Source organism: Centruroides vittatus, unplaced genomic scaffold (genome assembly GCF_030686945.1).
Source record: "Centruroides vittatus isolate TY-2023 unplaced genomic scaffold, ASM3068694v2 contig_1078, whole genome shotgun sequence".
Taxonomy (NCBI): Eukaryota; Metazoa; Arthropoda; class Arachnida; order Scorpiones; family Buthidae; genus Centruroides; species Centruroides vittatus.
In genome coordinates, this window is record NW_027120693.1 from 1109216 (window position 1) to 1164535 (window position 55320).

Genomic DNA, 55320 nt, shown 5'->3' on the forward strand with positions numbered 1-55320 from the left:
TCAAATTCGATAAGAAAGTAAGGTTACGACGTTTCCTTTTCGAATTGTTAGTCGAAAGTGAAGGAACACCGTCACAAAAAAGGAGGTTGTAAGCAAACTGCCCCTTAATATTCCGCCCGGTTTTCACATTTATCATTTATAAACCGGAATATTCTTCCGTAACACATACAAATTTACCATATGCCGGCTTATTTATTCTACCTAATCTCATCCCCCCTTTTCTTGCCGATAAATTATTCATCGGCCCTCCATTTTCTATTATTAATGCGCCGTTAAAGTAAAAGATAAACATTGTAAAAAGATATCCTTCTGCCACTCTTCTCGTATTACGTCCTGTCGCATCCTGGCATCTCCTATGTGTAATATTCTGCCTCAAAATAGCAATCTCACGTTGATCCTTGAAGGAAAGGGAGGACATTTTACGCTGATTTTAAAGCACTAGAAACACTTGGAACACATGGATCGACTTCACGCCGATTTTAAAGCACTATTTTGGAACATTTCGGTAGGTTCCGAACGAAGCTGATCGAAACCGTTGTTTTATTGGGGGGAGATTCGAAAAGGAAACTGCCAAATTGGACACAAGTTCGGCGCTTAAATAATAAATTGTAGTGTTTTATACCTTAGCGTGAATTCTGCCGTTTCCTCCATAAATTTTTCTAAAAATAATAACAAGGAATAAAAATCTTATGTAAAAGTTTCATCAATCAACCGAGGTGGCAGTAATTTGCCAATAGTTAAGCATGGAGGGCGCTTATCTGACGGGAAATAACACTAGTAAAAAGGGGAGTTAATTTCCTGTCCCCCGCTCCAACCGGATCGAGTTTCCTCTGTAACTACATTCGATCTCGGCGAATCCGAGTAAATACATTAAGCCTTAGGGCCCCGAGGCGTGGGGGGCCTTTTATAACCGTTAAACAATAGAAAATGAAAAACACCTAGCGCAAAGGTGGTCACGTAAATGATTATACCGCTTAATGAATGATTTATTTTTCTAATATATATAGTAAAATATAAAACCGTTTTATGCCGGCTGGGCAGCGAACAGAAACAATAATAATAATTCTAACCGAGAGTTGAACTATGACCTTTTTGATGGCAATCCGGAATGCCATTACTTTATCAAGCAGACTCTAAACAATATTTACCGGTTCGTAAATTTTCCTCGCTAATTTTTAAAACATTTCCTCCATTTATTTTATTATTTTAGCTCCCCTCGAAAATTTCAGTGGGTCCTACATCATTTTCGGCCGTGGGAGGTGGAGATATCCCACCGGCTATTTTATTTTAACCTTTGGGAATTCCATCTACCTTAATAATATCAAGGAGTACACAGCTTAATTATGATTTAAATGTATAAAACTTAATAATATTTTAATAATTAATTAAGTTTGTGCTTTCATTTTTTTAATTCCAAAAAAATTACACACACACACACACACACCTGTCTACACTACTTCTGTGTGTATTTTTAAATCTAATTTAATATAAATTTGATATTCTCACCCCTTTCATCTCTTGAGACATTAGTTTTTTTTAATCATAGTATCAAAAATAGCTACTTTGAATTGATGTTCTTTAACTTATAAACAAATATTTATGTTACAGCTCCACAAAAATATAATAAATTACATTTTTATTTGTGTAATTCATGTGTCCAGAGATCAAGTTTATGAAAAATTAATACAGGAGTTAACAGGGTTAATGAAAAGGAAGAGGGGGATGGAAATCACTTTCAAACTGATTTACTTCAAATTAGGAAATTACATTAAATCCTTGTCGGTTTGATTTTAATCCCGGTTAATATGAGAATAATATAGAAGAAGATTTTTATGTTTAACGTCGATTTAGCTTAGGAAGGTTTCGATTGCAAAGAGTGTAATTATACTAATCCGTAAGGGCCTTGGCCGAAACAAATGAAATGTAAATATCGAGCCGTACGCTCTTAAATATCTTTTCCGCTATTGATGTGTCGACCGAACAAATTAAAATAACGTGTAAATTTATATAAAACACAACGTGCCTTTAGTAAAATCAATAATTATTATGTCGAGAAGGCTGCCGGACGAGCTACCGCGGAGGGCAATGCGAAATTTTTCTAGATTTACTTCGGACGAGACGAGAACCGGCAATTCGAATGGAGAAAAATCCGAGAGATTGAACGGCGGCGGTTTTCCGCCTCGGTCCAGAGTTGATGCACTCGTATTCCTTAGGACATTATCCGTAAAGAGAGAGAGAGAGAATCTAAACGGATCTTATCGAAAGGAAGAAAATTCGATACGGCGAGTAAAGTTTCGGAAAAAAGAAAGAAAATAAACAAACAGATGGATAAAAAAGAAGGTACAACACTCTGATACTTCCGAATAAAATATATAACATATACATGCTCTTCAGTTTTTTGTGTTTTAAACAAAATAATAATGTATTAATTCTAAGAAAAGACTGAAAAGATACCAATCGCTTCATCCCTACAACAGATAAACCACTTATTAAAGTATATTTGTTGTAGAAATGTTGAAAAGAAACTTCCTTTATTATCTAATAACTTAAAATTTATAAACAAAAATAAAATAAAATCAACAAACATTCAACAAAACACAATAAAATAACTTTAAATTGTCATTTATAGTTCTTCCAATGTAACTTTGTATATAAACATTTGTAAAGAACTCTTCATAGTGATGAGATTGTAATGATTTTTGGTAATTGGATCCTTATGTAAGATTATTATTAAAATAAAAACTTTTGGACATTAACAAGTAGTTTGATCTAAAATCTTATAACTTAAAATAAAACACTAAAAATTTTTTTATTTATTTTATAAACCATAAAGCACTTTTGATAGTCTGCCGTCGTAATTAATTGATTATTTGGTTCCTTAAAAATGCCACCCGAATTTTAATTCTAGTTTTAAATTTTATAAAAATACAAGAGTGTCTCCTAATTTATGTTCATTAAATAAAAATGTATACGTGTATTACTTACACACTTTCAATTTATTGTTATTTTTCCATGTGGCTAAATGAACTTTCTTTAACATAGTGTTATTGTAAGCATTTAACTAATTGTTTACAAAATATTTTAATTGTTTAATAAATATGTTGAAATTTTAAGTAAGAGTTGCATTACAGGCTGTTAATTTTTTTGAATTATCACATATGTGCTGCCATCTAGGAATGAAAAAATGATTAAGTGTTAATATTTACAATGGGACTGCACCGGCTACATTATGTAGCCGACGCAGTCCCGTCCCAGGAAAGAGGATTCGGCGTGGGTAATCGAATCGACCTCCGAGATAAATTATTATTTTTGATCGCGTCGGATACTTTCGACTGTCTAATTTTCGCTCTGTGGCCTGCTAATACGAGATTTTAAAGGCTCCGGGGTGTAGTGTTTCCAATTTATGCTTGTTTAACAAAATGCATCCGTTTCTCTCCTCGCGTATTATTAGTTATTTTGAAATATTAATTTTTATTAATTGTTCTACTCGATTAAGTCATTTAACCGTATGTATTTCAAAGATGTAAATTAATAAACGGAGGTGGCAAAATCGCCCATCTCGGTTCTTTCCTTTATATTTTATGTCTTAGGGCACTGTGGAGTGGCCTCTTTGGGGTATCGGTAAATAATTAGATAGAGTTAGTGTAATTTACAGACTAAATAAATACTTTAATTTGTCATTTGATATGTCACCTTTATTGTAAATGATAAAATTAAAAACTATATGAAAGATTAACTTATCCTAAATGAAAAAAACTGGAATTTTATTCTTCTGCTCTGACATAATATCACAAGAGTACTGCTTCTAATTTACTAACATTTATCAATAATGAATTTTCAATTATAGCTTTGTTAGATTTATTCTACCGATCGTGTCGTCGGTTAAAATGCAGGTAATATTGATAATGGGACTCGAGGTAAAGTTTCCAACATTTGCTTTGAGAAGCTCTCGGGAGGAAGGACCGAGAAATACATTAGGTATAATGTAAAGAATGTAAGTTTTATTCGGATACGCAGGTCGACTAGTTGACAAATATCAACATTTACTGTCGGTTCGAGTGTAACCGGCTGATTGATTGTCCTTTCTTCTCTCGAGGTCTGTACACCGCAATTGGCCGACACTATTTTAGATTTTATGCTGTTTACATATAAACTATTCAAAGGAAACTGAGGAAGTGAGTTCACTTAATCAAAACATTACTAAAAATAAAATTGATGATAATCAAGTTAACAGTTTGTTTTACTAAATTCCAAATTCCATAGTATATATTCCAGTTATAGAAATTTCAACATAAAAATCGGTAAAAATATTCAAACTTCTTTTAAATAAAAATTATGATTTTCTTAATTTGTTATAAATGCAGTTAATAAAAGTCAAAATTAATATTTAATAGTAAATAAATAAATCTTATACAAATTACGCATAAAACATCTGTTTAATAATATCTGAATAGATTAATAAAATTCAAATATTATTAATCTATTATCCAGTGCCAATTGAATGTCTGTTTAACATATTTAAATGCAAGTTATTCTAAACCTATATATAGAAAACTCGTCGGCATTTTATACTCTAATTTATCCCGATCTTTGCTTTTTGTATAATTCAACGAATTTAGTGAAAGTTTAGTGTTTCTAATTGTTCTCAGAGCTAAAATTTATCCAATTTAAACCTTAGGAGTTATACTATTTCTACTTTTAATTTGTCTTCTTGACAAGTACTACTGATTAAAAAGTAAGTTACATGCTAGTACAAGATATAATTGATAAATATCTCAAAATATTTACTCAAATCATATATTAAAAACTGGTAATATATGATTACATTGTATAATATCATCATCATTGCAAGAATTCATTTTAGATCTTGAAGATTTTCTTAAATTTTAATTCTTCATTCGACACATCTCCTTACTTATATATATATATATAAAAGTTTAACGCGCTTTGCTGCTGACATATGCTGATTGAAAAGAAAAAATTTGAGACGTAACGCCAATAAATCAATCTCGCCTGTCGGAGGGAGTAAAATATAATTTCGTAATTAAAATTTAAATGTCATTTGTGAAGCACGGTCACGACTACAGAAAAAGAAAAACAATTTTTTCTAGTTTATTAAACTGTGGGAATCATTCTAACTTACATTCTTGTCACTTTTATTCTACGAGATTAGTATCAATAAGATATATAACATTCAAACAGTAAATACACAGAAATATAAGATAACATTTATAGAAAACAGTGTCATTCTAAATGATGATATATATTAAATTTTATTCTGTAGATATGATAGAGAAAACGGTACTATACACGACTAAAAATGTTTCTCTATATATATCCGTAGTGGCCATTCAAAATATATATTTATTTAAACCACGAAAGCACGGAGAAAATCATCCTCGTACGGGTAATAAGCTTGTTATTTATGCCTGGATTCTATTAAAGATGTTATAAATTGAAGTAGAATAATCAGATTGGGAGTTTTTACTGATAATTTTCTTAAAAACTGACAAATTTAAATTAATACCTTTTTAAATTCCTTTTTTTTTTAAAATGTTTTTTACAAATTTTTCTTGCCATTTTCCCATCAAAAATAATTTTTTCTTTTCATTTTAAAATTATATATATGAAAAACATTTTTACATTTCTGTAATAGATACAGTCTCTTAAAACATTATTTTTAGATATATTTTTTTCCTAATGTACACTGTTCATAAAGAAAAGCTAATGCTAATGATAGCAATCTTACTTTTTGTACTTCTGTAAAATGAAATGCAGAGGATAATTTATATCAAAAATTTCTACAAGAGATAATTTATTGTTTCCATTTTGTTTCGGAAATGAAATTACAAGATTTATATCTACTTAAAAACTTAACCTTTTTAAAATTAAATCAGTCACAATCACGAAATTAAATCATTCCTTTTGACTAATGTTCCAAACAATTAAAAATGGAATATACATTTATTAAAAAAAAATTTTTTTTTTTTAAATAATTAGCAACCTTTAGATAATTCCACTTCACACACACAATATACATATGAATAAAATAATGCATTTACAATCCACGAGACATTTCTCGGATTTATACAATTTCTTGAACATAATAAGAATATTTTACCGGAAAACTACTTTTGCAATGTGTGACGTCTCGATGCAGGATCGAAACTCGAAAATAGCTTCATTAACATGTTACATTGAAATTTAAAAATATTTTATTCTATTATATTTACATCAGTAATTATAGAATCAGTAATTAATTAATAAAAAATAGATCAAGGAAAAATATTTTAAAAAACTTGATTTTTAATAGAGAAGACAATACATCCAAATTTCGAAGCCAAATAATGTTTTCTTAAATTTCAATAATTATAATATCTTCAAACATATCCCTGGTTGAATATGATGGCACGCAAATTTGGTTTCTATATCTATAAAAAAATTGAAATACAAAACGATATTTCACTTATATTCAAAAATATATTATGCACTTTTGTATTTTAATATAAAATTATAAAGTAAGATGAGGAAAAACTAAGTAAATATAGTATTAAAACAAAACAAACGGAAAGAAAAAAAATCAATTCAAAAACTCATGACAATTTTACTTCTATTGCTAATAAAGACAAAAATAAGGAAAGAATTGATTCCTATTTTAGATATTAAACGGGATTTAATATAAAAATCTATACTTTGATTATTCTAGAATGAAATAATATCTAAGTAAAGCAAAAATTTTCCGGTTGTGTTCAAATGCAAACAGCATAAATCAAATTAAGAATTATATTATTTACATTAATTTATCAAAACGTTTAATTAAAATATTAATTGTAGAAAACCGTTACTCGAATATTTTAAAATTAATCGTTTCTATTTTTAGTGTGTCAATTTTTATTCGAGCACGAAGAAAATTATCAACTCTGATTGTCTATTTTTATATATTTAGAAAGAATTTAACATTTCAACAATTGTACAGTACTTCTAGCTAATCATTTTATAATCGTCGGAGTTCTTCAGATACTATTTATTATATACAATATAATTTTCCTAATGGATTGCCAGTATTCTTTTCTCTCTTGGCACTTGATGTTCACTAATTAATTAGATTATGCTGATTAATTAGAGAATAATTTGTAACCTAACTTGTTGAAGTCATTCAGTTTTTATGTAAACCTGACATTATAATAGTTTTATATTGACTTCAATGTACAAATATGAAATAAAATTTGTAAGTGACAACTTAAGATTTGTTCATTTAATTTAAAAAATGTACAGTACAATTAATAAAATGGATTAAATAAATTACACATGCAATTGGTAAAAATAATTAATAACTTTAATTCAAATGCTTAAATCTGAAATTTTAAATAAACCCCGAAAACCAAAGTTTAATTTAAAGTAATCTAAACTTTATTTTTCCGAGCGCAACGTAAATGCGATACAAAAATTGACCCGAACGATCTAAATTTGATATAAAAATCTGGCAGCATTAAAAAATAATCTCTCCGAATGATATAGCAATTTATCATCGTAAAGCAAAAAAGAAACACAGATAAGAAGGCAAATAAGATTGATGGAAACAAAGTCAGACATAAATAAAGTGAAATAATAATTAGTGACACTAAAGACTCAAATATTGATCAAACAAGGAATAAATAAATAAATATAAAATTTATAGGAATAAAATATAAACAATTTATGATAAGGATAAATATTTAAATGTTATAAATTTAAAATATCCATTTAACTAACATCTTCAGAAAATATTCAAACATTTTAAGTGTTTACTATGTTGGATATGTATAAAATGAAAACGTTTCAAGACTTAAAATGTTTAAATATTTATTGTAGATATTAATTCAATATATAACAAAGATACTCCAATATTTATTTCATTATTATTTACAATTTTTCATCAAATTTGCTTATTTTACAGAAAAAGCAATAAGACATGTACAGCAAATACATTAAAATTATATCAAAATATTTCAGTTTATATCTAAAAAAACACATTATTTATATATAAATAATTACATATTTTCATCTACTACATTTATATATTAAGCATTACCGGTCGTTATCGGTGGAATTCTTCATAAAATACATATTTACTATCCGTACGTCTGTTTTCTATCATATTCAGAAATGTTCAACAATATATTTGGGAAACAAAACTGCATTGAAAAAAGCTTAAGGCAGAGAGAAGATAGGCAACGATTTTTACATTTCAAAATATGATCTCACATCGAACAATTTTGGGAAAAGGAATATTAAGAAATTTTTTTTAAATGTATGGTAGTATAAATTATATATCATAACTTCATTTCCTATTATATAAAGACAGGAAAAACAAACCTGCAACTCTATGATAAATCAATTGACTTTACACAGAATTTACGCCATTCCGAATAAATAATAATAATATATTAGAAATGGATAAAAGATAATAATTTGATTATAATAAATGATGTAAATATATAAAACTTTCATTTAATATATTAATTCTGTAGAAAAATGATCGAAACAATCTCTAATCCTAAATATTTGGTCTTTGTATTATTTATGACTTAGATAACAGCCTCAATTTTCTTTTTATGATTAATGCCGAACCACGGTAAGTTGACCAGCAAGCACGACAGACAAGGTACAACAATATGCCTCCCACTCAAACAATCCGCACAGAATCCAGAATAGATTTAAAACTGAATTCTTTGTGTCATTTTATAATGGAAATTTGAACTAACTATTTTAAAGATTACTAGATAAAAACTAGACAAATAAATTTTATCTGCAACACTGTTATAATTTTAACTAAAAGAAATTATTTTAATTACATTATAATCGCAATTTATTGTTCACATTACATCAGAGAATCGAAAATTTGATTGTATTTCTAGCATGCTTTTTTGTAATAAATGGAGATTATCTCAATTAATGGATATCAATCTTTAATCTGATAATGATTCGTGGATCTAATATGAAAATGAATGAAAAATCTCTAACTCCATAAAAGATGTTTATCAAATTTAAAAAGTACTGTTGCATTCAGTAACACCAATTATTATAAAGATTTTACTATAAATCTTTTTTTCATATAGTAAAGCATAATACCAGAAAAATTATTATATATGTACCAGTACATATATAGGGTTCCTGCAAATTATCCATACAACTTTAGTCTTCAACGAATTTTATGACAACACATGAAGGATTGTGACATAAGAATTTTTAAAATCCGTATTTTCCAAAATTTTTTCATTAAAGCAATAATGTTGCAAACATTCGATACATGAACAATTAGGAATTGCAAAATATCCAGCCAATACTCCAAATGCCACCATGTACTGTACACTGCAGCACTTTTGCATCAATATGTTCAACAGCATATGTGATTCTTGCTTTTGAATCATCAATGTCTATCACCTGCATATTGTCACATGATCTTTGACAAATCCCCAAAGAAAGAAAGAAAGGTGCGACATCAGATCTAGCCGACCAATCCAAACAAAATAAACTTGATACAAACGAAAAAACTTTATACAGAAAAAAGTAAGTTGTAAAATGACACAATACTGAAATTTTTACATGCGTCGATGGTCTATTTTAACACATGGAAGTTGTATAGGTAATTTTAGGGCATCCTGTATTTTAGAATCTTTACAAAAACGCATCTTATAATTATTCTCGCAGACCTTAAGATCTTGAGAAATCAAACGAGGTAATGAAATATCATTTTATCCTTGTTACCGATTATTAATAAACTTCATTTAAAAATGATAAAAATGTAATCACTTTCCTGTTAGATAAATAAAAAATTAACGGTACGTACATTATCAATGTCTTCCTCTCCACTAACTTCGTCAAATTCAATGATGTTATCATCTTCCTCCTCTTCTCCAAAAGTAACTGCATCATTGATTTTAGCTGAAAAACAAAATTCATTTAAAAATTTTATTATTCTAATTTTACACTGCTGTAATTTTTAACCATATTATGTATATAAACTATAGTAAATTATAATAATAAAAAATCTGGTTATATAAGAAATAACATTGATCACATTAACATATGATCATTTTAAATTGTACATTTATTCAGCTCCTAATAATCTTTTTTTCTTTTTTTACTGAATTTAGTTAACACTCTCTTCCTTATACACACATTTGAATATTGCATTGACACACTGTATTACTATATCATTCTTTTACTAAAAATATATACAAAACAAGAAAGCCTATAAAATTTAACTGCTACTAATTGATACTAAAATGCAAAGAAACACATCACAACTGAAGTTATCATTAGATACGATAAGTATATAGACATAATTTAGTAGAACCTCCACTATTCATTTAGAACTCCATAACATAATTAATACGAGAGAGAGAAATATACAATTTATTAAAGTAATAGATTACAATATTTGATAAAGATTCAAAGTTATCATCATCAGACATGTGTTGTCATACAACAACAGACAGAAACCTTTGTTGTGATAAAGAAAAGTTGATTTTCATATATCATTTCAGGCTGCAATTTTCAAAAAATGTAGACTTATAAATTCCCACCGACATCGGCCCGTCCTCCCTTAATGTCGAGAACAAAGTTAGAGAGACGAAAGTCGGGACCAGATACAGAAAGCTTAGAGGCAGGAGGCCCCGATTAACTAAATACGAATTTCCCGTTTGAACCGGAAATCACGTTATTTCGATTTGAAAATATTCTCCCAAACGGACTTAGATAGACAACCGGTACAACTCTGTTGTTAACGGGAAAAGTATGACGTACAGGGGCAAGATGCTACTAAAATTGAGAGCATTGCAGCAAAAGTTGCAGCTCGGCATTGGCAGACTATTTTCCAACAATCCAGTCATACAAATTATAAATGTAGCGAATAATAGAATCTTTGGAACTATAAAATTGCCAACTTTGTTTCCAATTGCTCTCACTCACTTCTCCGTTTTACCCTTTGGTAAATAAATGAGGACGACGATGGCGTACACCACAACCCGGCACATCCGTAGTACCTAAGATCTTCCAGATTTTTTATTGGCCTGCGTTAAGGCTAATTAATAATTAGATAGAAAGCAATTTGGATAGAGGTAGGCAGTAAAGCCACTATCCCAGGATAAATTTAATAAAAAGAATTAAGCATAGAATAGCCATTTGTACCGAAAAAAATCGACTTTAAAGGCATGACAATTTTCAAAATCTAAAAAACCAGAAATAAATTTATATGAAGTATGCTTCCAAAATGACGGATCTGCAGCAGACGACGTTTTTCAAAATGCAGCTTCTGCGCATGCGCTTGGTAATCCCAACTTCCAAAATAAATGTTATTTACTAAATAAAAGAACTACAAAATGTCAATAAAATGTATTTATTTTTTAATATTAATCGAAACAGATTAAATACACTGGCTAATATTACGCATTGTAATTCTGTAATTGTCAATGCAAACAAAATGGCGGATCCGCAGCAGACGACTTTTCGCCAAACAACGCCTTTGCGCATGCGCTTACCGCTCTAAAAAAGTTAATCGACTTAAATAAATAAAAATATATTCGATTCACTTTATAAATAATTAAAGCTCCAGCATTTTAATAGCGATTAAATATGAAGTCTAATTATTATTATTTTTTTTAAATATTTTCTAACATGACGTCGTCTGAACTTCGGGAACGGCAGACGAAGTCTCCTAGCCATTTGTTAAACAGTTTATTTATAATTAATAGAAATCGAATCGAAACGTATAATACACAGACTACACTATACACTGGTTTCTCTATAGTCCGACATATGCCGGATTACAGAGACTATACAGTAGTTGTGTTTTTTTTTTTTTTTTGTTGTTGCATTTTGATGCAGAATTGATTTAAAATGAAATCGTTTCGCTCACATTTTGTAAATATTAATTAGAATTCTATTAACAATGGCAGTTATTTCTCCCCCAGCGTTTTATTTACAAACCTCGTCGTTTCATCCATTGTAAAACCGTTGTTTATCTTCACGCTGTAGTCGGCTTATTAACCCAAAAATGTTATTGGGTTAATAATTTAAACATCTTGTTCGCATAGAAATTAGAATTGTTTTTATATCATCAAATTAAGTCTTATTTAATCTTAGTTATTTGGCGCATTAGAAGCATTTATCCGCCAAGACCAAGCTTACTTATTCCGGTTTTTAAACTTCCGGTTTATTTCTATCCCTTAAAATTTAGCAATCAATATCGGTTTAGCTGTCACTCAAAATAAGAAAGTTGCAACTAACTGTCACACAGTTTCGCGCTTAAATGCCAGGTAGCTCACCCCATCAATACGAAACACGTGTAGTGTATAAGGTTCAATCAATCGGAACGTGTACTTACATTACAGGGAAAAAGAAAACAGAATTGTTTTGTTTTATCAGCTACGGAAAAAAAAAATTAAAAACGAAACTTACTACATTTTTTCTACTCAAAATCGGAGAATAAAAACAATACAATAAATTACTTCTCGCTACAAGATTTACTCAAGGTATGGCGTTAGGATCACCTCAATATAGAGATTAAACAATCATTTGAATCGCGAATCGCAAACCGAATATACTATTTTATCTTCGAATGCCTCGAATTTTTATAACGTATCGGGCAAACGACTGCGTCTATCGAAACCAACATTTTTATGTATTACGAAACGCCGGCTTTGATATCAAATAACAAAATATATCAAATTTCTCTATTTTCCCGAGTTGGAAGCATGTATAGAGTAATGGAAAAACTGAGAAAACATCTATCTTCGAATATATTTCGACTCGAAATATCTGACGAACCGCCGAAAACTAAAGGTTGAAAATTAGATTTACTTGTCATCTTAGATTTTTGGAAAGCACTTAAAATCGTTTCTTCGAGTATCCTTAGCAATATACAGCAAAGTGCCTCCATACAAGTTAGCAACGAGAATATCGTCGTGTCTCTTGATAAATGTAGATTTATATTCAAAAAGGAACTATTCCAAACTTTAAATTTAATGTCCCCGTACTACAGCAAGAATGTACTACTACATTTTTCAAGGGACTGCTAACAGCCATCTGAAAGTATTCCCAGACAAGAACTTTTTGATTTGTTGGTTAATGTGCCAAGATGGCGGCTCGTCTGTGATTCCAGCAAGGAAACAGTGAAATAAATTGCCATAATTATTAGAATAGGTTAGGTTAGGTTAGGTTAGAACGTGCTTCCCACTGTTTCCTTGCTGGAATCAGAGACGAGCCGCCATCTTGGCACCTAAGGTAACATTAACCGATTTGTTTTACTGAACATAAAACTTTTATAAGGTATTAAATTATAACAGCAGAGCATCCTATCTCCTCCTGAATTTCACCGAGAAAAAATCAAATTTATTAGGCTGCTTCTATCAGTTCCAAAATCTTGTGTGATATTTTACTCATTTAAAATAACCGGAATTTGCTATTTTCCAGAATAAAGAACTGCAGACAAGAAATTGTATTTAAAGAATAAAATAGTGATACAATTTTCCGCACTACCTGAAAATGGATACAAAATTTCTATAGTTCAATCATAAAACAATAAAATAAAATAAAAAAGCATTGCCGATGATTTATTGTCACTGTTCTATTTATGGCTGGAAAGCTATGATCTACTTTCAACACTTTATAACTATTGGAAAGATATGACTGACATTTTCAAACTCATTCAAAACAACTAAAAATATTTCGATTTCTTTTTATATAATAATTCAGAAATATCTTGCGATTTTTACAACGGATAATTATAGTGCAATAGAAGCGCACGATAGCTCCATATTTATAGATTTTTGTGTGTATAAATACAAGACAATACAGCTTTGATTGTAATTATACATATGAAAAATAAACCAGATAGAACTCCTATTTCATTTATATTTACTTATGTTCTTACCCAAAATAGTAACTAAATTATATAATTTAAGATAATTTCTAATTAAATATTTGTTGTAAAATAACTAAGTTTTATGCTTTTGTGTACTTATTAAGCAGATTGTGTAGTAGCTTCATTCAATTTTCACTTTTTTCTAATATAACAAGGCACATTTCACCTTTCAGTCTTTTAACAAAAATAATTATTTATGACACTATAAATGATGCAAAGTTAAGTTGTGTGATTGCTAACCTTAATACACCATTTAAACATTATATTCTTACTGAATTATTTAATTAACATCTTATGCATTTGGTTTAATTGGTCAAATATTAATGAGTCACAACTATATAAAGACTACAAGGTCATTTAACACTCAGCTGACCAGATGAATCATTTAAACAAGGTTTATATTGATATACTGTAGAATCCACACAGGCTGCAAAATCTATATTATTCACCCGAATAACTCACCTGGACGTTTCGTACGTATGAATTTGTTTAAATTATTTAATATATTTTTAAAATATTATAGAATATCCTCTGCTTTATTGTGATTTTTTGGCATTCTAACCTTCTCTTTCTGTCGTATCGAATGTGAATTTTTTTGCAAAGTACCAGCACTTGCTATCTATATCAGAGGCACTCAATCTAAAACATATGGCAGTTTGATAAATTTTTCAAATTTTCTACTAGGAATTGATAAAAAGCAAATGTACTGTTTTACATACAACACTCTAATCGTCAAAATAAATATGTTAATTTAACATAAAAACCAAATATAGATTTAAGCAAACAAAACAATAGCAAATATTTCTTATACAAATAATTCAATTATACTGTACATAATAAATAAAAAAAACAGATAACCAATGTGATTTTTGTTTTGCTTTGCTTCATTTTTTGCTTTTTAAGACTAAAGCAAATGCAAGACACAGAATGGGAATAGCATCTAACTTCTTTGCTAAAGACTAATTTTTAATTAAGTTTTCTAAAGATACTAGCAGGAGTTTTTTACATACCCATCATTGATTCAGTCAGGGTTGCAATGTGGAGACAACAGAGTGATGGGAAAATGGCTTGAAAACTCCAGGTGAAACCACACATGAAACTTTCCAAAGTTTGCTTGAATCCAAAGCTCTAAAGCAGTGATTCTCAACCACTGTGCCGCAGCAGTTTAGTGTGCCACCACTGCGAATACTCATACATAAGCGATGTCAGACAAGTAGTTCAATCGGTTCTACCTTCTTAGGGCGCGTTTGGAAATTGTTACCAGTGTTACCAGTAACTGCCTGTAGTTATCAAGGTGTTTAGAAAATGTGACCTAAATAACCAACCGCATTTAAAAACTCACTGTTATGACATCACCGGTTGTCCTTCGGTATTTACCGAAGTAACCGTGTGTGCCGCCAAATTTTTAAATTATTAAAAGTGTACCGTGACAAAAAAAAGGTTGAGAATCACTGCCCTAAAGCAATATGACGATGCTTTTACTGCTTTGGCCATCTAATCATTAGAATGTAACTTTTTACTGACAAAAATTCCTACAGATTAATGGTTTAGAAATACTGATTTATACAACCAATATCAATTTTATTCGTAACGTCTCAGCCTGCACGGAGATGCCATTGTGCCCTAATCTAAACAAGTTCTTAAATTTCAGATTTTGATAATCCCTAAAGAAAATACAAGGTGAACAATTACATATACCCTGTATGCTGGCATATAAGTTAACTCATCACATAAATTGATTGCAATGTTTTAACTCAAAACTCTGGTTTAGACCTACTGTTGCTGTATAAGTCAATCTCCGAAAAAGACAAGTAGGCTACAACTAAAATCTGGATATAGCATAAAGTAGCCTTTGGTGAAAGCATATAAGACCACATTAATTGTTCCCTAATTTTAAAGACTTTATTCGGGTATAAAAAATTGACTTATAAACTAGCGTACAATACCGCGAAGAAACTAATTATTAAAATTTTTCGTATATTGACTAAAATTTAAGTTATATTTTAATTTTCGTAACTGCATGGACAAAAACGGGCAGAAAGTAATTATTGTAAAAACTCTGCAAATTTATATATATATCAAAAGTAGAGCAGTGATGTGTAGTGTGTGTTGTAAAACAGATTAAACAGTGGTAAGCAAACTACAAGTGGCCACACCCTAAAGAAAAACAAAAAATTTTGTAGTTGTGAGAAAATTTTATATGATATAAATATGATATAAAAACAGAAAAAAGTGAGCCAAGTTGCTCACTACGCTACTATTGGATAACTAGAAATAAAAAAAACTAGCTGGAGTTTCATCAAATTTCTAAAGATAGCTGCCAGTAAAGAAGCTTGGGGAATATTAGCATAATTATTAAGCTGGACAGACAATTTTTGTCCAAATAAATCATGAATAGATAACTGAGATCATAATATAATAAATAAAATTATACTATTATATTTGGAATGCCCCCCCCACACACACACACACACAACTTTTAACATATACATACATACATACATACTTAAGTAGTATATGTATATGAAACATTTTATAATTATTATTCTGGATTAACTCAAAATTTACTAAGTGAAATATTTTTCAAAATTCAAAAATTTGTCATATTTCTATAATGTTTTTATGTTATAAATTTCATTTTAAAAAAAAATCTTATATTTATATACCGTATATTCCCGCAGGTAAGACGACAGTTGAATCATAACAAAAGGCCCCCAAAATCTGAAGTCGTCTTATAGACAGATACAAAAAAATTAGATTGAAATTTATATAAATTAAAACAATTATAAAAAACCGGACAAACTGTAATTATTTACCAGTAGAGAGTAGGGCACGTCCACGAACTAGAATAACCTGTACGACGTTGTGAATGGTCAAGGTCGTTACCCAAATGCCCGAATCGGTGCAAACATTTGCAACAATAGCAAGGCAGAAAATAAAATTTGTTCGTTCAAAAAATTATGAATAGGACATACTTCCGTAAACGCTATACAGTATTATTATCCAGATGACGATCGCTGACCTAAACTAAATTCATAGGCCGTCAATAGTTTGGGGGTCGTCTTATGGGACAGATATATGCTAAAACTATAAAATTTTGCCAAAAATTTATACCTCATCTTATCTGCAGAAATATACAGTAATTAAAAAGAAATGAAAATACATAATACTGCATTTATCCAATTGAAAGCCAACCTTTTTTTTAAATTTCTTTCTAGTTCAAAGGAAAAAAAAGTCCGTTGACTTACAATTAGTATCGTTAATATGGTTAGTAAGGTAGGCGACACTGAAAGTTTGGAAAAATACCGCCAGAAGTTTCTGCAAATTTTGTATGCACGTGTGGAAAAGCATTTCTAGAGAAGTCGTCGCTGGTGCATTTAAAAAGTGTTCAATCTCGAATGCGTTTGATACCATAGAAGATGTGCTGTCAAACACTCTGATGCTCTGTACAAAGACGGCAACAAATAATCAATTGACGATGAATCTGATGACAGCGGTTGAACAATTAAATGATGTACAATTTATTCCTTACACTTGATTAATAAAATTTCACTTTTTATTTATTTTATTTTTTCTCGGGTCGGCTTATAATCGAATAAATACAGCAACTAAAAACGATTCATTTTTATACGAATTATTAGATGACTTCTTCATTTTCATGCAACAGAAAGTATAGATGATGCAAAGGACTAAACTGAACCAAATACAGACACGAGATTACCCATCTTAATAATCACTCAGCATGAAAACTAGCCACTCACAATTTAATATAAATTGGATTTAAAAAACTAAATTTTCATTGGAGAAATTCATTAATATTTTGAATGGCATTAGTTGCCTATGAAAGGATTTATTAAATGTCATATAATTTAAATATTATGAAAACAAACATACCGTGTTCGGGTAATTCCCCGTACGACTTCAGATTTCTAGCTTCGTCTGGATTGTACTTCAAAATGACGTCAGCTTTAGCATCCTGATAATCTCTCAGACCAACAAGAATGATGTCTCCCTGGTTAATCCAGACCTGTAAATATTTATACATATTGCATTACTACTATTAATCTATACACATATAATCAAACAACAATGATAAAATAATTCAATTAAACTTTAAAGCCGAGAGAAAGGAAAAAATAAATGAATGACAAAATAGTCAATCAATTAAATGGACAATCACACTCTGTACCACAAATACACCATGCAAAGAAGGTTAATTATGGGAGAAACAACAAAGAAGAATACTAAGGAAGATGATGTTTGTTTTGTAAGTTTACAAAGATATTTTAACCTATGATAGTATAAATACTGACAGAACTGGATAGATATTTCAAAAACTATGAAACACTAGTTGAAATACTAAACATATGTTGTTTATATATACAGGTATACCTCGACTTACGTCCCTCTCGAGTTACGTCGTTCCTGATTTTACGTCGTTTGTCAAAAAAGTATATGGAAAAATAAAAATCAAGTTTAAGTCAGTTTATTTGACTTTAAATCTGTCCGCCATAAACATTGAAGTCGTAATATCACTAGAAAAGCGTTGAAAGCACATAAAATCATATTAAAATATGTACATTTACAGTAAATGTTAATACAATCATCATAAATCCTAGGGAACGAACCATGAAAACATCTGTGTTTCTGTGTTGTCGTCTTATTTAGCGGTCTTTAAGTGCTCATTATTAGCGTTTCCTCCATTATTGGCGTTTAGTTACGACGTAAGTCAAAACTACGACTTACGTTGTGACTACACAAGTAAATTCGACTTACGTCGCCTCTCCTGGAACCAATTACCGACGTAAGTCGAGGTATACCTGTACTGGTTATAATGCATTGGTTGATTGCTAGATGTTAAAGATGGCAAAGGTGTTAGCTTGTTGTTTTGATGGAATTAATTGAAAAAAATCTTTAAAGTCTGAAAAATGAAATATTAAGACATTAACTATACAATATCAGCAAATAAGAAAGCACAGATGATGTCAGGCCTTTTTCGTAAGTGGATAAAAACAGAAAAACTATTCTTTTTATCAACAATTGCAGTCCATATTCAATAATTCCCATTCTGAAAGTTATAACAGTTCAATTCTTACCATCAAATACTTCAACTTTTAGAATGAGAAATTTCTTAAATCTTTAAATTACAATACATACATAAAGCTTATCATATGAAAGATATTACATGTTATTGAAGATGGATCATGTATGGAGTGAGATAATTTGTAATAAAGTCCTACAGAGCACTGCAAATTGTTTTAAAGATGTAAAAATTTGTTGCCGATTCAAACGAATAAGAATTTCCATCTGAATCCGTCCACTATATTGAAGAAGATTGGGTCAGTCTCATTACAGCAGAGAATGATAAAAAAAGTGTAATTTAAAAATCATGTTGACACCAACAATGACCAGTTGTCAGAAAACACTTATCTGAAGGCAACATCATTGCTCAAGTAAAGAAACAAGAGATAAAAATGAGGAAAAAATAAATCTGGGGACAAATACCCTGTTCCCCTATGTGCAGGAGAGTGAGAAAAGCACTCATGCTTTTAAGAAACTTTTTAGAAACCTTATTATTCATAAAACAAGATGCTATCGAGGCAGTCAACGCATCAAAAATATTGTTGATCAAGAAGCAATGGACTATAGACAATGCATGCATGCAACACACTTTTTCTCTAATAGTGTCAATGTTTTGTTACTTTGTACATACACAAATCTAAATAATAATAAAATATATGTATTTAATCCTAATTATACTGTGATATTTATGATCACATTAGCTGTAACTTAAAATTCCATTGGAAGGGATAGAAAAAATTTTCAAGTTATCAAGAGTCTATATATAGTAGTATATATGTTATGGACAAAGTGATTAATGCGGGCATTATGAATAATGACCAGCATTGTAATAAATTTCAATAATTTATCAAATTGACCAGTCATTATGAATACTGCTATCATCTAGTCGGGCAAAGTGATGATAATACGTTGAGGAGTGATCATCCGACATACGCTAGCCAATCAGCACTCGCGTTGAGTTGCACGTGCATATTGCATTTAGTACCGAATTTGGCGGCAGTCGTGATTGTTTGTGCTCTTGATGGATTCCCCCTGGAAAGGAGCTGCCGACAGGCTGCCAATTGTTTAACGTCACTAGATATTTATTCACGATAGTTCTTGAACACACGTATCAATAACTAGTATGTATCAATATCTAGTGATGTTAAACAATCAGCAGCCTGCCGACAGCTCCCCTCCGGGAAAAATCTGTCGGGAGCACAGACAGTTGCGACCACTGCACGATGGTGCACATGGTAAAATTTTACCATTTAATTAATATAGTTAATAGTACTTAGTTTTAAAGGATTACTTTTTAAAATACTTTGAAATAATTCATAGAAAATAAATATTTCTAAATGAAATAAGTGGAGTTTTTTTTAATGAAATTAAAATGTCACACAATTTAAAATTCGGTACTAAACGCGATACAATCGACACACTGGCCAGCATATGTTGGACGATCACTCCTCAACATATCATCACTTTGCCCAACTAGATGATAGCAGTATTCATAATGACCGGTCAATTTGATAAATTAATCAATACTTATCACACTGCGCACCCTTTCTTGTCATTATGAATAATGCCCGATTAATCACTTTGTCCATAACATATATATTTAACAATTTTTTGTTCAGTGGCTGTAGAATGTGGGGATTGCCGTTCTAGAAACTCTACTGAATTTTAGCTGGATCTTTCATGAATTAGAGGAGAACCAATTATGTCTTCCAAGTTAGATGTTTATCACTAAATCAGATATCTAACTTCAATTACTTATAGAATAAATTATGTTAATCCCCATCTCACTGTTCTTGTTCAATATTCTAGATTACATTGCACACAATCTATCCATAGTACTAAAACATTGAGATAAATATTATTATAAATACCAAAGTCTCAACTGTAAATCCCCAGTCTTAAGGGGTTTAATTAAAATACACGAAATCAAAATTTAAATAGAAATTACCTTTTTTCTCAGCTTCCCTCTGATATGACATAATCGCTTTGTTCCGTCAAAACACATTGCTTCTAATCTACCATTACCAAGCATTTTTCACCACCTGGGCATATTCTACAAATTAAAAAATTATATATATTAATTATAAAAGTAATATTATATAAAATAAATTGTAATTAAACTCAATATCTTTCAAGAATTATTACGTAAGCAAAAATTATAAATTTACCATCGAAAATTTTACACATAAATGATGATCATCGTTTGAAAATTTCATATTTTTTTTGTTTTGAATTTTAAAGGAAAGAAAGGAACTTAAAAAATAATCCTAGAAGCAATTTTTTTCCCTAAAAAAGTGTAGAAAACAGGTGGGAGGAGAATGTATCTAAATTTAGAGACGATTGGAGTAGGTGGAATAACATCAGATTTGCACTGACAAAAAAGAATGGAGGAGGTAAATGCGGCTTGGCAAAAAAGGTAAAGAAGATAGAGAGAGACAATTTAAAGATTTATTGATCGTATTAACAACTCCATAAAAACTTAAATATCTTAAATTATTTCATAATAATTATAAATATTTAAAACTGATGAAATAAATCACAGATAAACATACATTAAGATTTAATGTTAAAGAAAATTACGAAGACAAAACTGATTTTTATAAGAGTCTCCTTCGCAACTTTCTCAACAGAAAACCAGTCGAACAAAATCCTAGCGTAAACATTTTAATCAATTAAAAAAATAATAACAATAAAAATTTTTTAGTTAATTTAATGCTTAACTGAGAATAATATTAAACTTTAAACTCTTTGTCGTAAGAAACAATTCCATTTTTTAATAAAATTTTGAAACAGAAGACATGTAATAAAGTTTTAAAAGTCAAAACAAAGTTTATTCCGATTAAAGATTTTCAAGATCGACGAATAAGAAGTCACGAATCCCAAGAGTGATGTTGAAATTAATGACGGCAAGCTGGTATCGTTGCAAAATAAGCACCGTATTCGTGTATCATTTGTTTGCAGAAGCCGACAGACTATACGAGTGCTCTGAATATCATTTCTGAGGTGTTCATTAAAAGATATATTAGTTAATAAAAATACTATATTGAAATGGTAAGAATGGTAAATGACTATAGTAAATAAATCATAACAAGCTATGTAACATAGTAAAGCATACATTTTAGTAAAATAAAGCAAGTGATCACTAAGGAAGAGATGAAAACCTTCCACAGTCAAAGCTGTTGATACTATAAACTTGGTACAATATAACTAACATTTATTTTAATAGTAATTGCTATTAAAATTTATATTCTATTATTAAAAAGTTCTTGATGCAATGAACTAGTATTATAAATTCAATGTTTGTTTCTTCAATAACCTTTGCTGTCTGTCTATAATGAATCAGTAAAGGTTTTAGAACATCTAGTCGGGTTTCATTTTCATTTCGGGAAGTTTTATATATACGGCAAGATCCCGCTTAATGCGGAGGATGTGTTCCTAGACGACAAAGCGCTAAACGAAAGTGTTAAACGAGGTTATTTTAACATAGACTAAATAGGGAAAGGAGAACACGTGACCAAAAATAAACAGATTTTACTTTAACTTATTTTTTTATATTAATTTGCATAATAATATATGTTAAATAACACAAACATATGCGCACAGAAATGTGAAGTTCATTTTTTGTGATGAAGGTCCTGGCTTTTCTGAAATTCTTGTGTTTTTTGCAATAAAGTCGTGTACTTTCGTTTGTTGCTTTTTTCCTTTCCTTGAGCAAATGTCAGTAGCAGAAGATTGCATCCAAAGTGCCTCATCTTGCTTTTGCACTCCTTTCAAAATCTGGATCATTTGCTACAATTTGATCAACGATTTTGGTTATCGTTACCAAACTTTTACTAAGGAAACCTGTAGTAAGTTCTTTTAGGTTCTTCATTTTCAGAATCACTATTTTCCAGTTCTACACGAATTCCTTGTTCTGCCGGTTCTTGAAGGTCGTCGTTGGTAAGTCTCTTACCAGAGCCTGCAGTAACTCCTCAATATCTTGCTCGGCTACATCTCCTAGTCCTGCCATATCAATTAGGTTGACAATTTGGACAATCTAACAATATAGCAATAGGTTCTTCTCCTTAAGAATCCTTGGATATCTTCAGCCAGACCTTCTTCCACACTTTGTTCGTGCATTTATCAGTTAATTAAGCAAAGTCAATATTTCTTATGGCATCCATTATGTTATATTTTTTCCAAAATTGCACAAAACGAACATAGATTTAAGGAAAGTACAGCACTATGACGAATTGCCATCTTTTGCCGATTGGTTCGTGTTTAGGAATAATCATGTTATATACGAATCAATGAAATGCCACAATAATTTGAATCAGCATAAATTTTGAGCTTTTTTTTTTAAGGCTTCGAGCAGACTGCATTATATCGAATCAGCATTAAGCAAGGTCTTACTGTATATAAAAGTCTTCATTAGTTTTCTGAATTTGAATCTACAGCAAGTCCTCATAAATCACATTAAAATGCTAACAGACAGATCGCATTCTCACAATGATGGCAATAAAACTACAGAACAAGAAGGGTAGTAGAATGCATTTTTCACACTTCAATAATTTTATCAACATAGCTATTTAACACTTTTGGTTCAATATCCATCCATACATATATAAATTATTTTTACTTAATCATTTACTTAGATTTGATTATTTTAAGTAACTTTAGTTTCATATAATGCAAAAAATGTTGGGAAAAGTTTTAATCTTTTTCAATTAATTTATGGTACATAAAACAATTTGTGAGAATGCAGGTGAGGAGCCGAGACCAAGGCTCGAATCCCCTAAGTCTGGCATCGAAACGGTTAGTCCCGCTTACTCGGTCGGCAGATGGCTTTAAAATAGGAGGGTCTTGTGATGCGAGTGAGGGAGGCGCAAATACGATTGATCAGAGTCTGTGTCTATTTTAAAGTGGTATCACTCAGTCTCAATTTAACAAATAACAAGCATTTAATAAACTAAGCAAAACAAAGGATAAATACAACTGGCATAAACATGTCATCTAGGTCGATGGCCTAACTAAGTACACCTCTAATTTCCGAGAGAGAGAGTTTACAATGGAATATACAATAATACTTCTGGCGGCTTGACAGATGTCTTCCTTAGTATGTGAGGCTTGCTTTTGGAGTGGATTGGATACAGAAGTGGGTTAAGAGACGAACGATGGATAAAGCTAAAATTTGCGCTTCTTGTGGCAGAGTCTGCACCGGCTTCTATGGGCATTGTTCTACGACAGCCGCCGTTCTATGACAGTTCTTTGATCTCTGGCAGTCCACACTGAGACCCACAATTTCTGCCCTTTTTATTTTAACTTCTCTCCAATTGGGCGTCCAGATTTGTATCATCTCACAGGATACGTGGATGTTTGACAAAAATTGTGATAACATCTCGCCAAAGGAAGCTTTATTTCCCTTTTCTCACAAAATTGGTGAAAACGTGTTGTTTTTAACACCAGTTTAATACTTTAATTTTTGTTTTCTTATTAAATAAAATTATTCCATCTTCAGACTCTCACAAATTTATATGGTAAAAATACACAATTTTATATAAACACTATAAACTAAAAAAAAAGTTAGTCAATTGTTCTTATCTTATAGCATCTTTACAAAAAAAGGCATAAAATCCCAGATCCCCAGAGAAAATCATAGTAAATGATGGCAGGACTGAAAGTGTTAACATCACTTTAATAATAAAAAACTTCAATGATGGGCAAGTCTAACCTTATCAATTGCATAACCTGACTGAGAGCATTACAAATAAATAAATAAATTGCCAATAAACATATTAAACTATAAACTTTACACTAAATACAACACTATTAACTCTAAAATCTTCAGTTCTTACAAAATAATCTCTTCAAAGAAAGAAAAGTTTCATTCTGAAAAGAGTTATCACGCAGCAGGATCTATTAGAATGAAATAGTCATGTCTCACTGAATTTAAAGCCAGCCCTGATGATAAGACTATTACATTCTTATGGTTTTTACATCAGCTTGTTAATATAGTAATTATGATAGAATGGAAACATTGATAACTGTTTTATTCACATTATAATCAGAGTTTTTGGTATCGTAGACAGGGTAGTGGAGTCTGATTCTTGGAATCCAAGCCAGAAGCAATTTTGGGTGGAGTCCGAGTAAAATGTACAAACTTAATATGAAATCAAAAAATGCTATTTTAACTCTTTGTTTCAAGTATATAATTCTTGTTCTTAATATTATTTTTATGAGCAATACTAAATTTTCATTATTGCAATGTCATTAAATATAAGAAATAAAAAAAGGAGCCATAAATGTATAATGACTATTTTTTGTATATCTAATTCCACCTAAACCTTTCAATGGCCTTTTACTGTTTTTCTTTGCACCCTGCAGTATAAGTTATACTGACTGCAAGTCAATAAGAGTGAGGTGGCTACACAGGAGATACTTCAGGAAAATAACGAATTTTTTTAACAGCAATTTTTAACCTCCTGGTGACCCAGTAACCTTTTTATTTGTGAGTTTATTACTACAGTGGACACCACAGCACGATACATTTTAGGATATACAGGATACCAGGATACTACAAAAACTGAATTGTGACAATTGTAAATTCAGATTATGTCATGACTCATCCTAATCAAACTGCTGTACAGCAAATAATATGCTTGAAACTGCATCCTCTGCTGGAAGCACATTTGTTACATAATATTTCAATGATTAATGAATTTTCTGCATGAGATCTGTGCCTCGCACAGTTTCTTGCTCAAGTTTCCAGTACCGAAGGCATCAGTTATGTTCATCATAAGCAACAATAAGCTCAATTTGCTCACTTGTCCAAATAGTATTCAGGTCCCAGGGAGATAGATGGAAGCTTTTGCAGTATCACTCAAGCTAGATTGAGATATTGTATTGGACTACTGGTTGACTTAGTTATAATGTACAGTTAGATGCATTAAATTTTAAACAGTAAAAGGATGTGGATATATTCCATTTGTTTTGTAGGAGGAGATAAGTACACAGGTTACACAAAAGTAAGATAAAGGAATTTACAGTTTAAATTACTTTACAGGCAATACTGCATGAACTACTATAATTCATATTACAGTAATTCAGAAGCAGACCTTGGGTAAGGTCAAAAGCATTTGTTTGACGTTTTATTAAAGTTTTGTCGTCGGAAGTAAAAGGTTCTTTAGAGTTATTAGTCATTCCTTCATCTTACTTTTGCATAACCTGTATATAGTGCTGCTGCTAGAGGCATCTCACACTCAGACTCCTATTTTTTGAGTCTCTTATGAACTTGTGCAAATAAATCATAAAATCATATTTTTCAATCACTGTCAAAACTCCTTTAAATTGAGTTTGAATGGTACAAACATCTGGCACTATTGTATACAAGTTTATTCCTTGCTGGACAAGAAACTTACCACCAGGGCCATTTCACACATGCTTGATCATGCAATACCATAAATTCATATAAATATTAATTAATATATAATGTAAGCATTAATACTTGGACTATTGGAGTTCACAACTTTACTTTTTCAACATAATGTTTGGTTCCATTTTGTAATCTCATAATTCAAATCACACATTTAATTAGAAGCATCTTTTGGTGCCCCTTGATGACATGTAGGATGCACACCCTGCAAGCCCGCTTGTGGTAGCCTGCTGTATACTTAACTCCTCAATAAAGCAAATGGAACATACATCTTCTATGGTCTAAAATTTAATGCATATAACTGTACATATGCAAGCGATTCTATCTGCCGAGAGATTGTTCAAATGGCTTTCAATGCACCTTATACAACATATAAACTAGTATCATCCAGTCGGCAAACCAAGGATCAAAATCCTCCAACCTTCATAAATGACATTCATTATATCATTCTCTTAAAACACGACATTCATATGTCCCACCAAGCATTTAGAGAAAAGTGAAACTATAGCTACTACAACTATTAGGTTCAGTAATCTCCCCAGATTTTCTTTTGCCAGGTGTCCTAAGATGATTTTTCTGGCTGCCTTGCTGATAAACTTTATGAGAAGAATATACTATATACAGGTACTCCTCACTTTACGACCTATCTGCTTAACGACCACTATCTGCTTAAATCCCCTTTCTCAGCTTGAGTGTCGGTCAGTGGCAAATGGTGACATGCGCCCTAAGCGTACTATAATAGTCTTTTTATGAATAAATTTGAAGTTTGTCGCATAATTTGTATAATTTTACGATCCTATATTCCCGGCGCAAGCTCCTTGCTTATCGACCAATTCGCTTAACAACGTAGTCGTCGGAATGGAACTCCATCGTAAAGTGAGGAGTACCTGTACACAAAAGGTGTAAAACTTTTTCTTATTTCTTGAATGTAGTTCAATCTGAATTTTTAACATTAAAGTTTATCAGAACACATTTAAAATTTAAACAAATAAGAGTTCTTTTAAACAAAACATTTAACACCTCTATGTGAACATCCTTTAAAAATATTTTTACTAATGATTACAATTCAAAAACAATAGGACCATGGATTTCAAGCCATGATGTCAACATCATGGCTTAAAATCCATGGTCCTATTTTGTTGTCGATAACCTCGTTCAAGACAAAACAAGGTTATTTATACAAGAGAATTGAGTCCATCCAGCGAAATATAATTCTATACAGAACATCGAGAATTATGCTTAAATATAGGTTATAACAATTAACATTATTATAACATGGCACCAATTCCAGTATCTTACAAAAAATTTTTGACAGTGAGTTCAGTTTCATGCAATCACCATAATTATTGTCATCACACTAACAAAGTTAAACATAAATCTGACTTGTGACACAAAAGCCAATTTATGCATTTGATCGTTTTGTTTTGTATTTTTCTAACATTATGTTCATTTCATGGATGTTATTTACTCCATTTTGCTGATTAATGTGACAACTAAATTACAATAAAAATGTATATTATTGTACAATATCTGCATAACTGTTATCCACATATTCCAATTACCATTACCTAAAGATATCTCTAAATAATGGTGTACATTTTCAAAGTCTGTTTTCTTGGAATCCATCAAAATACTCTTACGTCTCTTGAATTATTTCACAACGTATCTAGATCCAACTGCTCGTTACATTTTAGTAAACATTGCTTGAGTAATTATATTTGTAACAGTCATAAGCTTGAATACAGAGGTCAAGAGAATCAATCTTAATTATTTTCTAACGTAAGAAAGCTAAAATCTAATTACGAATCAGCATATTTCAAAGAAGTTGATTCTTAATTATTCCCAATTCGCATTAATTAATAATAAGATTGTATAATCAAATGGTTGAAACTTTTCAACACGACTTTCCACGAATTTTTATAAAAGGGTGATTAATAAAGAGTCAAAATTCCAAAAGTAAAAAAAGGTAATAAAATTTACATTTTTAATTTTCTCAATATCTTTTATTTTATAAAATTAAAGGATTAAAAATTAAATTAAAAACTTTTAATAGATCTGGAAATTTTCCAAAACGCCATTTCAAAATTGGGTAATGTTGAAACAGTGGCGTAGCAAACATAACCGGCGCCCGGGGCAAGACACTTTATAGGCGTCCCCCCTGTTCATAAAGCCAACTCTTGCCCTGCTCTGCCTAATGGCATTATGGGGTTAAAGAGACTATGTCTTAATCCTGGGCCTTGGTCTCTCACCCGAAGGTAGTCATTGACATCTTTTCTTTTTAGTTGGGCCACTGAGAACTTCTCCTCGGCTCCCATCCATCCTCTTAGGCCCAACTCACTAACTTTAGCATAACTTTTATTTAATATGCAGCCTATACTGCATTTTATCTTTGCTCTCGGAGACCACTTGGGTGCCCTTCTGCGAGTGGCACTTGGGGCACGATAGACCCCCTTGCACCCCCTCGCTATGCCACTGTGTTGAAAGATGAAGACCAAGATGTTTCTTTACGTTCCAGGAAAATTAATTAAACACGGGATATCTGCTCATCAGATTCTGTTGTTACGGCAACGTATAGAAAAGCATTGCTATTTTCGGGATACCAGAAAATATATTTAAGACAAAATGTTTTCAATTTAATTTAGGCCACCATCTGTAGATGTAATGAAACTCATCTCTATATTATGGTGGCATATTTGTTACATTTTCAGATATATATCCCGTAATGCTGGGAAAACATTTAAAGTAGCTTGAATTTCAAACAATCTTATTGAAAATAATAAATCTATAAATGCAGATCAAAACATGCTTTCGAATTAATACTGCAATAAATATTCTTTCGGTACTATTATACATTATTTCTTCACTTGAATATGAATAGCGTGTGTAAAATTAATTACTTTGATAAGGAACTAGGCTAGAGTGTAACAAACTTAAAATAAACTTTCGTATTACAGAAAACTAATTTATTCTCATAAATTATTTATTCATATAGTTTTTATACGTTACGTGGAAATTTAATTGAGCAGAAAACGATCTTTACCTTGTCCGTCCTCCTTAAATACCAATTCTCTTTTCTCCGTTTCGTTTTCGTTCTTTCCTCTTCGTCTATTTTTTCCTCCCTTTCCTATAATAAACGGAAATTATAACGTAAATTTTAAATTTAAGAAAAACTAAAAAATTTATCAGTTTGCTTGTTGACATTCTACAGTTTTTAATGTAATGTATCTTGTAACGAGCAGATACATAACTTATACCTTATCAAGTTTGAAGATTATCGTACCGAAACGTCAAAAGAAAATCTTAAAACACATGCTATTTTCCATATAAGTAAATGTAAATAAACGGAAAAATTATTTGCTTAATATCATTCAATTTATTTTTTAAATCTGCCATTTATTTTGTTTACAAAAAACTTAATTTTGCAAATTTTGATGACAGACTCATATTTTAAAAAGTAATTTTATAGAAAGTATTATCTATTTTGTAAAAAAAATTGCAATATTCATTTAACGTAATAAATCTGTTTTATTAGCTTGAATCATTATTCAAAATTACATATGCATATTTAATGATACAGCATTTTCCCTAAACAGGTTTGTAGCGCAATAATGCAATGTAGACCATTAAAACATCGAAAATGTTCGCACGTATTTGATGCTTTGATTTCTTAAATTGTTTTTTTTTTTTAGAAATGGATGATGTCTTATGGAACATTTTCTTTCAAAAGTTATTTATTCAGCATTAAACATTAATTGTAGAATATAAATCAGCTCATTAGATGATGAAATTCTTTGATCTTGTTGCATCATGAATCAATTCAAATAGATTCACCAAATAATTTATAATAAAGTAATGCAAAGTACTTTGGCCTTCTACTTCCGATAGTATTTGAATAAGAACCAGCGGTTCCTAAAGAACCATATAGGAACTAGCATTAACAGATTAGATTAAATAAAATACATCACAGAATCATAAAATAAACTCGGTATGTGCTCTACTGATGGAAAATATGGACTAATGTTTTTGATCATTACACTGGATGTATGGTAAAACGGTTAATGTTACTTAGGTAGCCAAGATGGCGGCTCGTCTCTAATTCCAGCAAGGAAACAGTGGGATGCACGATTCTAACCTAACCTAACCTATTCTAATAATTTGGTTGCTAATAATTATGGTAATTTATTAGAATAGATTAGGTTAGGTTAGAACGTGCGTCCCACTGTTTCCTTGCTGGAATTAGAGACAAACCGCCATCTTGGCTACCTAAGGTAACATTAACCGGTAAAATTGAAGTATTCTAAATTACAATTGAATATGGCAAAGATGCTAACTACCTGAAGTATACAAAATTTCAATAGTGGACAACAGATTTAATTATAATTTACAATACATCAGTTTCATCCATTCACTTAACAAAATGACTCGCAGGGCATAAATACAATATTAACAATAGAAAACATTCCACCACACTATTCATTTATGTTTCAGAAGAGGATGTCCATGCTGACCTTGGAAATGATTCCCTAATCTAGAGAACACAACATCACGGCCATTAAACTGGAGATTTACAAGTCCAAATTCAAAGGGAAAAGCATTAACTTCAAGGATGAAAGATGTTTATCCTTTACATGGAAATCATGATTCAAGAGACCATCATCCATCCAGTGCCAATATATTAAAATCTCTTACTGCAAAACGAAGTTAAAAATAATGCTTAATTATTATTATTACTTTTATGTTAATTTTACCATATTTTACATAGCCCTTCTATTAATTTAATATTTTAGATGCAACACACCCATTTTAAACTTTAAAATGCATTCAAAAAAATTAAATATTTGAGACATCTGAAACAGAGTTCCATATGCATTTCACTTCGAAAATATAGGACCCGAGGAAGATCCAGTGTAATGATCAAAAACATTAGTCCATATTTTCCATTGAAAATTTTTGTTTTCTATTTATTTGCAAGCTTCAAGTTAACAATTTTGCAGTTAAAAAAGCAGCAAATTATTATGCTTGACCATTTTTGAGCTTGTGCACTAGCCCACGTTTGTCGAAATGAACTCGCATACAATTTTTATAAATTTGAATGAAGGAGTATGACTTGTGCATTAGCACAAGCTTTCACAAAAGCTACATCCTATCTAAATCTTACAAATATACAGCACAAGTTTTGCAAATGTTAAGATTTCAATTAGAAAGTATACATATATAATGTTATAAAAAATAAATTTTAATTAAGAACCAATTCATCATTTTTCCTGGTTATATCAATGTATATACACTTCACAGAGCAGTAATCTGTTGTATAGAATCAAACTAGAACTTACAATTATTAATTTAGATAAGAGATGGCATCTAATGTCTACCTCTAGTACCGAATTACTTAGTTTCTAATTGTTAATTATAGCATAATAATTGACCGATTAATTACAGAGAGTTTGGATTAGTATCAATATATGGGCATTGGGATGTTGATATATATATACAATGCTGGATAAAGCAATAGCCAACTAAGTGCCATAGTAGAGAAGTACAAGGTGGTTATAATTAAAGTTGCCCTACTTGGACCTGTCTAGAGCCTGTTCTCGTGGATGTATTTTGATGAAACTTGGTATATACGTTAAATGGACTATGGGGAAATGGAAAATGCAAAATAAATATTTATTCGAATTTTTACCACTAGGTGAAAAAATGACACACGAAGAACAAGAAACAAAATGGAAACATGCAAAAGGTTTTTGTTCACAACATTTGTTCAATGTGCAATCCATTTGCATCAATTACATGTTCAAAACGCCTTACAATGCATACAGCAACTTTAATTATAATCACCCTGAATATAGGTTGCAGAAATAGTTGTTGTCCCCAGAGGGTGCCATAAGTAACCATGAATGGTTTTATCTAAATTTAAATCCATCTGGAAGCAAAGACTTGCTTGGGGTTTGGGATGGTGTAACTGGCAAGTGCACTGCATGGTAAGTGGAGGTTGTAGGTTCAAGTCCCGCTCTGGGCTAGTTCTTTTCTCCCAAAATGTTCTAAATTATTTAATAAATTAATTTAGATAAGAGATGGCCCCTAACATCTACCTCTAGTATCAAATTAAATTAGTTTCTAATTATTAATTATAGCATAATAACCTGATTAAGTATGGCAAAAGCTTGGATTAGTATCAATACATCAGGCTTTAGGATGTTGATATATATACAAATAAACAATCATTAAATCTGATAATATTACACCATTACATCACCAACTGCTGTAAATAATCGAGCTATAAACGATTAAAGATTATAAATAAATTTGGCACTTCAGGTAGGCGTTAGGCAACATCTCTTATTAAAATTAATAATTATAATAATTTAAATAAATTTAGATTAAACTGGAAGAAAAGAATTGGCCCGAAGCGGGACTCGAACCTGCAACTCCCGCTTACCGTGCGGTCGCGTTGCCAGTTATGCAACCAGGACCTTCGGTCCGATCTCCTCTTCCAGCATATATAAGCCAAAGCTGTATCCATTGACGGCTATTATGGCATAACCATTGACTTTATAATCTTTAATTGCTTATAGCCCGATTATTTATGGCAGTTGATGATGTAATGTTGATATATATACAAACTAGAGTGCACTCTTGCTAATCCAACCTAATTTTATTCACTTTTTTTTCTAAATGTTCCAACTAAAAGCAAAACAAAAAAAAACTATGATATAATGCTATTTTTCAACTTTTCAATTACCTTTCTCCATCTTAATGTTCTGTAATGTTGCTGCATATACCCATCCCCAAAATTACTTAATCCTTATCCTCGATCATTTCTCCTTTTTATTCTAAGGAATAACACGTGGAATGAGTTACTTAATGTTACATTATTTTATTACTTACGTACAACACATACAAAGCAGTGACGTAAACAGTAGAGTTTTCTATTCAATGCTTTGGAAACAAAAATGAATCATTCTGTTATCCAAGGGCTGAAATCCTAATGTTAAAATTTTTGTAAACATCCCACCCCCTTATATATTTCTACTAATCCAAACAATCCTTCTACATTATAATACGGAATTTCATTATCTTCATTAAATACGAAAGTATAATAATGTAAATCATATATAATAAAAAGTTGACACTATATAAAATACAGTAAAGTATTTTATTAAATATCAATAATAATAATAATATATATTGTCTTTTTCTTTTCTTCAAAAACTTGAATTTGATAATTATTTATTACTTTATCTCTACTCATTAATGCCAAAATTTCCATTATAGCTGCCACAAACTTCAAACTATTATTACTAAACAGTAAAGTCCACTTTTCTATTTAGAAAGTGAAGTAGATTCATGGTAATATAAACTAATATTTTAAATTTATACTTCATTCTTAATCGATTAATATAGTTCATTTATTGAATGGTTCGTAAACTAATTATAGATTAGCTTTGATCCTCCAAAGTCTCTGTTACTATTGGCTTATAAACTAAGTCTGAATGGTTCGGATAACTGTAGATCCCATCAATTTTTGGAGAAGAAACCAACACTAACAAGCAGAAAGAAATATAATTAATTATACGTAGAAACAAACTAGTCAACGATACTTTAGCTAATGACAAAGCAAACGTTGCAACCCGAGAGCAGACAAATTATTGCGACTATCAATTCTTATTAAATAAAAGTATTTTATTAAAATTATATGCTAATAATAATAATAATATTAATAAACTGAAGGGTTATAAAAGCTTATATTTAAACTTTAAGAAATTATTTTATTTTAAATTATAGTACATAGAATGAATTACTTTATCATTAAGTAACAAAAAAAAACAAAAAACAATTAAGAACTCTCTTAACAATATTCTAAATACTGCTAACTTCTGAGATTCTAAATTACATTAGAATAAATTGTTATTTGCGTTTCTGTATTAAATCAATGCTTAGAGAGTGATGTCGAACGTCATTTCTTTCTCTTGCGGAGTTTAATCGACGTCTCTCTTTAATCATATTGTTAACAGCTTTAATCATCTAAATGTGTACGAAGATTATTAAAACAAATTCACCCGTTTTAATAAGTAATAGAAATACTGTACTTTCTAAAACAAAGATGGTACGTAAGGCTGTGGAATATAAAACTAAACACTTCAATATAATTAAGCATTCTTCAAAACTTTACTTACAAATTGTATATTTTAAAATATAAATGCATATCCAGTTTTAATATAGACTAAATTGCTATGTTCTTTTCGGTCAAAAATCTTTTAGTTTCAACGTGCGATTCTTTGTGGCTAGTTCTAATTCTCAAACAACACGAAAGAAATAATCATTTTTACTTAGTCGCCTTCTCGTCCAATGCTTCTGCAGCAAGGAAACCAGATTTAATCTCAATGCTAATCATCAAATTGTCATTGAGAATTTTACTCACTAATTGTTTAAAAAAATTTTTAATGTTTCTTAAAATAAAACAATCTTTCCTAAATTGAAGAAGAATAAATAAGAATTTAATTAATTATATTACGTACATAGTGTCTTTAGCATCTTTATTAATGTGGGGGAATTACATACTAAAATTTCCACCAGAATAAAAGATAAAACAGTTAAAATATTCTTTCATATATTCTTATATCACATATCATGTAGAAATTCCTTTCTGCTTCAAAATTATTTTTCAAGAAACGAATTTGATCGGCTATCACTTATAAACCCCACTGTTAATTTTTTACAAACTTATTTCTCAAATTTTTCTATATATTTCTGCCATTACAAGTAAGCATGTAACAAATTAACACCAAAATACATAGAAGTTACTTGTAAGTACTCTACATGCACAGGAACGACCCAAACGCTATCCAGTGGGCAGCCTTAGGGGTGACAAGCAGAGCAATCGTCTGGGGCCTTGCGCAACAACTCGAGTAGAAAAAAGCTGATATTTAAAACTTCTTATTTTATTCGTAGCTATTAGTTATAAGCCGCAAACATCATTTTTAAATCCCTGCATATATCTTTCAAGGCATTTATGTACCTTAGTTTATCATCATTAATAATTTGTCGTCTTTATGATTGTTAACTTTTATAAATCTTCTACTATAATATTTTAAAACTCTAAATTTTATTTATTTATAACTTTTGCATTTCTCATCAATCATCAGAAATATCTATTTTCAATTCACATACTTTGCACAAAGGACAAGGGCCTCGCAGCGATTAAGGCCACTGCCGACGCTACCCCCGCGGCTCCGAACGAGGTGGTCGAGATCTCGAGCCGCAGACGACCTTTCTGAGGCCACGGGACACCGCAGACTTTTCGTTACTATTTGCAGCCGATAAATGTATCAAATAAAACACCGAATTGTTTACAAATATGGTAACATTTTGTAGTAAATTAAAATCTTTCTTTTTGTGGAAATACTCAAGGCAGGCTTGTGGAACACTGTTAAGAACCACTGTTGTAGACCCATAAGAGTATATCTCTTAGACCTCTTCGGGAGTCTAAAATTTGGGGGTCCAAATCCCTCATTCAGAACTGCAATTTTACTTACGCCAATCGGGTACCTTATGCATTACCTGCATAGGAATTTCTACATAATACACAGACATTTTGCAACACGTAGAAATAAATATATTACACAATTTCGCTTCATTCAATCTGAATGTAGTCACCTCCAATCGTCGAGGAAAATAATAATTATTATAAACACTTTGTAAAATAAACTATTATTTAATTATAAAGCTTATAACCCCGCCATACGCTCGTAAGTAACGGTATATTAAATTATAAACGGTATAATAAGTAATAAATGGAAACATCATCGCCCATTGACCCTACCTATATACAACGTTACAAGATTTCACCATTGTTTCGCGGCAAAACGTCGTAATTCTACCAAATTACTCAATTTCTGCCAAACTGTACCGAAATTCCGTTTAATTAACACGAAATCTCACCTTTATTTTTCGGCATGGTCGTTCGGAATCGAAGAAATTAGCAAAAATCCACGAGATTATCGAAGCATGGAATGCAATGTGGAACAACAGTGAACGAGTTCACCGAGAAGAAGCGCCACCTGAGATTTTTGTGGTTTTTTTTTTATTTTATTATTATTATTTTTTTATTTTTAAATTTTAAATAAAAGCACATAAACGCTTTTATATTGGCGCGTGTATAATTTTCCATATCGCAATTTTGCATTAATTAAATTTTAATGTATTAATCACGTTTAATCCGATGACTAACAAACAAATTTGTAACCGGAAGGAATATTCATACTTTGATATTTTAGCAATTATTGAAGTCGGCGGTGCTCTCTTCGAATTAATTAATTACGTGGAAGCAGGAGCGAAAATTGAAACGTTGTTTAATTAGAATTTTTGGCTTACTCGAACTTGACATCAGCATTTTTCTTAAAAAACGCTTCCGAAATTAACCGCCATCTTTTCAAACGCTCATTTGAAGAGGCGTTTCTTGTAATTTTAATAAAGAGAAAAGACGGCGCATAATAAACGAATTAAATGGTTTTTTCCCTCTTTAATTGACGCTATTTTTAAATTTTAAAAATGTTAAGATTAATCCTTCTGTCTTCGCTATGTACGGCTTACTTAATTTATATAAATATGTATTTAGAAATTTAATTAAATATTTTTAATTGATTGATGCGATTGATCATTTTTACTTTAAATCGGCCTTTGCCAAACTTTATAAAATGCCCAGCGAACTTTGTTTTATCTTCGGGAATCTAAATCGGAGGAAGAAGATCGGATAATCTTAAATCATTACAAAAATAAAATATATTATAAGCATTTCGTTGTATTACTTTAAAGCTTGTAAAATAAGATAATTGGCATAAAACATAAGAAAAAATAGCATAATTTATGTGAGGAGTTTTATAATGAAGCTTCATACAGAGTTTGTTGAAGAGCGCTTCGCAAAAAGAGGCTTTACATTCGCTCTCTCTATAAGAAATTCAATGAAATAACTTAAATAATTTATTATCTTCGAAGCTCTTTCAAATGCTTCAATATTCACTCACAATAATTTAAAAATAGTTCATACATCGCGTGAAGCGCCCTCAAGTTAAAACATGGTAAATACGTATGGTAAAGGGCAAAAAATTAGTATATTTTACCGTAATTTTATAATCTGGAATGGATTATACCATCACATATACATCTTGGCCCTACTTTTATGACGTAATCTTCATTGATAACCATCGTTGAGAACCGTCGTAAATCGAACCCCGATATCCCGTAGATTTATACCTCATAAATTGAAATTATGAGGTATAAATCTGAGTATAAAAAGTATGAGTATAAAAAATATGAAATTATATATTAATTCTCCAGGAATTAATTTATTAACAACATAACGTAATACAGAAGTGTTTATCTCAAAATATTCTTAATTATAGTTTCTCAAATTATCATAATAAAAATAAATTACGCATTCATAAAACAGCGGTTATAAAGCGAGCGGTCGTAAAGCGGAATTAATTCTATATAACGCTCCAATTAATTTCATTTATGAATATTTAATATCAAATATCTTTTAAATTAGAAAAGAACGTTTGGTAAAACAAGAAAAAGCCAAAATAATTTAGTTATTTGCATATTAAGTGCGTTCAAATAAATTTTATAAAGAGTTTTGTGTTCCGGACCGACTTCAATCCCGGATTCTCACTGTAGAAAATCGATTATATCTTAATTAAAATAAAATTTAATAATATATTATAATTTTTAAATTGTTATTTTGTTATTAAAAGCGTCTAAAGTCGAGTAAAATTATCATAAAAATTGATTATTTCTGTTAAATTTTGATAGTTTTATATCATTAAACAGTATCCGTGTTCGCTTCGTTCATAAAATGTACATTTTTACGTCAATCTGACGTCATCAATTCTGTTTTACGACCAAGAAATTTTAAAAAATGATGTTAAATTGACGTAAAATTGTGCAGTTTCTAACGAGACGAAGATTTTAAAAATACTTAAAATATCTAATGTTTATCTTAAAGAACGTGAGGCATAAAATTAATTAATTTTTATTAATGATTTTGTTAATTTTTTACTTCGAACGTTACCGGATGTTATTTCATCAATACATATTTTTTTCATTCGATAATGATTTTTAAAATTAAATTAAAATATATTAATTTTATTTTTTTAAATATCGAGTTAATTAAAATTAATACTTATAATTAAATCGATAAAATATTTTAAAAAATATAATTTTATTCATGGCGATCGTGCTGCTATCTGGTGGCGAAATATATAAAGTTTTAATTTAGAAAATAAAATTACTAAGAATTTAATATATAGTAAGAAAATGCAGAAAAGTATATTTAGGATATAATTGCTGAATTTTAGTAGAAAAATTTAATATTTAAATTGCTATATTTTCAGAAATAATTATGATCAATATGCGTAAACGCATCTTCCATTTTGGATTCTCTGATTTAGAATCTTTGAAAATCTTCAAGTAATTTGCATTCTTAATGTGGATGAATGCATCTACATCTCGAAATTCATTTTTTTATTCGGAGGGTATGAAATATTCAAATTGATTCAGAGAAGGACCAGAAAAATCCTTTCTAGATTATCGAAAAAAAGTGCAGATATAATTATCTGAGGATTAATAACAATACAAAACTAAAGTCTCCGTCCTTAAAAATTGCTAAAAAATATATTTTTCCACGTGCTTCCTTGCGAGCGACTATTGAAGAAAGTTGATCACGGCACTACTATGTGTCTACATCCTCACGAAAACGTCTTTGCAACGTCAAAAACTGTTTCAATTGCATGTAAATGAACGATGGCACTAATTTGTTGAAGTTCTGTTGAAGTCAAATTGCATTTATATAAGGATTCACAAACTCTAATGGTTTAATTATAGAAATTTATTAACCATAAGGATCCCATCTTCCGAAAATAATCATTTTTTAAGCTTTGCACGGTGATTAATCTCAACGTTACCTTCAAGAGAATTTGTAAGAGAGAAAATAGTCTGAAGAATTTTGCTTCAATTAGAGATTTGGTTCTAAAATCTAATTTTGTAGGTGCAGAAATCCAAACAGTTAATGGTTTATACGAAGAATTAAAGTTCTTTTGCGATATATAAGTGAAGAACTGCCTTTCATTAAAGCTCTTCAGTTAATTAATTAGTCATTTTTCTTTGTTGCAATATGTTCATGTTACATTAAAGATTAAAATAATCTTCAATAAGTGATTACAACCCGAAGAACATTGTAATGAAGAAGAGTGTTTACAAAAACATTATAAAATCAATGAAATGGAGGGATAAAAAAAGGGAATTAAATATTGCATATTGAGGATTTTCAATCGAATAGTGTCTAATGATAAGGATTAAAGCGTGGTTTTCGTTTCTTCGTAATTTGTTCTAAAATTGTTATGTAATACGTAATAATAAAAACATTAAAATGTGTAAGTCAATAAAAGAATCCATTTTCTTAATCATTTCAACTGATTCCCGGAGCACTCATTAATCACCATTTGATAATGGAGACCGCTACAAAAAGACAACGATTTTTCGAGATGCCAAGGGATTGGCTCGTTGATAAAATAAGAAAATGTATTGTATTTAAATTTAAAAAATTTAATTCGATTAATTATTTAAACAAATTACTTACATTTAAGTTAAAATTGTTTACAATGCTGACACCAGTTTAAATTGGTTAATTTTCTTTTAGAATCGTTAGTTGAGAAGTGTGGTCGCTGCTCTGTTCACGCCAGTTAATTTAATTGTAATTAATTACTTGAGGAAAGTGAAATTGTTTCATTCTAAATGAAGTGCTTGCTTAATTTCTTTGTGTAAAAATGCAAAGGACAATGAGTGATCTTGCTGTCTTGCCATAAAATTCATCTCTTTCTTCTGTAAAATGTGCTGTTTTCATTACGTTTACACTTAATATACATTCATACAACATAATTTATATTTTCATTTTGTGTACGTTTACAGTTTTATCGTCATTTAGCGTCATATAAATTGAATTTTAATATAAAATCTATCTACAGATTTGAGTGCACAACGTATGGGCAATCTACCAAAGGATCCTCCCGGAAGAACTTTCTATGGGAATCTGACCCCTATTTAGGTGTTCGACACGTGAAGAAAATCCGGAAACTTCACGCGACCAGCCCGTTGGCTCGAACCCACGACCAATTGTTCAGTGTTATCCATTCGACCAATGGTGGGCGAATTTAAATGGGCATACATAATAAATATCTTTGAATAAAAGTTACTTTTAACAAATATCGCTCTTTTATTATCGAATTTATTGTTACTTTTAATGTTTAAGGTAACAAAACAAACTTTTTTTTTGTTAAAATCCACTTCACTGTTCTTCGAGTAGAATGATCTTTAGCCCCAATACAGGAACTGATTCCGAAATTTAAGCGTCACTCGCCATTATTTACCTATAAAATAATCATTTTATTGCAGAATTTATCACTATATACTGCAAATATTTCGAAAAATATCTTACTTTCCGGTTTCCAGTTAGGGTTGAAGTGCTTCTTTAACTTTTGCCAGCATTTGTAATAATCGCAATCCAATTTTTGACACGTCTTTTCTCCCCATTGAGTTACGGCCAAACCCAGAGAACTTTCAAACATGAAAGCCTAAAATATAGGGGAAAAGAATGTTAAAATTCTTCAGAGAAAATACATTGCAATTTTGTTTTTAAGTACCATTGTGCCATCGGCTACTCTTTCGGGAACCAAATGGGCATTGCTACTCTTCCTGAAACACTCGTTATCGGGACCGTGAGGAGTCATCATGCTGTGCAAAGTGGCTCCTCCAGGCAAAAATCCTGTCTCCTGAAACAATACAATCTTTTGAGCACAGTACCGAGTGATGTGATACAAAAGAACCTCATAATTACTTTGGCTTCGTAGGCTCCTTGTATTAAGCCCATAAATTCGCTCATGCAGTTACCTGTAAGTAGAAAGTTTTTAAGATGTTAAACCAATTTAAAAAGGTAGAATTAGCTAACTTAAATCAGTTCTTACGATGAAAATATGGTGGTCGGAAAGTGTGTTCCGCTACAGACCATCGAGGAGGGAATATAACAAAGTCAGCGATTCCCACTCCGGGTTTAGACGAAGGGCACGTCAATACAGTAAAAATCGAGGGATCCTGTTACGATAAAGTATGAGAACCAACGTCTATCGATAAAGAAATAAACAGACAAACATAGTAACTTACTATATGATCGAAAGAAACGGTATTAACAGTATTAAAATAGGCGAGATTGTACTTGTAAGGAGCATAATTTCCATGCCATGCTACCACATCAAACGGAGAGTGATCCTATCAGAATTTTCTGTTATAAAATTTACTAAATTTTATATTATACTGAATATTGAATACCTGTTCTGCTATAAATAGCTTTCCTTGATACTTGCTGACAATGGAATAACTCTCCTCTACGTCCTCGAACCAAGCAGTAGGTGTGAGGAAATCTCTAGGATTTGCTAACCCGTTAGCACCTATTTCGAACGACAAAATATAATTAATTATTTGAAAGGATTTAATGTTTAATTTTGAAAAGTATACGTTACCAATAGGACCAAGATTTGGAAGAACAAAGTGATTATCGTATACTTCTAATATGTATCCTCTGCTCTGCCCTTCTACCTTGACACTGAATCTCATACCTTGCTGTGAACAGAATAAAGTAATTTTTTGGTTTAACGTTAAAAATTATTGTGATTTTATTCTATTTTTCACATTTTAAAGCACATCACTTTACAAAATTCACAGCGAGTTTGAAATCTTTGCAAGATTTGATTGGTTAAAAATAAGATTGTCTGAACGGTGATTGGTCGAGAAATTTAAAAACAGTAATTTTTAACCGTTTCTAAATTCTTCTACCAATCTTATCGCCTCTACTTCTTCAATAAAAGCCCAAAACTATCACTAATTAAATTTTATTTTTAAATATTTTTTTCTGACAAAGCTGCCAAAATTTCATGTTGGAAAGAATGGAAACAAAACTAATTTTTTTTTAATTTTTTCTAGAGCTATATGCAATTATATTCACTTTATAGACATAAGAATGGACAAACGATTATTGTACTTGCCATACCTGGATGACACAGATCTCATTTGGCTTCACCAGCATCCTACCAAATTCGGTGGTGATGAACAAATTGCCTTTCTGAGGAACTGAAAAAAATATCATAAAAATCAACTTTTTTTGAATTTCTTGTATAAAAGTAGTAAAAATGACTGAAATACTTCTAATTTAATTAATATTTCTGGAATATAGGAAATGGTTTGAAATATTTTAAACGAGAGGCATCAACCCCTGGCAGATCGTCATATTTCACCAAACCAACCAATCTTAACGATAACTTTTCATTTTTCAGTTATACAGGTGTACAGTACATTCAGAATACAGATATTTCACGATGCCCAGCTTTAGGGATATTTCATACTCCATTTGGCATTTGAAATACTGTATATCACACCTCTATTTTTTGGAAATTTGATTGGAAATAATTTTTTATTTGAAATTTGAAAAAATTTCAAATAAATTTGAAAAATTTTAGTGGACAGCAAGTTATTTTTCTTCTGTTTTCCTTTACATAAGCAGGTATCGATCACACAATAAGATATCTTTTCCTTCATCCCATCTAAACATTCTGCTTCAATTTTTCCTTCAAAAGGTATGATACATCATTTCTTAAAAGAGAACTTGAAGGAAACCCCCCTAAAAAGGAAATTTAAAAGTAATTATCTCCATAGATGCGGGTTCGAATCCGGGCGGTCGAAATGTTCCAGGAATTTTTCATGGGCAGTTCATCCCGGATAGGCTGAATCCCGCTCCTCAACACCCAACCACTCCATTATAGGCCTGACTAAACCTACCATGGTATGAAAAAAGGCCCTCTTAGTGTCTGTAGAATAGAAACATTCTTTAAAAAGTATAGAAGTTGGATATTATCACGATTTAAAATAGTTTTGCTGATTTCAAATCAATTATAAAAGATATGGAACATTCTCGGCTAATTGCCAATATGGAGCACTTATCTTACTTAGGCTAATTATATTAGATTATTTTATTAAAATATAAAACAAAAATGAATATACTTTAATTAAACTATTTACCTATTAAAAAGTCTCCATCAGCGTTATAGAAACACCTAAAAGAAAAGTCGAAATGAATTGAAACAATTCAAATTTTTTAACATTTATCACGAAACACTTCAACGACACTCATACTTGTTTTTCATAGAGTCATTACAGCAGTAAATATGTATTGCACAACCGTGTCTACTCTTCGCTTCGCCAGCCCCGCAGAGAGTGTTTAGACCCTAAATAATTAGAATAATACATAAATAAATATCTAGACACTTTAAAAGTTTAATTACAACAGAAGTTTAAATCATTTGGATTACTTAAAACTCAAAATTTCAATGTTAACAATCGCTAATGAGTCATTCAATTCATTAGTTAAGAATTATTTATTTGTTTATTAATTATTAAAGAGGATTTCTGAATTCCTTAGATAAATCCTCAGTTCAATTAAGACACTCGATCATTTACATTTCGATATAATTCTGTTTAAGTACAGCGAAGAGATGACAATTTTGCAATAATTAATTGCGTATAATGTACTTAAGTAGACAGTTTTAATTGGAATTCTTGAAAAAAATTTAAAATACAGTTAAAATTTATTAAGTACTGATTATATAAATATATATCTAACCCAAGTTACACCTGACATAAAAGATATCTGTATAACAAAGAGGAAAATATAATTAAATAAAGATTAATTTCTTCATTAAATGGGCAAAATACTCAAGAATTACATTTAAATATTTATACAATATCGTAAATATACAGTACAGGGCCGGCTGAAAGTTTTGAGACCTCAGGGAAAAGTTATTAGGGGGCCCCAAAATATTTGCGAAAAAAGGATTTTTTTTTTAAGGTTGAAAGTATAGGGTCCCTCAAGACGTCCGCAAACTATATAAAAAAGGGGTACAAGCTATAAAAATGGGCATCAACATTATGCAAGAAGCTTCAAACTATGATTTAACGTGGGATCAGTGCTTTCACACAGTAGAACCGATTGCAATGGGGGATAACTTGGCTAACATGCATGGAACAATGGACAAATATCGTTCGTTACTTTATTTTATATCTGCAGAATAGGCTAGAAGTCGTGAATTTTTTGTTGTTTGTTGATAATGGAATTTGGGACCTGTTGGATATTTTAGAAAAGGGCAACCCAGTGCTCCAACGTATGAGCTCCTCTGGACTTCTCTGAGTATGGAGCCTTAAAAAATCGACATCTGAGTCGGCCCTGCCTATATAAACTAATCCCTATAGTACAGAAAAACTTGGATATGGAGCATTGTTGGCAAATTGTCAACCAAGTATCTATCTCACCTGGGCTCATTATACGTGTTATTAACGTAATTGCATTTATAAACTATCAAATTAAAGTAAACGAGAAGAATTTCTAATGACCAACCTGCACAAAGTCTACTTTCTCGTGTTGAGAATTGGGAATATCGAATGGCAACCATCTCATCTGTTAAAAGGTATACAAAATGTACGTTTTATAAGATAAGATGTTTCTAAATTTATAATTTAATCAAAATACCTGGTTAGGATTAGGATCGTTTTTACTCCATTCGTATGTCAAGTTTCCGTTGTCGAGTTTCTTGAAAGGGTTGTGGACGACCGAAGGTCTGATCCTGTACAGCCAACTGGGGGTACCAAGAAGATTATTTCTGTTATAATAATTATTATTTTTGCCATAATCGCGTTGCCATATACAAATCAACCAAACAAATCCGAATCCAAAACTCTTTAGAAGGATACAAAAAGGAAACGACATGATTTAATAGGCTCTACTCGGGAAATTCCTCAGGAGAGGGGTGCGGTTGCGCCCTGAGCACCCCTTGTTGTCTTCCCAAGATCTTCCTTCATGGATCATCTTCCACAATCTCCTATTACGTCTTCTTTAATCTAATCTCTCCATCTTTTTCGGTGTTCTCTTCAGTTTCCGTACTGGTCATCTAGTAGATGCTACTTGTAAAGGATCTTCAGTATATGGTTGATTAATGGGTCCAATCCTTAAAGGGTTGATCAGCGTGGGTGAAGGATAGGGACTCATACCGTTAGCAATAAATTGCGGAAGGCGAAGAGATATTTTATATATCGTATATAATCAAAAACACCCCCTAAATGATGGTATATATAATATTCAACTGAGCAAACAAGCTGTAGATTTACAGAATTATAAACACCACCAACAGAAATTACGTGTGGGATTCGATTTACACAACAAAAGACACACGAAAGGATCGAAGTCACTTTACGTTACGCTATTTAGCGTTACTTATAATAAGTGAAGACAAACTGACGCACTTCTTAATCGAATTTCCAATTTATTTTGCTCGGATATGCATAACAAATGAACGTTCCTCCCTACCCGAATCCATACAAGGAAAGTCAAGATAAAAGTAAGAAAACTGACTTAATTTATCAACAGGCACGTGAATAATGTTAATTATTCATAAGATAATTGTCCGTTGTATACATTTAATCCAACATAAATGCCCGGTACGAGGCATTAATGCCCAAAATGTTCGCGTGTTTGGATGGATGCGACCAAGCGCGTACTTAGCTTAATTAAGTTATATGCTTAGTTAAGCGTTAGTAAAGTGGCAATTTTGGAGCTTATTTAAGGTTTTCCTGGAGTTTTTTTTATGCAAATTTAGGACAGAGAAAGCTTAATCACCATTTTAATTACGAATCCATTCATCATTACTTATTATCTTCACGCGATCTGCACTCTTCCCATCTCCATCCTCTTGGAAGTTATCTCGTCGTTCGACCTTATCATAATGCTTTTTATCGTGCAATCAATAATATATATATATATATATATTTTAAAATTAATTCTTCAAACGTTCTTTAATTTTTAATTTATCTTAAAAAAATCTTTAAAATGTGAAGATAAATTGCAAAATTCCCGTAAGATCCTCGTAATTGTAACCTGTAGAGTCAGTATAATATAAGCTGGCGAATACTTACAAATTTTTAATTTTTATAAAAATACACTTAAAAAATTACAAATTTGTTTGATAATTTCGAGGAAAAGACACTTATTTTTAAATTTATAACCCCAAAATTTACACGAATAACTTCAAAATCACGTTATAAATTTGAACTTTCTGACTACTTGGTATGCGGATTTCCAACACTGTCGATCATTTTAGAGCAGTTTTAGGATTAAAAGAGATTGAATTTTAGCGTAATTATGTTTAAGAACTTAATTAATTTTCTAATTTTTAACGAGATAAAGTAATAAAATGTGTACAAACCTTCGAAAATTGTGTTCTCTGGGTGCTGTAAATGCGGTACCGGAAAGCTGCTCCGCATACAAACCGTAAGGACATACTTGCGGACTGTTCTGTTTAAAAAAATCAATTAAAAAAATGGGTTTGTTATATATTTAAATGATTAAAAAATACAATTTTTTTATCTTAGAAGCTGTATTTATCTTATAAACTGCGCTAAATGGGGGTTATTTTTAGAGAATTTCTCTCAAAGGAACGAAGTATAAACATAAGTTTCGTGCCATAAGCTTGGAATGGTGACAGTTTTTCGTTTAAATTCTTTGTTGTTTTAGTTTAATGAGAATTTTAAATTTAATTTTCGAACTAGAACCAACTCTGAATGCGAATTGGAAAGATATTTTCCCTTGTAACTCGCTTGTTGATGCTTTAGGATAAATGTGGAGTCTACCATTTGAATACAAAAAACCACCCATTTTCTTACGAACCGAGCAGTAAATTCACAATGTGAATCGAAAATAAACAGTAAAATACTGCACCAAGATCGAGTTTAATCAATTAAATTGTAAAATTTCCCCAAAAAAATACGCTGGAAAAAGTAAGAAATCGCGCAGCATCTCCCGCGAAGAGATGCGGATGAAAAGACAAATAAAAATTAATTATTAAAAAAAAAACTAATAAATTTATCGATTTTTCGTGAAGTTTTTCCAGATTTTAGATTAATATTTATTAATTTAACATCATTATTTATTCTAAAATTCTTATCGTGAGAGATCAATAACCTAAATTAATCCGCTTATTTGGCAGGAAGCGACTGAATCTTTAACGCGACGTGGAGCGTGGATCAAAGGTTCCCTTCCAAATTAACTGGATTCAAACTGTCAAAAGATGATCTCATAGTGACGTAAGAGATTAGATCATTTCCGATTTCTTTAAATAATCGATATTTCGATTATTTAAACTAATCGATCTCCTCGTCTCCTCATCCAGGTCATGCTCAATTCATACGTTCGTACTGTACAATTTAGAGCTATAAACGTTTATATAATTAAATATAATTAATTAAAGAATGAGTATTTATAAAATCTACAGTATTTTTATTCTTTTATGAAATATGATTAATATATATTCTTCAATATTTACTTATATATATAAAAATAAAGACATAATGATGAATCCTGATGTTCCCCCTCCATCACTTTAATCTCTAGTAGTGATTAAGTTCATTTATGTAAATTTAAGTAATTTTTTCCGCTAAAATTATTTATTTTCGATTATTTTTGTGACTGTTCCGGCATAATTAATTGAGTAACTCCCGAGAGATGAATGTCATTCAACTTAGAGATTCGGAAAAGTACCTTCTACTGCACGAGATTACCACTAATTTACTAATGACCTTTGACCTCACATTAATGAAACTTCTCTATATACGAGTGGAACCATTTTTTTAACGGGTTCTAATTATATTTTACGGGGTTACAGATAGAAAAATCCATCTTGTAACGCCGCGGATAGGAGAATCTTTAAGGAGGGAAGGATGCTTCAAGAGTAAGAAGATGGCACTCTTCTTAATTTTTCAGCATTGTTTTCAATCTTATAAAACAGAGAATTATTCATATTTTTAAAGATTTAGCTCCAATTAACCGCATTATATCGCGGTAGCGGATCCAGAAATCTCTAGGGAGGGGCGCAGAAAGGAGACGAATACGCCCCATAAAATTCTTTTCTACTAAATTACCTGGCTTTAGTAAAGAAAAATCTCTAAAAGGGGGTAAAGTTCCCCTAGATCCTCTGCTAAATCTTCCTAAACTCGCATCCGACCCCCCTAACTTCTCTCCTGATAACATGCGAGCCGTATAAAGGGAATTTGTAGTTTCTTACAGTTGAAACTTCGTAAAAATCTAAATTTAGAAACGAAAATAAAGTAGAAACATCCTGAAGAAAGTCGAAAGATATTAAATTATTTACAAGGATGTTATTACTTTCGTTTTCTGATCCGATTTGCTGCATCGAAAACACTTAAAAGTCCCCCATCCCCCCTTGTTAAAATTGTACAGTACTTCCAGCTATCCCACATACCATTCATCTGGCATGTGGGCTTTTCCAATGGTGTTTACTGTGTAGAAAAAGTTCTATGAGTGAAAAGAAATCGAAAATTCTACACAGAAATCAATTCTAGTCCAGTTATTTCTATACTTTTCAAAGCCCGTCCATTGATACTATATAAAAGTAGGCATTTTACGCCAAAAAACGGACCATTTTGATGGATTATTTTACCCGAAATTCTTTATAAATTGCTAAAGGAAACAATTTATAAAGGAAAATTATCAGTTAAAAGAGTTGAAAGCTAAGAAAATGGCCAGATGTTCAAGGTCGAATGTTGCGATATAACGAATGTGTTTACATGAAAGAGCGGCTCCATAAATCAAGATGGAGGAAGATTAAGTCGATTATTTTTATATATTTTTAGTTTATTTTACGTTATTATGTAAACAAAGTAGAATAAATTATTTCGTGTAGTTGCTTTTTCAGTTTGTATCGTGTTCTGCCTAACGCTAAACGGAGGGATGAAGGAGGAAAGGAGGAAATTCTGTAGTTTATATCATACCCCTGTCTAACGCTAAACGGAGAGATGAATGAGATAAAGGTTATAGTTCATATCATATTCTGTCTAATGATAAACAGAAAGAACACATTCTCTAACTTAGTCATTCTTTAGTTTATAAGCGTTAAAAACGACGAATATAGATCCCAGACTATATATAAATCAAAGGAAAACGAGGTCAGTGTTTAAATAAGAAAGAAATTTCAGTGTTGTGGTAGGAGAAAGATCGCTTAACAGATAAAATATAACGAGACCAAAGTAGACGTTTGACAATCTTTTAGCCTTTATAACACGAAACCGCATCTGCAACAAAGCGGAAGATGTGGAGCAACCGAGTTCGATCCGATAACACACCGCAGATGCGTCACACCAGAGAGTTACGACTCATCAAAATCGAATTAAACATTAACAATTAAAGTGTATAATTTACGAACCAATAAGAATCGATAAACTTAAAATGCTATTAACCATTTCCTCTATCGGCTTGGCCTCCCCCCATTTGTCGATTACCCCTCTTAAATAGAATTATCTTCCACCCTCATCTTTCCAGGACCCGGCGGTGATGTCACGATCACGAGGGAAGAACGAGAGAAGAGGAGCAAATCCCACGTGACCAGGGCGAGAGGTCGAAGTGCCCTCAGCATCGACAGATTGGCATTACCCCCGAAATGGGGGGTCACAATCGATACTAATCTCTTAAAGTATTTGTTTTCCGTGCCTCCCCGTTATTTGTAGTAGCCACCAACGATAAGCAAATGCTGTGTAGTGTCTGCGGATCGAAACTTTAGTCACCCTCCAGACGTACGAAACAAAATGTCTGGGGGGTGGTTATCTCCTGTTCGATAACAGACGATAATCCCATTTCCGTTTCCGCAGTTTATTATTTGGTGTTGGCCCTCCAGTTATCCAAAAAATAAAAAATAAAAAATAAAAATAAAAAAGAAATGGAAAAACTTCCTGGCTGCGAGGGGGCGATCGCGAGAAGTAGTGTTTATCTCTCTTAACTGATAACACTCGCTATCTTCATCTAAATGTTTCGTCTACGTGTAAACAGCGATATATAATCGCCTTTTTACGAAAACAGATAACGTTAATAACCGGAACTGACGAATTGTAGAAGGTAAACCAATCTCTAATATTGTTTACACTTAGAAGAATAATGGAAAGTGCTTCTTTGTAGTTAGAAGCCGCGTGTGTTTAGCTTAAAGTCTTCTTGTTTTTTTATGCATTGTGTAGATGTAATTCGACTATTTCTACTCGCTAGGACGATATAATTTAAATATTGATGCGTTGCTTGTCCTACTTGCACAAATATCCATACTTTAGCTGTAGACTCTTCTTTTTCTGTTCTATGAACTGCGAATTTCTTTTGTTTGCCCTTCTGTAGGCATTACGTTTTGTTTCTCTTTTTTGTCTATAAATAACTCTTTAAAACCGCTTTATTTTCACTTATAACGCTGTAAAACTCTTCTGTGTCTGGATACGAAGCTGCAAAACTCTTCCGTCTGACTATAACGCTCTAAAAGAATACTCGTTTTATCCAGACATCCCTTATTTTTCCTATAAACTTGTATTGTTCGATCGAATGTCGACAGGAACTCTAAAGTAGACCTCTTGTCCCTGTATTTAATCAGTAGCAGTTCTATAATCGGATCACATTCTCTCCCTTCCAACAAGGAATTAATTTACCAGACATTTTCTAACTTAAAACAGCAGCCCTAATTTATTAATTACTTAAACATTAATTAGTTAAATACATAAATATCAGAATTAATTATAGTGGTGTTCAATTAATATAATTGTTTTTGCTGAAATTTGCCATTAGTACGAAAGATTAAATGACTGTTTACAGGGGAGACGTGTCGGTTGATAGGTAAGAGGGTCGTCTCGGCTGCATTGCGAGCCCCTCGGTCAGTGAGTGGAGCCAGGTAAGCGAGGGCCTATCAGTGAGTGAGTGAGGTCAGATGAGTAGTGACCTTTCAGTGAGTGAGTCAAGGTAGGTGAGAGCCTTTCAGTGAGTGAGTGAGTTCAGGCCAGTGAAGAACTCTTAGTGAGCGAGGCCGGGTAAGTGAGGGCCTTTCAGTACGTGAATGAATCCAGGTAAGTGAGGGCCTTTCAGTACGTGAATGAAGCCAGGTAAGTAAAGACCTTTCAGTGAGTGCGTGAGGCCTGGTGAGAGAGCGGGCGAGGGCCTCTCAGGGAGAGGGCTTGTAGACCCACATTGTAGTTACTTCTTATTGAAGTTCTCATTGTATTGAGGAACACATAGAGTCTAGTAACAGTTGTAACTCTATTTTCATAGCTTTAAATTAGTAAAGATGCATTTACTTTGGTTTCTTATTTTGTTATTTAGCATAATTTTAGGTAATTTGCCTCTAGAAATCGATACACAACGCTTAAGTTATCGATAAAACGTGCTTCAGGAGCTACTTTGAGCATAAATTATTCCCGTTTTCCTGTAGGAAAACCACAGAAAACTTAAAATAAACACATCTTAACACATTAAACAGATTTCCCAATTTAATTAAAAGAAATTTACGGTAAACATCGTTAAAATATTTACAAAAATTACCTGTCCTTTAGGCAAAGAACCCGGGCAACGAGGGTCTTCAGATGAAAAATGGCTACCGAATCCCGATTGATACTGAAACGAAACACGAATTAAACGGATTTTTTTATGTTTTACAACAAAAGGAGATTTCATAAAAACAATTTTTATAACTCTGTGTTTCGCTTCGAAACAAAATGGCGCCCGTTAAAATGATTGCGCCGCGCGAAGCCAAGCGATGTCGCGTCGCTTCGCTTCGCGCCGCCAAATCGATCGTGGCGAGTCGCCTTGTTTTAAGGTTAACGAAATATCAGACAAATCTATACTTTACATAAAAATTCATAAATAATTATAAAATAAACATTAAAATATTCTTGTTACATTTGATTTAAATTAACGGCGCGTCGATCCGTGCAGATATAACGTCGTTTACGAAAATACTCGTTGTAGAAGAATATTTATAACGAAATTTAGTTCAAATACACTTAGAAAATTTCTTTTTAATTGTTATTTCAATTTAAAATAAACTCGCCACTATTTATTATTACGATAATTCTTAAAAATTGCGTTAGTTTTAGTGTAAGCGCTTCGATTGTGACGCGCCGCGCCGCGGTAACGCGTGCTGCGCAATTAACTTGAATGAACGAATTTCGAGGTGTTTATTCGCTTTAATTAAAGGAAATTCGAACACGTTTTAAACTTTAGACTTTTATCTTCAATTCTCTTTACTCTTTGTTCGTGAAACAAAGTTAAACTCTCGTCAAAAGGTCACATTCGCGTGACCTTTTAACTGTAAAAGGTCACTCTATTTACCTAACTTACAGCCCTTATAATCGGATAAAATATAATACTAGTATACGCTGGCATTTTTAGGTGTAATCAGCCTATATTTTCGCTTATGGCCTCGCGCTTTTAAGGCCTCATACACGAGCTCGGACTCATATAACTTAGATAAAGACTTCACATTATAAAAACACAAGTTTTTACCTAATATAAAGCCTTCGTAGTAGACCCGATAGGCCATTTAAAATGGCCTGGCTACTCTAGGGCCTGGCACAACCTAACACAATCATGGCTTTGATTAAATTTAATATAAAACTTAATTAAATTTCATTAATTCAACGCAATGTTTGGAAAAAAGGACTGAGAATTTTATCGCAATTTCCTTGGTACTAAGAACGAATTTCCTATTGTTCCCTCGTATGAAAAATGCAATATCATTTTAATTAATATCTTTCGAAATCGCCGATCTGGTTTGCTGTATTGTTAGACCCTACTTACCTCTAACTTTTCCTCCATTTTACTGCACTTCGTAGTAGCGAATGTACCCTTATATCGTATTATTTGACCTTTAACCCGAGCGAGGAAAACATTCTACGAACCTTTGATCATTCAAAAACAAACCGGATTTTCTTTTGCTGACGTCATTCCGGCAGTTACTGGTACTAGAAAGCCACCAAGCGTAATAATTTACGTAAGAAAAAACGAGAAAAATCACCGAGCCCGTTGCGAAATCGACAATAAATTTGAAAATTTAAAATTCATAATAACGTTCAAAAAAAGAGAAAGAAAAATGTCACTTTCTAACCGACGGTTTTTATGACGTTTCGCCTGAAAGTTACGCGATTTTAACGTTTAAAACGGCTTTTAATTGCTTGTTACGTTGGAAAATTTGAAAAGAAAGTGGGGTCGAAGGTTATCGAGATCGTTCTGCTTGAAGAGAATCGATATCTGAACGTTTGCTTAAGGCACATCGTCTACACAAACCGAATCGATGTAGGGACAAAAACTACAATCTCAAGCACTTTACGAACGTAACGTAAGACGTTACGACACCAGAAAGAAAGGGAGTAACCCAAAAAATAACATAATTATGTATCATAACGTTAGGAAGGTATCCGCCATTGGTGGAAGAGCAGTAAGTGACCGGCCTTCCTACCATTGGATATGTAACACGTTCTCCTAAATGAAACGTGAAATCTCTCAGGATTAGCGTAACTCAATGGAAGGAACGTAACAGGAAATTGAATTAGCATCTCTCCTACATTAAAAATGTATTAATTTCGGATTATTTATTTTAAAAAAACGATTGAAATGAGCAACGTCGCCATCGTCATCCGGAGGAGGATGCTGCAAAGTGAAGGATGGAAGATGGGAATAATAAATAAAAATTCCTGTCTCCTAAGTGTCAGACTCAATTTAAATTTTAACACAGATATGTTTTCAAGCGAAAAAAATCGAAAAAATTAATTTTTTTTATATTATTTGTAGCGATTTTGTAAGCGTGAAGTATTGTAGGTCGTTGGTAGCTACTAGGTTAATGTTATAGAAGAAAAGAATGCGCAGTTATAGAAATAATGGCGTTTTTTCACAAAAATAACGCGAACAACTTAATAAATAATCGAAAATATCGATTAAAAACATCATCATCCCCATTATACAACGATTTTCAACGAAATTCTTTAGTAAATACATGTTTAAATCGAAGGAAAATTTCAAAGATTATTCTAAAAATAGAATGGAAAGTCGGGAGCAGTCCCATTTTTGTTTAATTTGCATTTTAGAACGATCGTCTGTCTGTACGTGTGACGATCGTGTGAGTGATGTTAATATAGACCTGACCGTGTACATCATCAGCATACATTTACATACTAATAAGGTCTACGCGTGACGGGGTTGAGCTCTGAAGATTAACTGGTATCTACAATACCGTATCGAATTTAATCCGCTATTATATTTACTTCGCAATATTCGGTTCGAATTTATTAACTAAAAGGGCATAAAAATTACATGGATCACCCAGAAATTAATATTAAATGAACTTAAAAAAAATACCGTCGATCCTTCATTTGTTTCTACTAAGATTTAGACAATTCTAATTAGTTTTTTTCCCTTGTTTTCCTAGTCAGAGATGCTCGAGAGAATTGCATCTTTCCATCTCAACTTCGCTTGTATCCATCACATTCAGATTCTAATCTATATAAATGCTTCCTCTCTAGGGGTTGTCCCCGTACGATAACAGATGTCGACAATACTCATGAATATTTAACTATTATCTATAAGCTCTAAGCAAAAATGCTGGTGAATATATATTATTTGGGGGCTTTTTACCATCATTTGGAAGCTTTAATAAATACTAAATTAATCGAATTCTGTGGAAATTAATTGAATTTAAGTATAAATTTCCTAAAAACAATACAATTTTCCCTCTCTAATTGTCTTTAAAAAAATATAGGAAAATGTCTCTCGCTCAGGGCGACGAAGCTGAATCATCGATTTATAAATCACGTTTCCATTAACGACATCCTTTAGAACGAAGGGGGAGAAGGAAAATGTGGTCATACATAACAATGTATTCATCTTATACAATGCGAAAAGTGTATGCGGGGTGTTAAATGCGATCTACAAACAATATTTTATGTCCTAGTACTTATCCCTGTC

At 31.4% G+C, this 55320-nt stretch overlaps 2 protein-coding genes across 2 annotated transcripts; both read right to left on the reverse strand.

Annotated features, from left to right (window-relative positions):
• Window positions 1-6286: 6286 nt before the first annotated feature.
• On the reverse strand, window positions 6287-36500 carry LOC136974243 (eukaryotic translation initiation factor 1A, X-chromosomal-like). Its single transcript, XM_067269080.1, is given in 7 exon segments — window positions 6287-6431; window positions 9830-9924; window positions 17801-17933; window positions 20937-21023; window positions 21025-21041; window positions 29440-29523; window positions 36342-36500. Coding segments are annotated over 7 exon segments (438 nt in total). The 5' UTR covers window positions 36358-36500; the 3' UTR covers window positions 6287-6425.
• A 4163-nt stretch (window positions 36501-40663) lies between these two features.
• On the reverse strand, window positions 40664-53292 carry hgo (homogentisate 1,2-dioxygenase). Its single transcript, XM_067268985.1, has 16 exons — window positions 53161-53292; window positions 51904-51975; window positions 46754-46842; window positions 45025-45130; window positions 44893-44952; window positions 43635-43726; window positions 43521-43555; window positions 42496-42575; window positions 41969-42068; window positions 41778-41896; window positions 41613-41717; window positions 41417-41543; window positions 41290-41342; window positions 41096-41224; window positions 40891-41026; window positions 40664-40822 (listed from the first exon to the last, which is right to left on the reverse strand). Exons 1-16 carry the CDS (start codon window positions 53176-53178, stop codon window positions 40815-40817), a joined length of 1329 nt encoding a protein of 442 aa, XP_067125086.1. The 5' UTR covers window positions 53179-53292; the 3' UTR covers window positions 40664-40814.
• Window positions 53293-55320: the final 2028 nt, after the last annotated feature.

Coding starts and splice junctions, on each gene's coding strand:
- hgo (XM_067268985.1), bottom strand. Junction 43,556..43,634: donor AATGACTCTATGAAAAACAA/GTATGAGTGTCG, acceptor CTTTTCTTTTAG/GTGTTTCTATAACGCTGATG. Junction 41,343..41,416: donor CCGACCACCATATTTTCATC/GTAAGAACTGAT, acceptor TTCTACTTACAG/GTAACTGCATGAGCGAATTT.